Source organism: Salmo salar, chromosome 12 (genome assembly GCF_965601325.2).
Source record: "Salmo salar chromosome 12, fSalSal1, whole genome shotgun sequence".
Taxonomy (NCBI): Eukaryota; Metazoa; Chordata; class Actinopteri; order Salmoniformes; family Salmonidae; genus Salmo; species Salmo salar.
The window spans coordinates 33,139,671-33,200,618 of record NC_138302.1 but is presented as its reverse complement, the minus strand read 5'-3'; the positions used below and the strand labels follow the sequence as shown (position 1 = coordinate 33,200,618).

At 45.4% G+C, this 60,948-nt stretch overlaps 2 pseudogenes; one reads left to right on the top strand and one right to left on the bottom strand.

Moving 5' to 3' along the window:
* Positions 1 to 13,765: 13,765 nt before the first annotated feature.
* Positions 13,766 to 43,179, top strand: LOC106564974 (endonuclease V-like; annotated as a pseudogene).
* On the bottom strand, positions 14,657 to 16,435 carry LOC123725591 (UDP-glucuronosyltransferase 2B13 pseudogene; annotated as a pseudogene).
* Positions 43,180 to 60,948: the final 17,769 nt, after the last annotated feature.

Sequence of the window (60,948 nt, the reverse complement as noted above, 5' to 3'; positions counted from 1 at the left end):
AAACGTAATAAAATGGTGGTCCGATAGTCCAGGATTATGGGGAAAAACATTAAGATCCACAACATTTATTCCACGGGACAAAACTAGGTCCAGAGTATGACTGTGGCAGTGAGTAGGTCCTGAGACATGTTGTACAAAACCCAGAGTCGATGATGGCTCCGAAAGCCTTTTGGAGTGGGTCTGTAGACTTTTCCATGTGAATATTAAAGTCACCAAAAATTTGAATATTATCTGCTGTGACTACAATGTCCGATAGGAATTCAGGGAACGCAGTGAGGAACGCTGTATATGGCCCAGGAAGCCTGTAAACAGTAGCTATAAAAAGTGATTGAGTAGGCTGCATAGATTTCATACTAGAAGCTCAAAAGACGAAAACGTCTGGGTTTTTTTTGTAAATTGAAATTTGCTATCGTAAATGTTAGCAACACCTCCGCCTTTGCGGGATGCACGGGGGATATGGGCACTAGTGTAACCAGGAGGTGAGGCCTCATTTAACACAGTAAATTCATCAGGCTTAAGCCATGTTTCAGTCAGGCCAATCACCTCAAGATCAGTGATTGACTATAACTTTTTTTGAAGTGAGGGATCTAACATTAAGTAGCCCTATTTTGAGATGTGAGGTATCACGATCTCTTTCAATAATGGCAGGAATGGAGGAGGTCTTTATTCTAGTGAGATTGCTAAGGCGAACACCGCCATGTTTAGTTTTGCCCAACCTAGGTCGAGGCACAGACACAGTCTCAATGAGGATAGCTGAGCTGACTACACTGACTGTGCTAGTGGCAGACTCCACTAAGCTGGCAGGCTAACAGCCTGCTGCCTGGCCTGCACCCTATTTCATTGTGGACCTAGGGGAGTTAGAGCCCTGTCTATGTTCGTAGATAAGATGAGAGCACCCCTCCAGCTAGGATGGAGTCCGTCACTCCTCAGCAGGCCAGGCTTGGTCCTGTTTGTGGGTGAGTCCCAGAAAGAGGGCCAATTTTCTACAAATTCTATCTTTTGGGAGGGGCAGAAAACAGTTTATCAGCGATTGAGTTGTGAGACTCTGCTGTAGAGCTCATCACTCCCCCTAACTGGGAGGGGGCCAGAGACAAGTACTCGATGCCGACACATCTTTCTAGCTGATTTACACGCTGAAGCTATGTTGCGCTTGGTGACCTCTGACTGTTTCATCCTAACATCGTTGGTGCCGACGTGGATAACAATATCTCTATACTCTCTACACACGCCAGTTTTAGCTTTAGCCAGCACCATCTTCAGATTAGCCTTAACGTCGGTAGCCCTGCCCCCTGGTAAACAGTGTATGATCGCTGGATGATTCGTTTTAAGTCTAATACTGCGGGTAATGGAGTCGCCGATGACTAGGGTTTTCAATTTGTCAGAGCTAATGGTGGGAGGCTTCGGCGTCTCAGACCCTGGAACGGGAGGAGTAGAGACCAGAGAAGGCTCGGCCTCTGACTCCGACTCGCTGCTTAATGGAGAGAACTGCTTGAAAGTTTCTGTCGGCTGAATGAGCGACACCGGTTGAGCATTCCTACAGCATTTCCCTCCAGAAGCCATGAGAAAGTTGTCCGGCTGCGTGGACCGTGCGAGGGGATTTATACTAACGTTACTATCTGTACTTACTGGTGGCACAGACTTTCCTACACTGAAATTACCCTTGCCTAACAATTGCGTCTGAAGCTGGGCTTGCAGTATATCGTTCTCCTGTATATTATGAGTACAGCAACTGCAATTAGAAGGCATCATGTTAATGTTACTTAGCTTCGGCTGTTGGAAGTCCTGACGAACCATGTCCAGATAAAGCGTTCGGAGTGAAAAAGTTTAATGAAAAAAAGTTGAGTGAAGGAAAAACAAAGTATAAACGGTAATTAAAAAGTAACATTTCAATGTTGTCAGGTAGCAAAGTAAGGTTGGCAACAAAATCGCACAGCAGCACGTAAACAAGTCTGCAAGTTGTGACATAGATAACAGAGAGTAGCTGCAGCGTAAAAGAGGCATCTGGGTGGCCATTTGATTAGCTGTTCAGAAGTCTTATGGCTTGGGGGTAGAAGCTGTTCAGAAGCCTTTTGGACCTAGACTTGGCGCTCCGGTAACGCTTGCCGTGCGATAGCAGAGAGAACAGTCTGACTAGGCTGGCTGGAGTCTTTGACAATTTTTAGGGCCTTCCTCTGACACCGCCTGGTATAGAGGTCCTGGATGGCAGGAAGCTTGGCCCCAGTGATGTACTGGGCCATACATACTACCCTCTGTAGCGCCTTGCGGTCGGAGGCCGAGCAGTTGCCATACCAGACAGTGATGCAACCAGTCAGGATTTGAACTCCACATTTTGTACAATGCATATTTTATGTCTGTCTCGGTTGTGTTTGAAATACAGTGCCACTGCAATGGAACTGCTAAATGTGAACATTTTAGTGACACTTGGTGTTTAAGACAACTGGAAACTCGGGAAAAAAATTGGTCAAATCATAACGTCCGTGATCGTCAGGTCGGAAAGCCGGAGCTCTAGAAAGATGCCCGAGTTTCCGACTTGGAATTCCAACTTGGATGATGCCCCGTCGGAGTTAGATTTTTCTGTTTGGTTCCGCCTCTGTTCCGCACACATGGAGAGACGTCACGAAACAATACAAGGTAAGACCAACGATATTTATAACTAACCCAAGACACCGCATCTGTGTCGTTTACAATGGGGGCAAATGCAGCAGTGGGCAGAACATGCAAGGAGGTGAGCAAAGCCAAGCACGAGCTAGCGAAATCAAATTGGGGCGTTGTAGCATGTATTTGCATATTTTCGTTAGGGAACGCCCTCTGAAGTGCGCGTGTGCAAAAACTCAATTCGACGTTGCACTCCTTTTTAAACTTAGGCAAAGCATCAAGTCTATAAAACTTAGTGCACTGTGTTCGTAACATATAATAGTTTTTGCGAACAGAAATGTATTGAGAGCAGATGTTTCAAAGTTTCACCTAGTTCCATCCTCTTCCACTACCCGCGACTGTACTTCCTCTCACTACCATATTTGGTGATGAGAAAACGAATGTTTCAGCTTTATAGCCCCTGTGAAGTGTCCGAGTTTCTCCTGTCTGTGGTACACACAAAGATCTTCGCTGCAATAATTTGACACTTCTGCTTGTTCATTTCGAATAACTACATGTCTATTCTTCCTCAAGAAGAAATGGGAAATGTCAAACACGTTTCTCCTCTCAATTTGTAATAATATAATGGCTATTTGTCAACTGTATTTCACAGCTACTCGCAGCGAAAAGGAGCACGCACTGCTCCACCTCACCTGTGTGAAATTGTAGAACACCACAGACAGGTGTGACTGCTAGCTATCTGGCTAGCTCACATCATTTACTAGCCCCTTGGTAGCTATAGTGCTTTCTAGCTAGTTAGTATAAATAAAGCCAGACATTACAAGAGGCAGAGCAGTTGTCTGGCCCATAGAGCAGTGGCGGTCAGTGCCGTTCAAGATGAGAGAGGATGATTTTATTTTCATGAGCATGTGTAACAGGGTTGTATTTTGGTGATTCCTCTTGCCACTTTATTGTTAAGCCAATGGGTTTTTGGTTTTATTTTTGTCTTGCCTTCACCTACTCAACATGGCATCTTATTGGCTGGTTTGCGTAGCTTGCTAACGAGGGAGGATGTTTCAGTTAGAATCGTCCCAGTGAACAAGCACCAAACCAGCGGTAACTTGTTGGTTGCAAAGCACTGTACATCAAAAGTGTTTTTTATACTCCCAAGTAATGATTTAAATGTACAATTTATTGTAAATGTTATTCGAACATCACACATAAGATGCAGCGGATTTTGGTGAATATTTGTTGTGCATTTGTTGTAGAGAATTCCAGCTAATACTAGCTAGCAACTTACTGTGTCTGGTGGGGAGGTTTGTATATTTTGTACAGTGCGTGAGTGCAGAGTTGGATGGTGAGCCGAGCATTGCATGACGTGCAATTTTGTGCTGTTCATATCAGAATAAAGCTCCGCGACTGGTGTTACAAGTTGGAGTTCGTGTCGATGATTGTACACAACGCAAGAAGAGTACTGTTACAGTGGTGCCCGACCGTTCTTCTGGATCGGATCATCCTTCGCTGGATTTCCATCTCAGAACTTCGCCGTGGTTGCCGTTGAAGAATCAGATAAGACGTTGCTGGTGCAGTTTATGGTGATATCGCATTTCGCCACAAGAGGGCGCTACTGCAACGTTTTACTATCGAAGTGGATGATTTCTCTGGTTGAGACTTTCTCTTCGCGGATAAACGATATAACTTTAGTGTTACTTGTTTATTTGCAATTCTAACGTATATCTGATATAAGTAGAGTGAGTTTTACCAGTGTACTAGATATAGGTTAGATTTTGACTTGAGGTAAAAAAAAATATATATATATATATTTTTACATTTACATTTTTATTAGTGTGTTGATTCCCATTGTTAAGATGGAAGGTGTTGGGAGAGGTAGGGGTTTCCTGACATTTAATCTGTTACCATCTGTTGGTAGGGGTTCAGCCAAAATTCCAGTTGCTTCTACACCTATGCCTAAACTGGAGGGTTTTGGGGGTTTTGATGATAGTTTACCCATGGAAACGCCCAAGGATGTGTATGAAAGAGTTTGCCAAATACAGGGAGTGGGGAGGTCATGGATTTCATAGCAGACATAGTACAGCAGATTGTCCATTCCATTGGGGAGAACATTGCCTCCTGTTTGGAGTCAAAGGCAATTGTTGGACATGTTGGGGACAATGTTATGGGGAATGCATGCAGCTCTAGGGGTATGGATGTGTCAGGCCTGAACCTGGTATTGAAGTCTGATATCAGGGAACCGGTGTACTTTAGGGGGGATGGCTCTGAAAAGTGCACAGTGCATGAGTGGTCATGGTTTACATGCGTAAGAGGGGCGTATCTGTGATGGACCAAGCAGATGAGGTTATGGGTAGACTTATGGGAAGGGCCCGCGATGTTGTTAAAGTGGGCATGCGCAGCAATCCATCCGTTGATTTATCTAAAGGCCCGAGTCCCATCTTTGACATACTGAAACAACATTTTAGTGACACTGCTTTTTCAAGCATGCCCCTTGCTGACTTTTATGCCACATTACCTCTGATGAACAACCATTTGACTATTGGCTCAGACTGAACAGGGCTATGGAGGTTGCTGAAGATTGTCTAAAGAGACAGAAAAGAAGTGTTGAAGACCCATCTCGTGAGCTCACAGTCATGTTCATCAGACATTGCCCTAACGCTGAACTGTCGCTTATCTTTACGTGCAAGCCATTACAGCAGTGGACCGCTGCAGATGTTCATGAGAGGTTGGATGAATACAGGAGGGCGCGGAGGTACTCTCACTTATCTAAGGTGACCCCAGCCATCGCAACAATGAAGCAGGAAGTTGGTGCTGTCATGCCAATCACCATGCCTGCTGTGAGGCCCCACATGGAAGTACCTAATGTGTTTCCTTCCCCAGCCCAGAGTATTCAGGGCTCAGCTGAGCCGATGGAACGTATCCTTGCAATGCTGGAGCGTGTGCTGGAGCAGAGGCCACAACAGTCTGACCGTAAGTTCCAAAAAGGGAATAGGAGCAAATTGAAGTCTAATGGGCCATGTAACGTGTGCGGGGACGCTGGACATGATACTTAGTTTCACTGCAGGGCCAATCACCTCTGCTTTCTTTGTCATGTAGCTGGCCACGCACGCTCTCAGTGCCCCAAGGCCACAGCTATGAGCACAGCTGGTGGAGTCACTACAGTAATCACTGCTCAGCTCCCGGGAAACTAGTAGGCCTGCATGTAGAAGGGGAGAGTGTTGGGCCTTTTGTAGAGTCCCCATCGGTGAGAGCTGTTGATTTGGAGTCTGTATATAAAAGTGTTTGTGACGAAATGGAGACTGAGAAGAGTATCATAATGCAGAACACACAGAGACTTTCCCCATATGATGATTATTCTATGCCAAGGTGTTAATTTGAGAAGTAGATGTAAGAGCTATGCTTGACAGTGGGTCCATGGCTTGTACCTTGAGCTCTAGGGTCTTACCTGAACTGCTGCATGCAGGAGTGTTGAAAAGTCCATCATTGAGTCCTACAGAGGTAGTCTTGGTTGGTTGTGGTGGGTTGAAGACGAGGCCTTTGGGAGTATTTGAGCTGGAGATGGAGGTGTACGGCTGTAGAGTTGCCGTGCCTACACTGGTGGTTGAAGGCCAGAGTGATGACCTCATCTTGGGCAGAAATCTCCTAAAGCACTTAATTCGCCACCTGGAGACTAATGGAGATCTCTGGAAGAGGGTTTATACTCCTGTGTGTGATGGGGGTGAGGAGAGCAAGCTAATCAACATGATGGCTAATGTGGAGAGATGGAGAGACAGTGAAGTACCTGACAAAGTTGGAACTGTGAGACTAAAAGGGGCTGTGACTCTAGAGCCTATGCAGGAGCACTTAGTCTGGGGCAGACTACGAAACACTCAGAATCTATCAGCGGGCAGTGCTGTTCTCATTGAGCCCAGCAGTTCAAGGTCAACACCAAGGTCAATCCTGGTAGGGAGGACAGTAGCTCTGTTGCGGGGGGATGGGTGGCTCCCTGTTAGAGTGATAAACCCTTCTCAGAAGACGGTGACATTGAGACAAAACGCCACTCTAGCCGATGTCTTTCCTTGCGTGGCTCTAGAGGATTTTGACTGTTCGTGTGTGAATGATGATTCATCAGCAGCTCTTCAGCAGCAAGTGCAGAGAACGGCTGATATACTCACTGACTGCCAAGATGACTTGACGCTGACTGATGACGGTTCCAGCCAACTTCACCATACTGACGGACCTGACAGTTCAAGCAGTCCTGGGGTCTCACGTGACTTAGGTTTGACTGATATTGATGTCGACTCCTGTCAAGTGTCTCCTGCTGGTAAGAAGAAACTCATCCAGCTCATTGCTGAGTACCAGTCCATTTTTTTCCATGGACAAGTTGGATTGTGGAAAAGCTTCTGGATGTCTTCACCGCATTCAACTGAGTGATGAGAAACCCTTTCGGATGCCCTACCGACGCCTTTCACCAAATCATTATGAGAAGCTCAAGCAAGCATTGAATGAGATGGAAGAACGTGAAATCATAAGGAAGTCTAGTAGTGAGTTCGCCTCTCCCCTTGTCCTTGTATGGAAGAAGTCTGGAGACATGAGACTCTGTACTGATTTTCGTTTGCTCAGTGCTCGCCCCATCAAAGACGCACACCCACTCCCTCACCAGGCTGACGCGCTGGCTGCTTTAGGTGGAAGTGCCTTTTTCTCGACGATGGACCTTACCTCTGGCTACTACAATGTGGAAGTGCATGAGGATGACCGGAGATTCACAGCTTTTACGTCGCCATTTGGATTGTACGAATACAATCGTATGCCACAGGGGTTATGTAATAGTCCTGCAACCTTTATGATGATGATGCTAAACATCTTTGGGGATCAGAACTTTCTTAGCCTGCTGTGTTACCTTGACGATGTCTTGGTCTATGCGCCCACTGAAGATCTGGCTATACAGCGCCTGGAAATGGTTTTTGAGCGTCTCAAGGCTCACTACCTGAAGCTGGCGCCAAAAAAGTGTAACTTTCTGCAGAGGTCTGTGAAGTTTCTGGGGCATATCATTAGTGCCGGTGGTGTAGCTACAGACCCTGAGAAGGTGAGGGCCATTACGGGAGTAACAGAAGCTGATCTGATGGGAGATGGCACTGACATTCCATCTCAGAAGAAATTGAGGTCATTCCTTGGGATGGTGGTGTATTATCAACAGTTCATTGAAGGTTGCTCGACCATCACAAAGCCTCTCTTTGGATTGACTACTGGACACAAGGCTCCACGCTGGAAAAAGAAGCGACGCTCACCTGTCAGGAAGTTGACGGCTGCCGACTGGACAACAGAATGCAGACAGGCCTTATTCCAGCTAAAGCAAGCCTTACTGGATCAGGTTTTGTTGGCCCAGCCCAACTTCAACAAACCCTTTCTACTCTCGGTGGATGCGTCCAACAACGGCTTAGGTGCTGTGCTGTCCTAGGTGCAGGAACAGGGAGCTACAGCGAGACCTATAGCCTTCGCGAGCAAGTCCCTCAGTTATGCGCAGTCGAGGTATCCTGCGCACAGGCTCGAGTTCTTTGCCATGAAATGGGCTATCTGTGACAAGTTCCACCACTGGCTATGGGGACAGCAGTTCACGGTATGGACGGATAATAATCCCTTGACATACATTCTGACCAAAGCAAAGCTTGATGCTTGTGAACAGAGATGGGTCGCCAAGCTGGCACCGTACGAGTTTGACTGTCACAGGCCGGCTCATAGCCTGTGGCAAAAATGAGGGGACATCAACAACAGGTATAGGCCAATTCAAAAGGTTCTTTATTGTAAAACAAAACTATTAACTCTAAACAAAGAAAAAGGAATGAGGTGTGGAAATGTCATAATGTAAGGTGCATGTGTAACCGATGTGAAATGGCTAGTTAGTTAGCGGTGGTGCGCGCTAATAGCCTTTCAATCAGTGACGTCACTCGCTCTGAGACTTGAAGTAGGGTTTCCCCTTGCGTTGCTAGGGCCGTGGCTTTTGTGGCGCGATGGGTAACGATGCTTTGTGGGGTGTCAGTTGTTGATGTGTGCAAGGGTCCCTGGTTCGAGCACAGGTTGGGGCGAAGAGAGGGACGGAACCAACACTGTTACACATGGATGCATGAATATGTGTGTGTGAACATGACTGAGTAGAAACTAAATAAACCAACAAAGGAACAAACAAAACAGGATCATACCTGGAGGAGCAGGGAGAGAGGGAGAGGTTAGTGGAGCAGTTTTATACCCTGAGCCCAGGTGGCTCCAATCACGCCAGCTCCAATCACTAATGACCCTCCTCTGCCTGCAGGAGGAACCGCCCCTGCACTGCAGAGGAGGAGCTGTGACAGACATCAAGTATATCCCTGGAAAAATAAATGTTGTTGCAGATGCTTTGAGCAGAGAGCCCTTCGTACGACCCAGTGCACTCCATCGCCTGACAAGGGTCCCGTACGAGACCTTACTAGCTGAAGCTAACGCTGTACGCACAGACAGAGTGCAAGATGTGTTCCGCTGGTCCAGCCCTCCCTTTGACAAAGCCTCTGACTCCAACGAAGTATTCATTAGCTGTCAGGCTACTGTTGACCCCCCCCATGTTCCTATCAGAATAAAGCTCCATGACTGGTGTTACAAGTTGGAGTTCGTCAATGATTGATTGTACCCAACGCAAGAAGAGTACTGTTACACATGGCCTTATTTTTCTATTAAAGCATATTGGATGAATGTCATTCATATTCCATTCACCCAGTTCAATGTAACAGCGATATGTTTAGGCTACTACATTATACACAAATTGTCCCTATACCCATCATGATGTTGCTACAACCTAGCCTGTGAATTAAAGTTAACAACGTAGGTGCACACAGGCCGAGAGATACATTTGAGGTGACAGTGACATTCAACGCTGCCTTGCGCACTCTTGCCTGTACCAAGCTTATATTGGATGTAATCATTAGTCCAACAGTTGCAAGAGTTTCTGTTGGACAAATTCATATATGTTTATCCTCGTTTGCTTCCGTTTAAGAAACATTTTTCCACGGAACCGGCGGAATGAATACACCCCTGAACATGCTGTAGTCCTTCTCACATCCATGCGCTCCCCTCCTCTCACCTCTTCCCTTCACTTGTAGACTTCAATGCACAACACATCAGCTGTATGTGACCAGGCGGAAAAACCTTTCCAAGCCAAACCATATCATAACCGCTACACACAGCCTACATCGTTGTCACCATATTAGCTAAAGTATCGCCATAGTCAACACAGCTAATAGAACTAACGCTTTAGTAAACCGTCATAATCATGCAGTAACGTTACCGTGTACAGTCAGTAAGCAGTTACAGCGGCAGGCCCCGGTGACAATAAATTAGTAAAACCTTGACTTGGAAGAGTTCCAGTGTTGTGTTGGATAGTCATAGCCAGCTAGCTAACATAGCATCCCTCTGTTTGAGCAGGGTGTTTCAGTAGGCTAAACTAGCCAACTGCATTTGCTAGCTAAGTAAGTGAAACTGAAAAAAATGACAATCTATATATATATATATATATATATATATATAGATTGTCATTTTTTTCTGTATATATATATATATATATATATATATATATATATATATATATATATATATATATATATATCTTGCTTCTCCTTCATTTGGGAAGAAATTAGGGTAGTAGTGCACAGTGGTGTAAAGTATTTAAGTAAAAATACTTTAAAGTACTACTTACGTTGTTTTTTGGGGTGTCTATACCAATTCATGCACTTATCAAGAGAACATCCCTGGTCATCTCTACTGCCTCTGATCTGGCGACTCACTAAACACAAATGCTATGTTTCTGAATGATGTCTGAGTGTTGGAGTGTGCCCCTGGCTATCCATAAATAAATAAAAACACGAACAATTGTGCCATCTGGTTTGCTAAATATAAGGAATTTTAAATTATTTATACTTTTACTTTTGATACTTAAGTATATTTCAAATCAAACACTTTTAGACTTACTCAAGTAGTATTTTACTGGGTGTCTTTCTTCACATTTCTCAAAATAGTAAAAAAAAAAAAAAAAAAGCTAACATAAAATAATGATTAATTTAATTCATATCAAACAATTTTTTCATGCTGTCAATTTTCTGTGTTTTTTCCCCCAAAACCTTCCTAAGTAAATGTTGACTGGAAAGTAGGACTACCTGGCAGAATGATATCATGATCATTTGTATCAATGGGGTGCACATTTGTTTTGCATGCTCAGCCATCATATGTGCAGTACAGAAACCTGACGGAAACACTGCTAGCCAAACAAAAAATGTACTGTGACTAAAACTCGGTTGGAACAAGCTTTCAATGGTGCTCTCCAACACCGGACACTAATATAGTGGATTGGGGGGGGGGGTAAACCAACTATGACTCAAACCCTGGTCCCTATGACTGTCATTACAAAAACCATTTTACTGTCACAATCCTCGCTATATGAGCAATGATGAGGGTGGCTGGGAGCCTAGGGGTTAAGAGTGTTGGGCCAGTAACTGAAAAGTCGCTGGCTCGAATCCCCAAGCCGACAAGGTGTAAAGTCTGTTGATATGCCCTTGAGCAAGGCACTTAACCCCAATTCCTCTGGATAAGAGCATCTGCTAAATTACTAAAATGTAAAATGTAATGATGCAACTCCTACCAAGTGGATTAACACTATCAGCACGATCTATAGGGTGTTTGCCTTTCACGCCAGAGACTCGGTTTCACTTCCTTGTCCTGCCGTTTGCTACACTGGTGTTAGAAGTGGGATGGTGGGAACGCACGGCTCGGATGTGCTAGGTGTCTGAGTTGTCGAAGCACAGCGACGTGCCTTCAAGTACGGAGGGGGCAGTGTAGCAAACCTCACTATATGAGCCACGTTACAATTCCCAGCAACTGGGTTAACCCTATTGGCACGATGTTTGTCTTTCACGCCAGCGATCTGAGTTGTATTCCCTGCCCCACTGTTCGCAACAATACCAAAAGGCAAAAGTCTCTTGGTGAGGTTGCTAGGTGTTGTACAAAGGTTGTTTAGTATTATTGCAAGGGGTGCAAGTTTAATTACATTTTAAAATGATGATTGTTGTTTTTTGCTGGCTCACTTTACATTTCAAAATGTTTTATCCGTTATACAGTTAATTCAATTTGTAAAGTCTTAGGGACATTATTGTTTTCAAGTCAGTACAGTTCTACTAGACTGTAAATTGCAGTGAAAATGCAATTGAAATAATGGTGCAAAAGCCCTGTTATTTGAATGTTTAATTCCATTTGGATCAATTTTGGGCCTACTCTCAGATTCTAAAGTCTAGAAAGGCACAGTACAGGACAGTCTGGCTGTATTTTTACTTCTGATACTGATGCACTGTCTTTTGCAGATCATCATTCCACGAAGTCTTCCTATATGGTGAAGCCACATCGGCCTATGCTCCCAGCAGGCCCTGTTATTTAACTATACTATATTTAACTATACATTCATGTACATACTACCTCAATTGTCCCGACCAACCAGTGCTCCCGCACATTGGCTAACCGGGCTATCTGCATTGTGTCCCACCACCCGCCAACCCCTCTTTTTACGCTACTGCTACTCTCTGTTCATCATATATGCATAGTCACTTTAACCATACCTACATGTACATACTACCTCAATAAGCCTGACTAACTGGTGTCTGTATATAGCCTTGCTACTCTTATTTTCAAATGTCTTTTTACTGTTGTTTTATTTCTTTACTTACCTACACACACACACACACACACGCACATACCTTTTTTTCCGCACTATTGGTTAGAGCCTGTAAGTAAGCATTTGACTGTAAGGTCTACACCTGTTGTATTCGGCGCACGTGACAAATAAACTTTGATTTGATTTATTCAGGAAAGTTTAACGCGCGTTCTGCCTCCTTTCCGATCCGAGCGGCTGTTTCTCGATCTAGAACCTAAGGCTTCGATATAGCCTAAATCTTTGTCACTTCACTTTTAAAATGTATTACCTTTTTTGTGTGTCAGAAACACAACTAGACACAATGTTTTAATCTGATTAGGCTACTTGAAAAGTCTCCTGTAACCTACCTGCCCACGTTCATCCACTCCAATATAACTCCAGCATCCAAACTGCACACTGGCCATTCAATCAATGGCAGGAGACATCTGATACAAAACACTAAAAGGTTGAACGACATTCATAGATTGTCAAGCCAAGCCTTTGATACTCAGTAGGGAGGGATGTATTTTACGTTTGTCCAGATTGACGTACTCTATTTGATTGTAGTGTTGAAAATGTAAACCAAGATGAAGTCGATAATCGGTATGCAGTTATGCATTGCTTATTGGTTGTGTGTGGTGCATTGGCACAGAAACCTGTTGGTAGGAAAACGATGCATATGTTTTATATACTTATGTAATAAGGCACAAGGGGGTGTGGTATATGGCCAATATACCACGGCTAAAGGCTGTTCTTAGTGCCTGCATACAGCCCTTAACCGTGGAATATTGGCCAAATACCACAAACCCCCAAGGTGCTTTATTGCTATTATAAACTGGTTACCAACGTAATTAGAACAGTAAACAGTGATTTCAGCTAATCAACGTTCAGGGCTTGAACCACCTGGTTTACAATTATAGATATATCATACAAATGTACATGTGATTTCCCCATCTCTAATTGTAGTGTAGTGAGACAGGCAGGGAGAGTGAGTGAGCTCATCAGTGGTGTTCAGCAAACCCTCAACCTTCTGGCCTGTTAGCCCCGCGTGGCATCGACTGTGCCACAAAACCATGCTGAAGTGGTCAATTCAATATCCACATTTACTCATTTCACACGGGGGAAGATACACATTTTTGCCATTTTTAAAGCTCATTTCCTACATGACTTATGCCATGTTAATGATATCTGGGTGACTGACAGAACAAGAGAGAAACTGCTGAGGCGCAACCAAATTTAGAAATTGCACCTGGTGTATTCTACTATTCTAACTCTCAACAGTAAGTTGAGACCCCGACTGAGTTTCTGGGTGTACGCTTGTGCTTGGAGCCAGCCCTGCACAAGTTTATATTTTAAACCCTGTGAACTGTGCTCATGGAATATCACCCACATAACCATGTAAAAGGTCTGAACGTAGGCCTAGTTATCCTTGTTCAATACTGGATAGCCCTTGTGAGGTTCAGGTAGGGTTGTCTTGGGAGAACAGTAGTAAGTTACCCTATGACACCAGCAGAGGGACACAGCAACTTGGCAGGTGAGGTGAGACCTTTCTGCAAGAGAGAAGTTTCCTGCCAACAGTAACCCTGGAATGCTGCCAGTATCGGCGATCTCTCTCTCTCAGCCATTGACTTGTGAATCTATTGTGATCGTCACTGATAATGATATCATGTCCCTTTTCCCAGCGCCGCCTCCACAGATTTGTGTCTGACACTAGAGATGTAGAAGCCAAGCAGATGGTGTAGGGGGACCGGTGCTGTAGATTGCCTCATTACTAGTAGAAGTCTTCATCATCTGTTGGCCGGTCCAAACTTTCTCCCAACCTCTCCCCCTTGGCCCTAACCCTTTGCTGTTTTCGCTCCCTCTCCTCTTTCTCTCCTAGTGAACAGGCCAGCCGGAGGCAGCAGGTGGTGGAGGAGGACACAGAGGATTGGCAGAGAAGTCCAGACTTCACCGGGCTGGAGAGGGTTGGAGGAGTGGACCTGTCGTTCATCGAAGGAGATGACGTCAACGCCTGGGTCCAGCTAGTGGTGCTCAGCTACCCAGACCTAGAGGCAAGGCACTGACTCGGACCATTTCTATGCTCATGCTAACCATTGGCTGCGTCTTAATGCTGTAAAGTGGTTTCCTTTTCTCCTCTTGACTCATAGGCACTGTTTGAGCATACTCGATGAAAGAAAGATGGTGTTCTTTTTGTATTTCACCTGAATAGCTCTTCTGTATTAGTGTGGATCAAAGAAAGGAGACAAGGAAAGGAAGTGACTTGAAGGTATTGACACACAGGTCATGTCTGTTCAGTCATCCTAGCAGTTTGTGACCATGAGTCTTGCCTCAACTTTTCATTGCCTCTATTTTTCATTCTTAACCGTTCCAGTCCCTCTATTGTACCCGACCCTAATTCTCCATCAAGGGCTGTCAACACATTCTGTAACACAACCCATCATAATTAATGATATTTGCCAGCTTGTTTTGTTGATATATGGACCAATTTTGTTGTAATGTTATTATACTAAGGCTAATTAAATGTCCCCCAGTCAGTGCAGACACAATCATTTACCCAGTCTCTCCCAGTGGTGTTTAACGGATTCATTCACAACATAGTTGTTTTTGCATCAGCCGCCCAAACAATTTCAGAATAGCCAAGAGCCACAATGCATTTTTACAAATTGGCTGCTTGAAGTTAAAATAGTTTTGAATATCCAAGGATGAATATCGGAGTCATTTTCTGAATCCTAGTAATTTATGTGACATTCACATGACAATTAACGTAGAAGATAGTAAAATACTAAATGAAAATTCTGACAATAACGGGCATTTTAGCAGGAGTACACCGACTCCTCCTCAATCAAATAAAATTGACTCGATAGAACAATGTGAAATAAATCAACACAATTTATTAAACAAAATATACACTTGTGTTATACCCATTTCCCAACAAGTTAGTCACAAATACTTGAAGCTCTCAGAAGTAATAACTTTTACTTATGATTACAATATGATGATATATTTTTATTTTCCAACACAGCCTACAAGAACAGTATTTTACTATAGCTGCATTAGGCAGGAGGAAGAGGAGCACCATTGCCAACAACATGGTGATGACATCCACTGAGTGGTAGCTGTATCATGGCATCCTGTGGCACTCTGAGCGCAAGTCAGCAGCTTCTTTGTGTCTCATGACGAACTCGATCCAGTAGACGGCCCTGTCCAGTGGCTTCATGGAATGGTCTCCTTGCAGTCTAGAGTGCTTCTGCATGTTGAACTTGTAGGCCCCATTGTGGAGAACTTCCTGCAAGCCCTGAAGAAAGATCCCTCTTTTGAAACTGCCAATGTCTAAAACCTTGGCTCCTCCTCTCTCTTCCAGCCGGAGAAGATTGTCAAATTGGTCTTGAAATAGTGGCAAACCCAACACCATGGTAAATGGCCTCCTTGACATCTATGTAACCCCATGTGACACAAATGCTCTGATCTTGTCATGACCAAGGAGGTCAGACTGAGCCAGCCATTTTACCAGGAGGGTATTGTTACCCGAAATGGAGGGTTTGTCGTTCAAATTTCTCCACATGACTTTCTGAGGCGTTGGGAAAAGGCAGAAGCAATTTCAGTGGATACATCCCTTGTAAGACTAAGGATCCTAACTACATTATAATGACCCCATGTTCTCTAGAGCTCTGAACAAACTCTTCTAGCTCTTTTGAGAGCGGTTGAACAGGCTTGCAGTAGAAGCCATCAATGTGTACGATGTTTGGCATAGTTGGATGTGGAGACCCGAAAACAAAATCAGAGCGAATCAACCATAGGTCAGCTGAACAGAGCAATCTGTAATAATAAATATCTCAGCCAAAGTATTTATCACAAAGCTCATCATAGTATATATTGAACTCTACAATTTCCTGGTAAACCATAATGCCATAAAACATATTTCTGAGCCTGTAAGAAATTCATATCTTCCGATAAACCTGATCTAAAAACTGGAACAAATAACTGGTGAGGAAGAAAGAGCAAAATGTGCCATACCAGCTGTGGTCCAACGAGCGCTGTAAACTAACGGCAATCTAATGTAACGCGCCAGCAAGACTCCCCCACCCCATGCAGATCTGGGAGCACCATGTCATACCTCGCTTCCACAAGGCTTTTTATGAGTTCTTTATCCTCAAACAGTGCTCTTACCATACCACACATACTTTCTTGAATCTTTGAAAGTATATCAACATCAGTATTTTGTTTTCTGAAGAATTTCAGAAGAAATGTATCCTCTCTGTTTTTGAAGGATTGTTTGCAGAAATTATATAATGGAATTTTATCAAGCCCGTCTATTGTTGAGATGCTTATTTAGAGCAAGGATAGGCAACTGGGGGCTCGGACAGCAGCCCGACTTTTGTAGGCCGCGGCTCAATTTCACCCCTCCCCCATGACCAAAAACCACTGTAATTCAAGAATGACTCTGATGATGGAATTTCCAAAAGCAATACAGACTAACTCTCTCCACATGTCATCCCTGGGGACATATCAAATACAACAAAACGTCTCCATCCATAAATATTTGTATTATTTATTGCATTACCGGGTCAATTAAAATGCCTAATTTAAAAAAGATTCACCCCAAAGATGATATTAATATTCAAAAAAATATATATATATATTCTGATCATTTGTAATTTATCATCATATTTTTACTGAAGCAGGGTAAGTAAATTCCAGGACTCAGGAGCCTCTATAAATCTTTTGGTTGACTTTCACACTAGATTTTATTTTGAATAAAAAAAATAACTCACCCTGTCTAACCTGACAAGTCACAAAAGAATGGGGAAAAATCCCAAAGACCTTGTCATCGACTTCAGGTAGACACCATTAGCTCCAATGGATCCATCACTGGGGACCAAGATATAGATTTCTGTTCAATGATTAACAAAATGTTTTACTTTGGAGCCAACCTTGTCAGAATGGGTAAGCCAGAACACTGTAGCGAGAGTTGTGCAGGTTAGTGGAAAGATATTCTGGGTTAAACAAAAGGCCCTCCTGAGACATCTAGAAAGACCACACACACAAGAGAGGGAAATAACATTTGATCAATCACATCCCCTTTTATCAATGAGTATGCAGTACAATATTGACTTCTAAACACAGACTCAGGTCTCTACCTCTCAAGACCAACAGAGACGTTATGTTTTGTACCAGAATCAGTATGGCTTTAAAGGGATAGTTCTGTGAAATTACATATTTATATATATAAAAAAAAAAGGGAAACCCGCACACTGAAAAAAGACAGGTGACCGACCCTGACTTTAGTGCTTATTTATTTTTCATATTTGAAATGATTGTAAGCACCTAAGTCAAGGTCATTTTTTAATGCTAGTTTCTGACAAAACCATCACCTGGACCTAGACACACTGCTGTGCACAAGAGTTTCTCTTTCTTTGTTTATATAGTACCAGTCAAAAGGTTGGACACACCTACTCATTCAATTCATTTATTTTTCTTTGTTTTTTCTATTTTCTACATTGTAGAATAATAGTGAAGACATCAAAACAATGAAATAATACATATGGAATTATGTAATAACCATAAAAGTGTTATATTTTTATTTGTTTATTAGAGATTTTAGATTTTTCAAAGTAGCCACCCTTTGCCTTGATGACAGCTTTGCACACTCTTGGCATTCTCTCAACCAGCTTCATGAGGAATGCTTTTCCAACAGTCTTGAAGGAGTTCCCACATATGCTGAGCACTTGTTGGCTGCTTTTCCTTCACTCTGCGGTCCAACTCATCCCAAACCATCTCAATTGGTTGAGGTTGGGTGATTGTGGAGGCCAGGTCATCTGATGCACTACTCCATCACTCTCCTTGGTCAAATAGCCCTTACACAGCCTGGAGGTGTGTTTTGGGTCATTGTCCTGTTGAAAAACAAATTATAGTCCCACTGTCACAGGATCCAACGAAAGTGGCGCCCCTCCTCGGTCGGGCGGCGCTCGGCGGTCGTCGTCGCCGGCCTATTAGCTGCCACCGATCGTTGTTTCTGTGTCTTTTAGTTTTGTCTGTCTGTTCCGCACCTGTTTTGTGTATGTCATTAGTGGGGGCTTATTTAAGGTGTGTTTTCAGTTGGGATTTTGTGCGGGATTGTTTATTGTCCACGTTGTGTTACCGACAATTATTATTGAAGGATTTACCGGGCTGCGCTCCTTTCCTTTTTGTGCCTTGGAATTATATTTTGTGTTTTATGGGAAAGTGTTTCTCCCAGGCGAACTTTGTATAGCGCCCTGTGCTTTTCGGCGTTTGTGTGTGTCAGTTTTATTAAAAGACACTCACCTCCAGCACCTCTGTCTCCTGCATTTGATTCCGCCTATCCGCCAGTCCAAATCAGACGTGACAGAATCCCGCACCAAAACTTATGGAGTCAGCAGGAGCAGAAGCGCCATCCATGGCTGAGCAGGTCTCCCAACATGCCGGCCTCCTCCACCGCCTAGGCTCGGCCATGGATCAGGTGTTGGCCCGGTTGGAGAGATGGGAGAGAGGTGCCTCCCCAGCCGGACCAGCTCCGGTCCCTCACCCTGCGCCCCTACCCACATCCACTGAAGCGGGTGCCAGCGGGATCCAGATTTCACCAGGGAGTTCGATGGGACGGCCGCTGGGTGCAAGGGGTTCCTCCTCCAACTGGAACTGTACCTGGCGACCGTCCGCCCCCCTCCCTCCGACGAAGAGAGGGTGAGCGTCCTCGTCTCGTGTCTCACGGGTCGAGCCCTGGAATGGGCCAATGCGGTCTGGGATGGTCCAGACTCGGCCCGGGGTGACTACCCTGAGTTCACCCGCCGCTTCCGGGCGGTTTTCGATCATCCCCCGGAGGGCAGGGCGGCGGGTGAGCTACTATTCCATTTGAGACAGGAGACGAGGACCGCTCAGGATTTCGCGTTGGAATTCCGGACTCTCGCCGCTGGATCGGGGTGGAACGAGCGGGCCCTGATAGACCACTATAGGTGCAGCCTTCGCGAGGACGTCCGCCGGGAGCTGGCATGTAGGGACAACACCTCCACTCTGGACCAACTGGTGGATTTGTCCATTAGATTGGACAACCTGCTGGCTGCCCGGGGACGTTCCAGTCGGGGCCTGTTCATTCCGCCTCCCAGTCCTCCCGCTCCACAGCCCATGGAGATAGGGGGGGCTGCATCGAGGAGGACCGGAGGGGGGGGTCTCTCCTGCACCCGATGTGGACGCAGAGGACACACTGTGGACCGGTGCTGGAGAGGTCCCTCCGGGAGTTCGGAGGGCAGGCAGAGCACTGCTTCGACCCCCCCAGGTGAGTCCGCACCAGCCACACCCAGAGCCCCCTGTCGACCACTTGTACACCTCCGTTTGTTTTCCTAATTTTTCCCCTCACTTCCAGTATAAGGCGCTAGTCGATTCAGGTGCAGCTGGGATTGTGCGATAAACCTCCAGGCTGACGCGGTTCTTCCTAGGAGTCACGTGTATCCTCTGTCTCAGGAGGAGACAGTGGCTATGGACACATACGTCGCTGAGTCCTTGAGACAGGGATACATTCGGCCCTCTAAATCCCCCGTCTCCTCGAGCTTCTTTTTCGTGAAGAAGGAGGGAGGTCTGCGCCCGTGCATTGACTATAGAGGTCTAAATGCTATCACAGTGGGTTTCAGTTACCCGCTACCTCTCATTGCTACGGCAGTGGAGTCATTTCACGGGGCGCGCTTCTTCACGAAATTGAATCTCAGGAGTGCGTATAACTTGGTGCGTATCCGAGATGGAGACGAGTGGAAAACCGCATTTAGTACCACATCGGGCCATTATGAGTACCTCGTCATGCCGTATGGGTTAAAGAATGCTCCCGCTGTCTTCCAGTCCTTTGTGGACGAGGTCCTTACCATAATATGGACTTTGTCTTTTACCAAATAGGGCTATCTTCTGTATACCACCCTACCTTGTCACAACACATCTGATTGTCTCAAACGCATTAAGGAAAGAAATTCTACAAATTAACTTTTAACAAGGCACACCTGTTAATTGAAATGCATTCCAGGTGTACCTCATGAAGCTGGTTGAGAGAATGCCAAGAGTGTGCAAAACTTTCATCAAGGCAAACTTTCATCAAGGTGGCTACTTTAAATACACTTTTTGGGTTACTACATGATTCCATATGTGTTATTGAATACACTTTTGGGTTACTACATGATTCCATATGTGTTATTTCATAGTTTTGATGTTTTCACTGATTATTCTACAATGTAGAAAATAGTCAAAATAATGAAAAACCCTTGAATTTGTAGGTGTGTCCAAACTTTTGACTGGTACTGTATATTTAGATATTTGTATATAGAGTGATGTCTATAATATTTGGACAGTGACACATTTTTTGTTGTTTTGGCTCTGTACTCCAGCACTTTGGAATTTTGATTATACAATGACTATGAAGGTTACAGTGCGGACTGACTGTCAGCTTTAATTTGAGGGTATTTTCATCCATATCGGGGGAACTGTTTAGAAATATCAGCACTTTTTGTACATAGTCCCCCCATTTTAGGGGACGAAATCATGGTAGCTAGGGTTGTTAAGGGTCGGAAACTTTCCGGTAAATTTCCGGGAATTGTTCCAGAAATTTTCCATGCGAAGTTAAGCTCGGGAATTTTAGGAATTTTGCTTAAATTCATCAAAAAATTGCTTATAACAGTGAACCTTCTTTGTGGGATACACATAAGGCAATTCTTGGCCTTGTGGCATATTTCCGTTTAACTATCCCCAATTAAATGGATTTGCAACCCTTTGCACGCACAGTGCATTCTTCCATCACATATGCCGTGCACTCTTCCATCACATGCACAACTGATTCTCAAGATCTTGCACACTAATTAGATGCTATTGAGCCCACACTACTACACTGTCTGAGCCAAGGACTACATGCTTTCTGGTAAGTATTGATTACAATACTGGGTGGGGTGAATATATTTTATGTGACATACATTATTTTTTGTTAACTAGTAAATAGTAGCATACAGCTAAGTGTGTTTAAATTATTTCTAACTTGTTAACATATTCTGCTAGTTAGTTTTTGCTACCATGTGGGTTTTAGCTTGCTTGAGCCTGCTAACTGAGGAGTGTTAATTCACCTGTTTCATTTTAAAACATTTATCTTACAAATGAGTTTTTTAATCTAACTGCTTAACTATTTATCTGTACATGGAATTCTATTTGTTGTTTTTTTACTCATTTTTTTCCTAATCTTTACAGGAAAATGCCATGGGCACTATCTGTTGTGTGGAGACATTTCACTGCAGCTAATGTAGAAGGAAAAGCTGTGTACATTTTGCAAATACTGTGCCAAATCATATGTGAAGAATGCAACAAAGATGCAGAATCATCTGGCCAAGTGCATAAAGTTCCCTCAGCACTCACAGCAAGCAACCTCTGAAATGATGAATCAGACACCTTATCGATAGCAACAACTCATGGTCCTCCTGGAATCAGAAGGTTTTTTTACTCAATGGGAGAAAGTAGTCAGTGAAATGCTGATGAATGTCTTGCTCAAGTTGTGTATGCAACTGGTTCACCTCTGATGCTCAAAGGCAATGTGTATTGGAAGAGATTTCTGAATGTTCTTCGCCCAGCGTACACCCCTCCAACCAGACATGCTTTATCTACTCATTTGCTGGATGCAGAGTTCAGCAGAGTTCAAGTGAAGGTCAAGCAAATCATAGAGAAAGCAAACTGTATTGCAATCATCTTTAATGGGTGGTCGATTGTTCGTGGGCAAAGAATAATTAACTACATCATCTCCACCCCTCAACCAGTTTTCTATAAGAGTACAGACACAAGGGACAACAGACACACCGGTCTCTACATTGCAGATGAGCTGAAGGCAGTCATCAATGACCTTGGACCACAGAAGGTATTTGCACTGGTGACAGACAATGTTGCAAACATGAAGGCTGCTTGGTCTAAAGTGAAGGAGTCCTAAGCTCACATCACACCCATTGGCTGTGCTGCTCATACATCTAATCTGCTCATCAAGGACATCATGGCACTGAAAACAAAGGATACACTACAAGAGAGCCAAGGAAATGGTTAGGTATGTGAAGGGTCGTCAAGTTATAGCAGCAATCTACCTCCCCAAGCAAAGTGAGAAGAATAAGAGCACCACATTGAAGCTGCCCAGCAACACCCGTTGGGGTGGTGTTGTCATCATGTTTGACAGTTTCCTGGAGGGGAAGGAGTCTCTCCAAGAAATGGCCATATCACAGTCTGCCGATATGGACAGCACCATCAAGAGGATCCTCCTGGATGATGTATTTTGGGAGAGAGTGGTAAGCAGCCTGAAACTCCTGAAACCTATAGCAGTAGCCATTGCACGGATTGAGGGAGACAATGCCATCCTGTCTGATGTTCAGACTCTGCTTGCAGATGTAAGAGAAGAAATCCGTACTGCCCTGCCCACTTCACTGTTGCTCCAAGCAGAGGAAATTGCAGTTCTGAAATACATCAAAAAGTGTGAAGACTTCTGCCTGAAGCCCATACACGCCGCAGCATACATGTTGAACCCCAAAGTATACTGGCAACAGCATCCTGTCTGGTGCAGAGATCAACAAAGCCTGTGGTGAAATCACTACCGTGTCTCGCCACCTTGGCCTGGATGAGGGCAAGGTTCTTGGCAGTCTGGCGAAGTACACTTCCAAGCAAGGGCTTTGGGATGGAGATGCAATATGGCAGTCATGCCAACATATCTCATCAGCCACCTGGTGGAAGGGACTTTGTGGATCTGATGCTCTTTCCCCTGTTGTCTCCATCATCCTCCATATCCCACCAACATCAGCCGCTTCAGAGCGCAACTGGTCCTTGTGTGTAAACACACACACCAAAGCATGCAACAGGCTGACCAATACAGGGGTTGAAAAATTGGTGGCCATCCTGGCAAATTTGAGGCTTTTTGAGCCTGACAACAAGCCATCCTCAACAAGGTTGGAAAGTGACAGTGAAGATGAGGCTTCAGAGTCTGATGTTCAAGAGGTGGACATTGAGGAGGTCTGGGGAGAAGACATGGAAGCCTGAGAGGAAGACAACCAAAGCTTTAGTTTCTAGACTATCATTTTGGAGATGCGATGGATCATTGGGGATCATTCAATATTCCCTTTATTTTGTTGTTCTGTGAAATCATCCCATGTGAACTGAAAATGGTTGTCTAGCAATGATCAACAACCAATTTAACAGACCTTGAAGAATTTTTTGCTTCTACAAAGTATTGGGTGTGAATACTTAAGGAAATTAGATATTTCTGTATTTCATTTTAAATACATTTGCAAACATTTCTAATAACATGTTTTCAATTTGTCATTATGGGGTATTGTGTGTAGATGGGAGATTAAAAAAAAATCTATTTAATCTATTTTGAATTCAGGCTGTAACACCACAAAATGTGGAATAAGTTTAGGAGGATGAATACTTCCTGAAGGCACTGTATAAGATATAACACAGGCATACGTTTATGCCGGTGTTCTCTGTTGTCTGTTCCATGTGTCCACTACCAGCTGCTGTATGAGGACAATCAGATGGTGACCCAGCCCCCGCCGTCTTCCTGGCCTTCAGGGAGACCCCCTATCTGCTGGAGGCCCTGTAGCGCCTGGAGATGACCCAGCCCCCGCCGCTACCTCAGCCTGCTACCTCAGGTCAGGTTCTGGACACTTTGGCGTTGGAGATGTTACAGTTTAGCTGACTTATTTACTGTTATACTCAGAGAACACTAATGTTTCAATTTTGCTTGAACTAAATCTCACTCTGACATTGCTCATACTGTCTAACTTCCGTTGATTCTAAAGGTTAGCACAGTTACATTGATGTTATCGGTTTGCTGTGTCCAATGGTTTAACTGTTCACCTCAGAGCGATACATCTCTGTGTGTTAATGCCTTTCTTTTCAGCTACCCAATACCCTCTGTCTTCCTCTCCCACGATGTGTGTCCATAAGTCAGCTCTGTACCATCCATACCTTCCCACTCTCCTGTGTTAGTCACAGCCCACACAAATCACTCACTCCCACACCCCCACCTCAAGTCGGGTCCCTATCCACACATGCACACACACGCAAAACACCTCTCCTACGCAAAACACGCACACACTCGCCGTCTTCTGCCTAACACATGCACACTGCCCTCATGAATTTATCACTGACATTTACCCATGGACACTGACAGACCAGTCCCCGCTGCTTTCTGTACAGCTCCTCAAATGATTTCTACATGACTTATGATTCACAGCAGAAATATGCCTGTACAACCACCTTGGCACTGTAAGAAATCAGTGAATGGGCGGTTGACATAGTTCAATACATCCATCCAACAAAATCTCACTAAGTCTTGTGAAAACTCTTCTTTTGTTAGCCTGTAATGAAGAAAGACCTCATGCTTAGAAGCACAAGGGACAGCAGAGAGCTGCTTTGAGCCTTGCCCATCTCTCACCCGTTGTCTCTTTCTGTACTTGCCCATCTCTCACCCGTTGCCTCTTTCTGTACTTGCCCATCTCTCACCCGTTGCCTCTTTCTGTACTTGCCCATCTCTCACCCGTTGTCTCTTTCTGTACTTGCCCATCTCTCACCCGTTGTCTCTTTCTGTACTTGCCCATCTCTCACCCGTTGTCTCTTTCTGTACTTGCCCATCTCTCACCCGTTGCCTCTTTCTGTACTTGCCCATCTCTCACCCGTTGTCTCTTTCTGTACTTGCCCATCTCTCACCCGTTGCCTCTTTCTGTACTTGCCCATCTCTCACCCGTTGTCTCTTTCTGTACTTGCCCATCTCTCACCCGTTGTCTCTTTCTGTACTTGCCCATCTCTCACCCGTTGTCTCTTTCTGTACTTGCCCATCTCTCACCCGTTGCCTCTTTCTGTACTTGCCCATCTCTCACCCGTTGCCTCTTTCTGTACTTGCCCATCTCTCACCCGTTGCCTCTTTCTGTACTTGCCCATCTCTCACTCCTTGTCTCTTTCTGTACTTGCCCATCTCTCACCCGTTGTCTCTTTCTGTATCTGTCCCCAATAGGTGGTCTTGGTGGATGGGAATGGTCTGTTCCACTACAGAGGTGAGCAGTGGAACAGACGGTCTCGGTCTTAAACTGAGACTGAGACCGGATTCTCAAGCAACTTACTGTCTACTAATAGCATTGACTATTTACTACTAACAGTAGTCTGCTACGTACTGTACTAATAGCATTGACTATTTACTACTAACAGTAGCCTGCTACATACTGTCTACTAATAGCATTGACTATTTACTACTAACAGTAGTCTGCTACGTACTGTACTAATAGCATTGACTATTTACTACTAACAGTAGTCTGCTACGTACTGTACTAATAGCATTGACTATTTACTACTAACAGTAGCCTGCTACGTACTGTCTACTAATAGCATTGACTATTTACTACTAACAGTAGTCTGCTACGTACTGTCTACTAATAGCATTGACTATTTACTACTAACAGTAGTCTGCAACGTACTGTACTAATAGCATTGACTATTTGCTACTAACAGTAGCCTGCTACATACTTGCATAACAATTCAGACTTCAGCTGGTTGTGACAGTCATGTCCTCTACTATACATATGGGGTTGTCTTTTTTCCAGAGTTTGGCCAGGCGTGTCACCTGGGAGTTCTGTCAGGGCTTCCCTGTATAGGTGTGGCCAAGAACCTCCTGCAGGTGCAGGGTGTGGCCAAGAACCTCCTGCAGGTGCAGGGTGTGGAGAAGAACCTCCTGCAGGTGTAGGGTGTGGAGAAGAACCTCCTGCAGGTGCAGGGTGTGGAGAAGAACCTCCTGCAGGTGCAGGGTGTGGAGAAGAACCTCCTGCAGGTGCAGGGTGTGGAGAAGAACCTCCTGCAGGTGCAGGGTGTGGAGAAGAACGAGGAACACCAGTCACAGGTGAGAGCTTCACCACTCACATTTCACACCGGTAGAGACCAAAATGCTGAGCAGATAAACACATTTTTGCAGAGGGGTGAAATTGCATCGAATCACAGGACTAGTTTCCAATGATTTAAGAGCGGAGTGTTCGCTAGTTATATTTCATTTGTTTTTTGTTTTTACAATAACAACTGGTTAAGACATTCTGATGGATAGCACTCAAAGGAGATCTCAACTGACATTGGACTACTAAACTGTAGCCTACCTACAGTAGGTCTGCATTTGAGCAAACGTCTGACCTCCAATGTCAAGCTTTTGTCAAGCTTTTCTTCTCCTCTTCTGGGGACCATACTATTCTGGGGACCATACCATACTCGTGGCATGGTCCCTTTTCCTGTGGCTGTATCAAACTACATTTGAATGCAACAACAAAATAATTATTGGCATACAGTTTTATAGTGTTAGTTTAATCTTCATGAATCATTCATGTGGGCTCTTGTCTACCTTTGAGCTCTATTTTTCACAATTAGTCATACTGTAGCTGTGTTGAAATTGCAGTACAGAGAGCACAATGCATTATTCATCATTCTATTGTGATAAATGTTTTTAAGGTAGTGTGTTTTCTTGCCTGGATCTATTGTAATATTTTATTGTGGGATGTTAGTTTCTCTCCACAGTGTTTCTGTAAGCTTGAACAATATTATACAGTGAGGGAAAACAGTATTTGATCCCCTGCTGATTTTGTACGTTTGCCCACTGACAAAGAAATGATCATTCTATAATTTAATGGTAGGTTTATTTGAACAGTGAGAGACAGAATAACAACAAAAAAATCAGAAAAACCCATGTCAAAAAGGTTATAAAATGATTTGCATTTTAATGAGGGAAATAAGTATTTGACCCCTCTGCAAAACATGACTTAGTACTTCGTGGCAAAACCCTTGTTGGCAATCACAGAGGTCAGACGTTTCTTGTAGCTGGCCACCAGGTTTGCACACATCTCAGGAGGGATTTTGTCCCAGTCCTCTTTGCAGATCTTCTCCAAGTCATTAAGGTTTCGAGGCTGACGTTTGGCAACTCGAACCTTCAGCTCCCTCCACAGATTTTCTATGGGATTAAGGTCTGGAGACTGGCTAGGCCACTCCAGGACCTTAATGTGCTTCTTCTTCAGCCACTCCTTTGTTGCCTTGGCCGTGTGTTTTGGGTCATTGTCATGCTGGAATACCCATCCACGACCCATTTTCAATGCCCTGGCTGAGGGAAGGAGGTTCTCACCCAAGATTTGACGGTACATGGCCCTGTCCATCGTCCCTTTGATGCGGTGAAGTTGTCCTGTCCCCTTAGCAGAAAAACACCCCCGAAGCATAATGTTTCCACCTCCATGTTTGACGGTGGGGATGGTGCTCTTGGGGTCATAGGCAGCATTCCTCCTCCTCCAAACACGGCGAGTTGAGTTGATGCCAAAGAGCTCCATTTTGGTCTCATCTAACCACAACACTTTCACCCAGTTGTCCTCTGAATCATTCAGATGTTCATTGGCAAACTTCAGACGGGCATGTATATGTGCTTTCTTGAGCAGGGGGACCTTGCGGGCGCTGCAGGATTTCAGTCCTTCATGGCGTAGTGTGTTACCAATTGTTTTCTTGGTGACTATGGTCTCAGCTGCCTTGAGGTCATTGACAAGATCCTCCCGTGTAGTTCTGGGCTGATACCTCACCGTTCTCATGATCATTGCAACTCCACGAGGTGCGATCTTGCATGGAGCCCCAGGCCGAGGGAGATTGACAGTTCTTTTGTGTTTCTTCCATTTGCGAATAATCGCACCAACTGTTGTCACCTTCTCACCAAGCTGCTTGGCGATGGTCTTGTAGCCAAATCCAGCCTTGTGTAGGTCTACAATCTTGTCCCTGACATCCTTGGAGAGCTCTTTGGTCTTAGCCATGGTGGAGAGTTTGGAATCTGATTGATTGATTGCTTCTGTGGACAGGTGTCTTTTATACAGGTAACAAACTGAGATTAGGAGCACTCACTTTAAGAGTGTGCTCCTAATCTCAGCTCGTTACCTGTATAAATAGACACCTGGGAGCCAGAAATCTTTCTGATTGAGAGGGGGTCAAATACTTATTTCCCTCATTAAAATGCAAATCAATTTATAACATTTTTGACATGCGTTTTTCTGGATATTTTTGTTGTTATTCTGTCTCTCACTGTTCAAATAAACCTACCATTAAAATTATAGACTGATCATTTCTTTGTCAGTGAGCAAACATACAAAATCAGCAGGGGATCAAATACTTTTTTCCCTCACTGTACAAGTCGAGCAAAAACAAAAACCTGTTGGTGAAAACTGTAAACCAGCTCTTATTGAAGAGAATACTGGTGGGAGAAGTCTCCGGTAAATATATACACTGCTCAAAAAAATAAAGGGAACACTTAAACAACACATTTTAGATCTGAATGAAAGAAATAATCTTATTAAATACTTTTTTCTTTACATAGTTGAATGTGCTGACAACAAAATCACACAAAAATAACCAATGGAAATCCAATTTATCAACCCATGGAGGTCTGGATTTGGAGTCACACTCAAAATTAAAGTGGAAAACCACACTACAGGCTGATCCAACTTTGATGTAATGTCCTTAAAACAAGTCAAAATGAGGCTCAGTAGTGTGTGTGGCCTCCACGTGCCTGTATGACCTCCCTACAACGCCTGGGCATGCTCCTGATGAGGTGGCGGATGGTCTCCTGAGGGATCTCCTCCCAGACCTGGACTAAAGCATCCGCCAACTCCTGGACAGTCTGTGGTGCAACGTGGCGTTGGTGGATGGAGCGAGATATGATGTCCCAGATGTGCTCAATTGGATTCAGGTCTGGGGAACGGGTGGGCCAGTCCATAGCATCAATGCCTTCCTCTTGCAGGAACTGCTGACACACTCCAGCCACATGAGGTCTAGCATTGTCTTGCATTAGGAGGAACCCAGGGCCAGCATATGGTCTCACAAGGGGTCTGAGGATCTCATCTCGGTACCTAATGGCAGTCAGGCTACCTCTGGCGAGCACATGGAGGGCTGTGCGGCCCCCCAAAGAAATGCCACCCCACACCATGACTGACCAACCGCCAAACCGGTCATGCTGGAGGATGTTGCAGGCAGCAGAACGTTCTCCACGGCGTCTCCAGACTCTGTCACGTCTGTCACATGTGCTCAGTGTGAACCTGCTTTCATCTGTGAAGAGCACAGAGCGCCAGTGGCGAATTTGCCAATCTTGGTGTTCTCTGGCAAATGCCAAACGTTCTGCACGGTGTTGGGCTGTAAGCACAACCCCCACCTGTGGACGTCAGGCCCTCATACCACCCTCATGGAGTCTGTTTCTGACCGTTTGAGCAGACACATGCACATTTGTGGCCTGCTGGAGGTCATTTTGCAGGGCTCTGGCAGTGCTCCTCCTGCTCCTCCTTGCACAAAGGCGGAGGTAGCGGTCCTGCTGCTGGGTTGTTGCCCTCCTACGGCCTCCTCCATGTCTCCGGATGTACTGGCCTGTCTCCTGGTAGCGCCTCCATGCTCTGGAGACTACGCTGACAGACACAGCAAACCTTCTTGCCACAGCTCGCATTGTTGTGCCATCCTGGATGAGCTGCACTACCTGAGCCACTTGTGTGGGTTGTAGACTCCGTCTCATGCTACCACTAGAGTGAAAGCACCGCCAGCATTCAAAAGTGACCAAAACATCAGCCAGGAAGCATAGGAACTGAGAAGTGGTCTGTGGTCACCACCTGCTGAACCACTCCTTTATTGGGGGTGTCTTGCTTATTGCCTATAATTTCCACCTGTTGTCTATTCCATTTGCACAACAGCATGTGAAATTTATTGTCAATCAGTGTTGCTTCCTAAGTGGACAGTTTGATTTCACAGAAGTGTGATTGACTTGGAGTTACATTGTGTTGTTTAAGTGTTCCCTTTATTTTTTTGAGCAGTATATATATATATTTAAGCAATTTTGCAGCAATTTGTATTATGTAAATGTACCCTTTGTTTCGTTGAGGGAAATTCCAATCCAAATTACAAATAATTTAATTTTAAGGAAATGAATTGCATGCTTCAGGCTTGCAACAGAGCAGTACTGTAGTGTGATGGTTTGGTGTCTATAATGACTGATGGAGGGGTGGTAGTAATGACAGAGGTAAGGGTTTCACTCTCTTCTGATGAAGGATTTTGAATGCGAGAGATGGAGACAGACAAACAGACATGGCACTAACATGACTAATGTGACCACTAATGTTAACAGATTTCCATAGCAAAAGGCCATGGGAGTTTAGCGCAGTACCCTGAACACACACCACCAGCAATCAACTGCCAAAAGGCTCCACACCCTAAAAACTCAATTACCAGGCAATAACCGCAGCTCAAACGGTCCCCACGACTCGTACCGCACTAATCTTACATAACACTTTGTGAAAAACACTTGATGTCCCTCAGCTCTGCTTTGGCTCTAACGGCTGTTATGTTTAGACTCAGATTAGGTTTCTACTGTTTATGACCAGAGAAACCGGTAGCGACTCCCAAGTTAATTCGATCTCTCTCAGGCGACACTTAGCGTCTCACGGACGATAGCGATCGCATAAGCCTCGCTAACCGAACTACTGTAGCCGCGGTGTGGATTGCATTGGCTGAGATTTCTGAGCTACTGAACAGTATCTGTCAGTTAGCTACTGTTAGCTAAAGCGTTGGCTCTTAGCTAGTCTTTCATTAAGGTATCAGGTAGCTTTTAGCCGTCCAGATACATTTCCCTCTGGCTTTTAGCCGTCCAGATACATTTCCCTCTGGCTTTTAGCCGTCCAGATACATTTCCCTCGGGCTTTTAGCCGTCCAGATACATTTCCCTCGGGCTTTTAGCCGTCCAGATACATTTCCCTCTGGCTTTTAGCCGTCCAGATACATTTCCCTCGGGCTTTTAGCCGTCCAGATACATTTCCCTGGGGCTTTTAGCCGTCCAGATACATTTCCCTCGGGCTTTTAGCCGTCCAGATACATTTCCCTCGGGCTTTTAGCCGTCCAGATACATTTCCCTCGGGCTTTTAGCCGTCCAGATACATTTCCCTTGGGCTTTTAGCCGTCCAGATACATTTCCCTCGGGCTTTTAGCTAGCGACGCTCCAGTTATTTTAAATGGAACATTAGAACACCTCTTATCTTGACTTTGAGACTGGCGTCGGGGTCTGTTTTCAAACGATGACTCACTGCGGATTGTAGAATGATAGATGTGACCTCCCTGACTTCAATATTGCTTAGATACGAGCGTAGCGTTAAACTGCCATGTGTGTAGTTGTTTTTGCTCGTTAATCACATCAATGCAACATGAGTCATATTTGTTCCTCCAACTGCTCTCACCTGAAATTAGATTAGGGGAATCTGTGTTCATACATCCAGAGTGAAGGAGACGTCAAAGACACACACAGACATCCAATGTGTCTCTAGGGTTTTGAAATGTCCAAGTGTTTTTCGTAACATTGCGATGACGCCCAATAGGTTTACTGTTGGACAATCAATTCAAATCCAAGCAAAATGTCCATTGAAACGTCGCAATACAATTTCCGTGAATTGTTCATGGGATTTCAACGTGAAGGCTTTTTATAGAAGCTCCTTTAATCACGGAGCCTCTGTTGTCACGGTGACATCACATTTCTGTGTCCCTGTTACCCCCTGCGTCTTATTATGGGCTAAAGGTTTGTATGGACATGCCACTGGTCTTTTCTCATTGTGTGTGTGTGTGCATGTGTACAATGTGCGTGTTATGCGCCGCTGCAACACATTCAGGTGTACAGGCCATCAATGGTGCATTGCCAGGGAGTGACTCACTGAGTCCTGCTCGATGGATAGAGGCGTCATTCCGTTCACACGACAGCTGCCGCCCCTGCCTGCTGCTAGGTGGCTGAAATTCCTCTCTATGTCTCTCTTGTACGTTTCTCTTTCTTCGGCTCCACTCTATTTCCCAGCTCTCTCTCACTCCTTTCACTCCTTCTCTCTCTACTCGCTCTGCCACTGCCGTCTCTCAATATCCCATCGTCATTTTTAACCTCTCCCAGTTCTCCCAGACCCCTTCACTCACTCTTTCTCCCCCTCCCTCTTCCTCTTCCTCTCTGGCACTGAGTCAAACCACTGTGTTATTGATCGTTGGCCTGTCTCATGTCCTACTGCCCAGATAGACACACTGGTCTCCTAGATAGCACCAGATGGGCCCTGGGCCCTACCTGGCCACTCACCTGGCATATCTTCTTGTCCTGTATTATAATTAGTTATAGTGAAAAGGATTGGACATCAAAGCTTTCATTCGTTTAAAGTCAAGTCCTCATCTCCAATGAGATACCTGTTACAGCATCAGTCTTGGCAACAGGGATGAGGATGGGTTTTTTGATCTGAATGTATCTCAAGCTGATTGCAGGATCTGAGAGCTCTCTCATATAAACACTGCATCATCCAATATGTGAAATATCAGATTTTTACCTTTTCAAGTTTAAGGTCGAGTGAAGATGGGATTGTGCGGTTTTTCACAGACCGATGACTCACACCATCCTATGCACTTCAAATGAGATATACACTACATGACCAAAAGTATGTGGACACCTGCTTGTCGAACATCTCATTCCAAAATCAAGGGCATTAGTATGGAGTTGGTCCCCCCTTTGCTGCTCTAACAGCCTCCACTCTTCTGGGAAGGCTTTCCACTACATGTTGGAACATTGCTGCGGGGACTTACTTCCATTTAGCCACGAGTATTAGTGAGGTCAGGCACTAATGTTGGGCGATTAGGCCATGCTCGCAGTCTGCGTTCCAATTCATCCCAAAGGTGTTTGATGGGGTTGAGGTCAGGGCTCTGTGCAGGCCAGTCAAGTTCTTCCACATCAATCTCAACAAACGATTGGACCTTGCTTTGTGCACGGGGGTATTGTCATGCTGAAACAGGAAAGGGCCTTCCCCAATCTGTTGCCACAAAGTTGGAGGCACAGAATTGTCTAGAATGTCATTGTACGCTGTAGCGTTAACATTTCCCTTCACTGGAACTAAGACGCCTAGCCTGAACCATGAAAAACAGCCCCAGACCATTATTCATCCTCCACCAAACTTTACTGCCAGATGGTGAAGCGTGATTCATCACTCCAGAGAATGCATTTCCACTGCTCCAGAGTCCAATAGCGGCGAGCTTTCAACACTCCAGCCAACGCTTGGCATTGCACAATGTGATCGTAGACTTGTGTGTGGCTGCTTGGCCATGGAAACCCATTTCCTGACGAACAGTTCTTGTGCTTGTTGCTTCCAGAGGCAGTTTGGAACTCGGTAGTGAGTGTTGCGTCCTGTTGTAACCATGGACAGATGATTTTTATACACTTCAGTACTCGGCGGTCCCGTTCTGTGAGCATGTGTGGCCTACCACTTCGCGGCTGAGCCGTTGGTGCTCCTAGACGTTTCCACTTCACAATAACAGCACTTACAGTTGACCGGGGCAGCTCTAGCAGGGCAGAAATTTGACAAACTGACTTTTTGGAAAGTCAATGAGCTCTTCAGTAATGCCATTCTACTCTATGGAGATTGCATGGCTGTGTGCTCGATTTTATACACTGTGTGGCTGAAATAGCCGAATTCACTCATTTGAAGGGGTGTCCACATACTAAACTCAGCAAAAAAAGAAACCTCCTCTCACTGTCAACTGCGTTTATTTTCAACAAACTTAACATGTGTAAATATTTGTATGAACATAACAAGATTCAACAAATGAGACATAAACTGAACAAGTTCCACAGACATGTGACTAAGATAAATGGAATAATGTGTCCCTGAACAAAGGAGGGGTCAAAATCAAAAGTAACAGTCAGTATCTGGTGTGGCCACCAGCTGCATTAAGTACTGCAGTGCATCTCCTCCTCATGGACTGCACCAGATTTGCCAGTTCTTGCTGTGAGATGTTACCCCATTCTTCCACCAAGGCACCTGCAAGTTCCGGACATTTCTGGGGGAATTGCCTTAGCCCTCACCTTACGATGCAACAGGTCCCAGATGTGCTCAATGGGATTGAGATCCGGGCTCTTTACTGGCCATGGCAGAACACTGACATTCCTGTCTTGCAGGAAATCAAACACAGAACGAGCAGTATGGCTGGGGGCATTGTCATGCTGGAGGGTCATGTCAGGATGAGCCTGCAGGAAGGGTACCACATGAGGGAGGAGGGTGTCTTCCCTGTAACGCACAGCGTTGAGATTGCCTGCAATGACAACAGGCACAGTCCGATGATGCTGTGACACCCCGCCCCAGACCATGAAGGACCCTCCATCTCCAAATCGATCCCGCTCCAGAGTACAGGCCTCGGTGTAACGCTCATTCCTTCGACGATAAACGCGAATCCGACCATCACCCCTGGTGAGACAAAACCGCGACTCGTCAGTGAAGAGGACTTTTTGCCAGTCCTGTCTGGTCCAGCGACGGTGGGTTTGTGCCCATAGGCACATTGATTAACTACTACCACTTGAATAAAGAACACTATCATCTGCATAAAAATGAGCATCCGCTGTTTCAATAAGATCCCCAATGTTGTTGATATACAAAATTAACAACAGTGGGCCCAAAATAGAACCTTGCGGAACACCTGAGCACACCTCTGTGGACTCAGATTTACAACCATCCACCATTACATATTGTGTACGATTTGATATTTGTTTGTTATAAGTGGTCTGCAACTGCGAGGACGATCAGCTGTCCGTCCTGTCTCCCTGTAGCTCTGTCTTAGGCGTCTCACAGTACGGACATTGCAATTTATTGCCCTGGCCACACCTGCAGTCCTCATGCCTCCTTGCAGCATGCCTAAGGCATGTTCACGCAGATGAGCAGGGACCCTGGGCATCTTTCTTTTGGTGTTTTTCAGAGTCAGTAGAAAGGCCTCTTTAGTGTCCTAAGTTTTCATAACTGTGACCTTAATTGCTTGCCGTCTGTAAGCTGTTAGTGTCTTAACGACCGTTCCACAGGTGCATGTTCATTAATTGTTTATGGTTCATTGAACAAGTATGGGAAACAGTGTTTAAACCCTTTACAATGAAGATCTGTGAAGTTATTTGGATTTTTACGAATTATCTTTGAAAGACATGGTCCTGGAAAAGGGACGTTTCTTTTTTTGCTGAGTTTATATATAGTATATTTCCAGGAAGGGAACAGGACAGCTACTAGCATGTTGACTTGTGCGAAAGACAGGAACATGGCTGACAGGGCTGTGAAAAACATGTCAGGGCCTCATCCTCCCCTCGAAGAAAAGAGAGACCGAGGAGATGGGAGAGAGAAAGACTTTGATATTGCAAGAAAAATAAACCCACGCACAGACAGAGAGAAAGTCAGACACGTACAGACGGACGGACAGTAGTAGTGTGGATGAAGGATGGTCTGACTCCACTCCTCCTCCTCAGATTGCTTCATTGCAGAAGGGAGGAGACCGTTTCCCTCTGACTACCGAGTCAGGAAAAGTGCTGGGGAGGGTAAGACTCACACAAACGTTCACCATTTGCACACAAACACGTAATCAGTAGTTCTAAACATACAGTCTCTCCTCTGTCTCTCTGTCTCTCTGATTCTCCTCTCTCTTGCTCCACCCCTTTTCGTCCTCTTTCTTTCTAGGCCCTGCGTAGTCCTGACAGCAGTACCAAACCGGTGTATGTTTCAGTGGGCCACAAGATCAGCCTGGACACAGCCCTGGACACAGCCCTGCACCTCACACACTCCTGCTGCCGCTACCGTGTCCCAGAGCCTATCAGACAGGTACACACACAGAGTCAAACACATACACATACACATTCTCACACATACACATACACATTCTCACACGTACACAAACACATTCCCACACATACACATTCCCACACATACACAAACACATGCACACATGCATACAAAAAGAGCCACTCAGTCACCAGATTAGAAGTCAGTCCGATCAATGAAAGCCAACTGAGATGAACCCTGTTAAATGTCAAATGGCTGGGAGGAACAGAGCAAATCAATACGGCTTGCTGGACACGGGACACCATGTGAAGTTAACCTGTCTGTCTATGCTTCTCTCATAGAGAGGGATAGAGGCCGCTCTTGCCACAAAGCCTGTTGTAGCATGGGCAGCGCCATTTGAAGTTTATAATGGCAAAAACATGGTGGGCTGGCTCTCTTTCTAACTTTATGCTCATCTCTACCTGCAGTCTGTTAGTGTTATTCTGCATTCCTGCCACTAGACGGTGCTGTTCCCTTAGAGAAAAGTGTGGTGGCGTAACTCATCTGCCTTACACACTGTGCTGCTGTCAAAACCAGCCCTGCACTGCACCCAGTGCTCTCACACACACACATGCATGCACATAAACTCACTCACTCACTCACTCACTCACTCACTCACTCACTCACTCACTCACTGTCTCATTCTTTCTCTCTATCTCTCGTTCTCTCTCTTGCTGTCTCGCTCTCTCTGTCTCTCACTGTCATTTTCCTCCACTGCAGTCGGCACACACACACACACACACACACACACACACACACACACACACACACACACACACACACACAGCATTTCACACACCTCTATTCTCAGTATATTGCCAGGAGAGCTGCAGCAGTAGGCTAACTCATCTCCTCCTGTGTGTGTGTTCATTTCATCAGTGAGTGTGCTAATGTGTTTAGTGGGTGCTGGGGGTTCGTCCAATAAGATTGAACCTGGACATCGCTGAGAGCAAGGGGACTGGCAGAGAAATAACCGCTCTGTTCTTTCTCTCTTCATATCTCTCCCTCTCTTCCACTCTCTCCCTCGTCTCTCATTCCCCGCTTTATTTGGTTCATCTCACTTATCTGTATTTGTCTATCTCGTTCTCTCTCTACACCTCTCTCTCTCTCTCTCTCTCTCTCTATACACCTCTCTCTCTCTACACCTCTCTCTCTCTCTCTCTCTCTCTCTCTCTACACCTCTCTCTCTCTCTACACCTCTCTCTCTCTCTCTCTCTCTCTCTCTCTCTCTCTCTCTCTCTCTCTCTCTCTCTCTCTCTCTCTCTCTCTCTCCAGACGGTCGTCAACGTTGACCCTTGACAAGCTGTACTGCTGCCAGCCAGCACTCAAACACGTTTACACACACACACACACACACACACACACACACACTGATGCTAGCTCAGAGCCAGCAGCGACAGGTTGCCAAGTGTTCTTGTGCTGTGGAAACAACAATATGCTCGTGCTCCTCAGCGTTTAGTTTCAGTTTACTGTTGGGACCCAAACACAGGAGCAGATGGTGGAGGTTTGCCAAATAAGGGCACAGGCATCGTTTCTGAATTCAGAAAGAGGGACAAATTAGAGCGTGTACGTTAATGAGGTGTTTTGGGGCACCGGAAGTAGGGATTTGGGTTGACAGGTTGGGTTAAGGAGCTGGGTATGTAAACTGGGAACCGGAAGTAGGGATTTGGGTTGACAGGTTGGGTTAAGGAGCTGGGTATGTAAACTGGGAACCGGAAGTAGGGATTTGGGTTGACAGGTTGGGTTAAGGAGCTGGGTATGTAAACTGGGAACCGGAAGTAGGGATTTGGGTTGACAGGTTGGGTTAAGGAGCTGGGTATGTAAACTGGGAACCGGAAGTAGGGATTTGGGTTGACAGGTTGGGTTAAGGAGCTGGGTATGTAAACTGGGAACCGGAAGTAGGGATTTGGGTTGACAGGTTGGGTTAAGGAGCTGGGTATGTAAACTGTTCATGTGAGATGGGTTGGGGATCGTACTGTAGCAAAATCATTTCAACCAGGTTGCAGTGGCACCTGTTCAGAATGTAAACTTAAACCCCTCGCCTCTTTTCCCATTCCCCTTCTCCTCTCCTATCTTTTCCTGTCCTTTCCACTTCCCTTCTTTCATCTTCTCCCCTCTTCTCCCCTCTTCTATTCTACTCCCTACCTCTCGTTCCTCTCCTCTCCTCCCCTTCTCACTACCTGTTAAACCTGAGAGAAAGAAAATCCCTCAGTCTGTCTGATCTCGACAGTTAAAAGAGCGAGAGAGAGATGAAAGAGGAAGGTGACATCATGGTAGGAGTCTGCAGTGAAGAGTTGATGGTGCAGGGGGCTGAAGGCAGAGTCAAGGCACTGCAGCGGAGTCTGTATACACAGTGCGTTGAGTGCGGAGGAACACGCGTTTTTACACGGACGTGATGAAGCTCTCCGTCTCACCCACTCACGCTCATATACACTTTGAAACTCTCATAGACTCACTGTGCGAATACACTCATTGATGTCAGTATTAGGCACAGTCACTTGCTCATACACTCAGTCACTCACTCATATTCTTCTCAGTCGCTGAGAAAGCATGAGACAGCGTAGCCCCTTGCAGACATTCAACCTTTTCCATGAGTTAACACTCTTAGAGCCCTGAGAGGAAGATTAGCACAATAACACACACACACTCCCTTCTTCCTAGCCTTTCCTAATGAGGCCACAAACAAAACTAATGGACAGTAGGAGTCCTTTCACCTAACGATGACGGAGGCCAGGCAGGCCGTATAGTGCTTAACATCGCACCATTCACACACTCCCAGTGGACCCTGTGTGTGTGTGTGTGTGTGTGTGTGTGTGTGTGTGTGTGTCTCTGTGTCTCCCCCTCTCTCTCTCTCTCTCTCTTTCTCTCTCTCTCTCTCTGTGTGTCTGTGTCTCTCTTTCTCTCTCTCTCTGTGTGTGTGTCTCTCTCTCTCTCTTTCTCCCTCTCTCTCTGTGTGTGTGTGTCTCTCTCTCTGTGTGTGTCTCTCTCTGTGTGTCTCTCTTTCTCTCTCTCTCTCTCTCTTTCTCTCTCTCTCTGTGTCTCTCTCTCTCTCTTTCTCCCTCTCTCTCTCTCTCTCTCTCTCTCTCTCTCTCGCTGTGTCTCTCTGTGTCTCTCTCTCTCTTTCTCTCTCTCTGTGTGTCTCTCTCTCTCTCTGTGTGTGTGTCTCTCTCTCTCTCTCTCTCTGTGTGTCTCTCTCTCTCTCTCTCTCTCTCTGTGTGTCTCTCTCTCTCTCTCTCTCTCTCTGTGTGTGTCTCTCTCTCTCTCTCTCTCTGTGTGTGTGTGTCCCTCTCTCCCTCCCCCCACATCTGCTTGGCTGGTAATTATCTCCGGACAGCAGAAATCCATACTAACTGACAGGAAGACATGAAGTTGTTAATGGACAACAAGGAACTAATGCTAAAGACATAACACTACTCTACTCTCTTTCCTTTAGGGATGAAGGACTAGGAGGGCTCACCAGGGAAGTTGATTACTGCAGCTCAGGAACAGCGCCAGTCTTGTGGCACTGACCAATGCCAATCAGTTAGGATTAGTAGTAGTAATCAATTCAATTTAGTTAAGCTTTACTGTACCCAAAGGGGTGAATTGTTGACAAGACAAAGCACAATGATGTGTCCGGTGTCACACAAAGTCCTGCAGACGGGTAACAAATGTCATGATTCTGGTAGGAGTTCACAACTACAGTAGGAGCTCCACTCTGGGTGGCCGAACAGGAGCTCCACTCTGGGTGGCCGAACAGGAGCTCCACTCTGGGTGGCCGAACAGGAGCTCCACTCTGGGTGGCCGAACAGGAGCTCCACTCTGGGTGGCCGTTCTAGTTCTACCATAACTCTATGCCTATATCTGCTCTGCTCATCACACCTGGCCTGTAACATTGTGTTTCCCGCAGCCCTGAGAGCCCTGAGCTGAGATACTCATCCATTACTCTGCTCTGCATCTGAATCAACAGGAAACGCTAAATCAGCATTGCTGCTCCCAAGGTTGTTGCCGTAACAAATGGAATTTCAATGTGAGCGATTGTTGAAGGTAGTGTTAGCGGTGGGCCGTGGTGGGTCTTTGTAGACAGAGGTAAAGGGATGCTGACGGTAGTTTTGTGTGCTGGTGTCCCCGCTGAGACTCTGGCTTCCGTGTTTGTTTAAAGGGAAGGCTTTAATCTGTGTTGTGTGTTTTGTGGCCGTCTCTCTCTTCCTACTGCATCAGCTACACACACAGACTGCTTACAGAAACTCATGCCTATTGTGTCTCTCTCGCTCTCTTTGTTAATGTTTGTGTGTGTGTCTGTGTCTGTGTGGGTGCGCATGCCTGTCACATTTCTCAGCATATGTCTGTCTCTCTCCCTTTCTCTCTCTCTCTTTCTCTCCCCCCTCCAATCTATTGCTGTCCTTCCCTCACCCTCTCTCTCCCCTCTCCTTTGAATAATTCAACCCCACAGAGCTTTGTGTTTCTGTCTGTTGACACTGACACATTAACAACACCCACCCACCCAAAACAAACCCAAACACATTCAGTCTACTGCAGACCTGGGTTCAAACCCAAACACATTCAGTCTACTGCAGACCTGGGTTCAAACCCAAACACATTCAGTCTACTGCAGGCATGGGTTCAAACCCAAACACATTCAGTCTACTGCAGGCATGGGTTCAAACCCAAACACATTCAGTCTACTGCAGGCATGGGTTCAAACCCAAACACATTCAGTCTACTGCAGACCTGGGTTCAAACCCAAACACATTCGGTCTACTGCAGACCTGGGTTCAAACCCAAACACATTCAGTCTACTGCAGGCCTAGGTTCAAACCCAAACACATTCAGTCTACTGCAGACCTGGGTTCAAACCCAAAACACATTCAGTCTCCCGCAGAACTGGGTTCAAACAATCCTGCCTGGAGTGTCAGATGGGCAAGAATACTTTTGTTGGACTATTCCATTGATCCAGGCAAGCTCAATCAAGCTCAGCTTTGAAATGATTTCAAATAGTATTTGAACCCAGGTCCTGTATCCAGTACATTTGATCTCCTCTCCTCTATGGAAACAAATGACAGTGCAGACGCAGAAAACACACAATGCAGGAGAGAGGCTAGACACTAACTATGAGGAATTACACCAGCAGAGTCATCACACTAACTTCTGTCCTCTTCCTGCTGTGTTGTCATGGATGGGGATTGAGTGCGACAAATGTGTCTCACTTAAGGTGGTTAGTGTGCTTTGTGCATGCCATGTGTTCTACTGTAACGGGTGATCAGGGTGTATGGTAAGATGGTAAGGCTCGGAGATGTGACTCAACATTTGACTATTTACTTGAGTGCATCATGCCCAAGTGTACCGTGTGTCCAGCTACGGTCTTACCAGGGATTTGAACTAGCCTACACGCCACACAACTTGCGTTTTACCCCCTGGGCAAATATCACCAGTTATTCATATTTTGTCATGTGTGAAATATTGCCAAAATAGTTCATATTCATAATATGGCAGAAAAAACAAGTTGCTCTGAACGATTTCACTCCGCAGGTGTGCTTTCTTTCTGAGGGGGGAGGTGATACTACTGCAGCATTAAACGGTGCTGCTTGTTGAAGCCCTCAGCTTTTCTAAATGTTAATATATTTCTGTTTGACATTTTCAGCTTGAACCAGAAACCCAGTCCCACTGGAGGAGTAAAGAGAGGGAGGGAGGGAGGGAGGGAGGGAGGGGAAGGAGGGATGGAGGGAGAGGAAGGAGGGAGAGGAAGGAAGAGAGGGATAGTGTAGCCAGACAAACTGCTGTAGGGCTGCAGGGGGAAAGCAATAGCCGTGCCTCAGGCCAGTGGAACGAGGCCAGGGTGCAGAGTTAGAGAAAGAGAGAGAGTGTGTGCGTAAACATGTCTGCATGCATGTGAGTGTGCGTGTGTGAGTGCGTGCGGGCATGCGTATGTACATGTTTGTGTGAAAGGGTGCCAATGCCAAGTGCCACAGCTGAGCTGTCCTGTGCCCAGTGTAAGAGCTCAACGGGTGACAACAGGAGACTGGTGGACAAAGCTTCAATCAGATCCCTTCATTTCTGTTGCCACTACCTTTTCTACCTCTCCCTCTGTCGACCACACGCCAATGCATCATCCACATCTCTCGTTCTCTCTCTCTCATTCTCTCTCTCGTTCTCTCTCCTTTTCTTTTCTTTTGCTCCCTCCATTCTCTCCCACTCCCATCCAAAGCAGTGACTAATCAGCCGAGTGTTGTCTCTGTGCTTCGCTGAGTGCTATGGGAAGTTATGATAATGAGGAAGTTGGAACCCACCTGTTATTTCTGCGTGCTCCGCGCCGCGCCCACAGCTACTGGAGCAGACCCCAGATGGATCTAAGATAAACACTGGTCTTTTATGATGTTTCTGTAATGTGAAGTTTTTTGGGGGTATTTTAAGATCTGTTTGAGTGTGCGTTCACCACGGGTGTGAAGTTTTTTTGTGTGTGTCTGTGCACAGTGTCTGTCTATGTGCCAGCGTGTGTGTACACATGTTTCCATGCAGGTGCTGGGTAATTCAGGGGCTTCAGCTGCAAATGGAGTGACTGAGGTCCTTGCTGATTGATAGAGAGAGAAGAAAAATCCCCAGTGGAATTCACACTCTGACAGTTCTCATTAAGGTAACTGACACTAGGGCTTTACCAAGGCCACACATTCATTACCAAACACATTCTAAACCCCCTTTCATTTTAAATCCTCACACCTACCTTATACCATCCATGATTTACAGCTAAAGCACACACACGCATAGAAACACACACACATACACTTACAGCCAAAGCACAACCACACAAGCAAAAGAAAATCTCACACACGCACGCAATCCACGACTCTTACTGAGTCACGTAGCAAGAACAAAGGCAGGTCGGAAATCAAATAAACAGTTCTAGATGAGTTTTTAAAGCAATTTGATGGATGAATGGTTGTCATTGTCATGTCGAGATGAAGCATGCAGCAAATCTTTGTGAGGGTGTTCTTGTTGTTGATATGTTTTAGGCTGCTTTTTTCTAATCCTATGCGGGGGGAGGACAGGGGATTCTAAGTTGAGGAGTGTAGTGTCATAACTCAAACATTCACGGAGATATTGCAGAATACACAGGTGTGCGGTTTTATGACAGTGGGAAGACAAGAGGCCTAATCGGTGTTGTTGACGGCAGCAGAAGTTAGCCCCTCTGCTATCTTTTTGGGATTGCAGGCGGACATGCGCTCCAGAGAGTACCTGCGTGTCCACTTCCCAACTGCTGCAGACACCTGAGCATAGAGGAGATGGGTAGGTGTTTCAGCAGACACACACACAGAGGTAAAGCACTCATTGCAGGCATTTGCCGTGGCTTACAAATACTAACACTTTTGCAGTCCCCAATTCTGAGGAGGGAGATAAAACACAGTCCCATTTCAAACAGATATATTGATGTGACTCCCTTTCTCTCTCTTTCTCTCTCTCTCTCTCTCTCTCTCTCTCTCTCTCTCTCTCTCTCTCTCTCTCTCTCTCTCTCTCTCTCTCTCTCTCTCTCTCTCTCTCTCTCTCTCTCTCTCTCTCTGTATCTCTCTGTATCTCTCTCTCTCTCTCTCTCTCTCTCTCTCTCTCTCTCTCTGCACTCTTTGGATCTGTGCCAGGCTGCCAGCCCAGTGCTGAGCCCTTAATGTCCTTACAGAGGGTATACAAGGCACTAGTGTTATCCCAGGACAGCCTTTCTGCAGGGGGAAGGGTGGGAGGTGAGCCAGTGGGACCAGCTGGGGTTGAGCTCTGAAAGAGGGAGGAATGGAGGGAGGAATGGAGAGAGGGAGGGAAGAAAAGGGGGTGTGAGGCTGTGGCGGTTTGTGCCGTTCAAGATTAGGGAGAGGATGTAGGTGCGCAGGTTCGTGAGACAAATTGGAGTAATCAATGTGGCAGACAGTGACTCATGTGATAACACCGTGCACACTCTTGACTGCATCTACCTGACCTGGGGTGTAATCATTAGTCCAAACAGTTTGCTTAAACAAGAGTTTCTTTTGGACAAATGTAGGTACAGTGGGGGGGAAAAGTATTTGATCCCCTGCTGATTTTGTACGTTTGCCCACTGACAAAGAAATGATCAGTCTATAATTTTAATGGTAGGTTTATTTGAACAGTGAGAGACAGAATAACAACAAAAAAATCCAGAAAAAAACACATGTCAAAAATGTTATAAATTGATTTGCATTTTAATGAGGGAAATAAGTATTTGACCCCCTCTCAATCAGAAAGATTTCTGGCTCCCAGGTGTCTTTTATACAGGTAACGAGCTGAGATTAGGAGCACACTCTTAAAGTGAGTGCTCCTAACCACAGCTTGTTACCTGTATAAAAGACACCTGTCCACAGAAGCAATCAATCAATCAGATTCCAAACTCTCCACCATGGCCAAGACCAAAGAGCTCTCCAAGGATGTCAGGGACAAGATTTTAGACCTACACAAGGCTGGAATGGGCTACAAGACCATCGCCAAGCAGCTTGGTGAGAAGGTGACAACATTTGGTACGATTATTCGCAAATGGAAGAAACACAAAAGAACTGTCAATCTCCCTCGGTCTGGGGCTCCATGCAAGATCTCACCTCGTGGAGTTGCAATGATCATGAGAACGGTGAGGAATCAGCCCAGAACTACACGGGAGGATCTTGTCAATGATCTCAAGGCAGCTGGGACCATAGTCACCAAGAAAACAATTGGTAACACACTACGCCGTGAAGGACTGAAATCCTGCAGCGCCCGCAAGGTCCCCCTGCTCAAAAATACATATACTACATGCCCATCTGAAGTTTGCCAATGAACATCTGAATGATTCAGAGGACAACTGATGAAAGTGTTGTGGTCAGATGAGACCAAAATGGAGCTCTTTGGCCTCAACTCGCCTTGTTTGGAGGAGGAGGAATGCTGCCTATGACCCCAAGAACACCATCTCCACCGTCAAACATGGAGGTGGAAACATTATGTTTATGGGGTGTTTTTCTGCTAAGGGGACAGGACAACTTCACCGCATCAAAGGGACGATAGACGGGGCCATGTACCGTCAAATCTTGGGTGAGAACCTCCTTCCCTCAGCCAGGGCATTGAAAATGGGTCGTGGATGGGTATTCCAGCATCACAATGACCCAAAACACACAGCCAAGGCAACAAAGGAGTGGCTCAAGAAGAAGCACATTAAGGTCCTGGAGTGGCCTAGCCAGTCTCCAGACCTTAATCCCATACAAAATCTGTGGAGGGAGCAAAAGGTTCGAGTTGCCAAACGTCAGCCTCGAAACCTTAATGACTTGGAGAAGATCTGCAAAGAGGAGTGGGACAAAATCCCTCCTGAGATGTGTGCAAACCTGGTGGCCAACTACAAGAAACATCTGACCTCTGTGATTGCCAACAAGGGTTTTGCCTCCAAGTACTAAGTCATGTTTTGCAGAGGGGTCAAATACTTATTTCCCTCATTAAAATGCAAATCAATTTATAACATTTTTGACATGCGTTTTTCTGGATTTTTTCTTTGTTATTCTGTCTCTCACTGTTCAAATAAACCTACCATTAAAATTATAGACTGATCATTTCTTTGTAAGTGGGCAAACGTAGAAAATCAGCAGGGGATCAAATACTTTTTCCCCCCACTGTAGGTCCCTCCCCGTTTCATTCCGTTTGCGTTTGTTTAAGAGACATTTTGCAACAGAATCTGTGGAATAAATACACCCTGATCACCCGCACACACAGTTCACTTTCATAGCAGCCACATACAGCATCATCACTTTGCTCGTTGTATAATTCCTTCTCACATCTACACGCTCTCCTCTTCTCACCTTTTCCCTTCGCTTGTGGACTTCAGTGCACAACACAACAGCTGTCTGTGACCAGGTACAAAAACCTCTCCAAGCCAAACCTTCATACAGCTAACCGATAGACAGCCTACATCATTGTCACCTTATTAACGTTATAGTTAACAAACTAGACCTAACGCGTTAATAAACTCACAATCCAATCCATGTGTACAATCACGCAGTACAGTGTATGTACAGCAAGCAGTTTAGCAGTTACACCGGCGAACCCCGGTGGCAATAAATAATCAAAACCGAAAGCTTACCTTGACTTGGAAGAGTTGCATTGTTGGATAGCCTTAGCCAGCTAGCTAACATAAATAGCATTCCTCTGTTTGAGTCAGGTTGTTAAGTAAGATAGCTGCATTAGCTAACTAAGTGAAAGGTAAACTAAGAAGAAAGAAAATACAATAAAATATAGCTAGCTCTCTCTCTGCTGCTTCTCCTTAATTTTTGAACAAGATAATTTGTTCAAAACTGTTTAACTATTGTCTTTCTCTTTAAGTCAACTACTCACCACATTTTATGCACTGCAGTGCTAGCTAGCTGTAGCTTATGCTTTCAGTACTAGATTAATTCTCTGATCCTTTGATTGGATGGAGAAGATATTAATTAGTACTGCAAGAGCTCTGATAGGTTGGAGGACGTCCTCCGGAAGTTGTCATAATTACTGTGTAAGTCTATGGAATGGGTTGATAACCATGAGCCTCCAAGGTTTTGTATGGAAGTCAATGTACTCAGAGGAGGACGGAAAACTAGCTGTCCTCCGACTATGGTTCTAAACTACAGAGTGCTGTTGAGGCTACTGTAGACCTTCATTGCATAACAGTATGTTTTAATCAGTTAATTGGGGATATGAATATATTTAGTATAGTTTTGTCTAAAAAGTATAACTTTAAAAAAAAATGTTTCACTATTTTTATGAAATTCACTGAGTAGGATGATCCTCCCCCTCCTCCTCTGAGGTGCCACTGGTGTGAGGTGAGAGCTCCTCGAATGGAGCGAGGGAGGGAGAGGGGGAAGAAAGAAAGACGGAAGGCTAAGGCAGCCTTAGATCCAGAGATCATCCTCCCAGACAACAGCCAGTGCCCCATCATCCCCTCCTTTTAGTGAGTCATCAAAGCTCCAGCGCTTCAAGAGTCGTATGAGGATGCAAAGGATATTCGCATGCCCAGTTACAGTATGCACGGAGATGCGGCACGGGCACACATACAGATACACATAGAGACGTGCACGTCTAGAGGACACTTGCACACTCTTGCTTAGTCACACGCATACATACACACACACACACACACACACAGAGATGCATGCATCCACTGGACACGCACAACCTAACACTCATTTGAAATCCAGCCCGTATTCTGACATTCCAAAGTTATCCCCCTTTGAACTCCCCCATGGCGGGAGCGATGCTCTCTCTCACCCCTCGTCCTCTTTGATCATTCTCTCAACAAAGGGAAAAGAGAGAGGAAGGTTTTTGCCGAGTGAGCAAGGCTGCCCCTCTCTGAATCTCCAGGCTTTAACTCCCTTATCTCCCTTCCACTTTCAAACCTCCCCTCACTCCCTTCCACTTAAAAATCTCTGTGGATCAGCTATGCCAGGCAGATATTTTCCATCCTCTGTACTACTGTAGTGGGACTTTCCCCAGCCCAGAAGTCGAGCACGGAACCTCAGGTTCTGGTACTGTTCTAATGAGGGCTGGAGTGTGCTCAACCCCTCTAACTGTACAGTATGCTACCGTCTCCGACATGGTGGGTAACCAGAAAATGGGGAGGATTTGGTGCGTCATGGATCAGTAGTGGTTTCTAGCAGTGGCAGTATGGTTAGGGTTTCGGTCTTCCTGTTGCATTATTCATCAGTGGAGGCCTCTGTCTTGTTAAGTTTATCCCATGCCATTTCTCTACAAACAGGGATGGTGGGTAATCTTACTCTGCAAGGGCCAGTATAAGCGCAGGCTTTTAAATACTTGGTACGATTGCCTAACCCTGCACTGTAGCCTTCTTATAGAATTCAGTCAGAGAATCATTGTGCTCTATCTCAATAGGATCTCCAGCTTTAGATAAAAGTAATTAAAGAAAATCGAAAATGGATACTTCTACGATTGCACTCCACTACTCTACAGGTTTCTTGTAGTGGTTAGGCAGAGAATCGTCATGCTCCCTTCCCATAACCGGTCTCCCTTGAAGTCCACAGTCTCTATCTCATTGGAATCCCATTACAGAAAATGGATACCTCTAGTGCTCCTCTGTTAGATACCCAGAGCCTATCATCCCCTGGACCACTGGGTAGAGCTGGAGTATCCATTCCTCTGTTAGCCTCTGGACTGTGAGCCTCCTCCTGTTGTCTCTCACAGCCCCCTCATAGCCTCCTGCAGGGCAAAGGGAATGAGCACCTCTCTCACTGACTCATGCTGGAGGGAGAGAAAGCTTGGCAGGAAAGCAATAGGATTCTGACAGAGAGAGAGGAGGGGATGAAAGATGGATCAGCAGGAGAGAAGATGAAGGGATCTGAGGGGAGGAGAGGGACGACAGGAGCGGAGATGGGGATGAGGAGCGAGGGAGAAATGGAGTACAGGAATTCAATGCAGAAGGGAGAGAGCTATTGTAGTGGTTTGAGGTGTGTGTGTGTGTGTGTGTGTGTGTGTGTGTGTGTGTGTGTGTGTGTGTGTGTGTGTGTGTGTGTGTGTGTGTGTGCATTCATACCTGAGTTTAGCTTTTTCATCTACTTAAACTTTTACAAACAAGGACCCTGAGTATTTTCAGATCATGTGACCATCCGTGGCGAAAAAACCCAATTTTCGCTTGTATTTATCCTCATTGATCACCACGATAACATTACCGATAGTCCCTCACAGACTTGTACAGCTCTTCCCTCCCAGAACTGATGGATGCTGCCCAATGCTGTGATTTCTTAACCAATCATTTCCCTCTATCCTCCTCCATTACCCCACCCACCCCTCAGTCCTAACCAATAACTGGGGACCTCAGGTTAAACTAAATTAAATGAGTTGAAGTTTTCAATTAGGTTCATGCTGATATACACACTGCTGCCCTTTCCCACTGATCTCCAAAATGTCAGGGAAATGTTGTGGAGATAAATAGACTCGGCAGGGAGGAGGACAACTAATTAATAAGAAAACTTCTTGGTGAAAGTAGGGATTCTTTTGGATTATTTAAAGGCCAGTGCAGTCAAAAATTCGATATTCCTGTGTTTTATATATATTTCCACACTGTGAGGTTGGAATAATACTGTGAAATTGTGAAAATTATGATAATGCCCTTTTAGTGTAAGAGCTGTTTGAAAAGACCGCCTGAAATGTTAGCCTGTTTTGGTGGGATGGAGTTTTGGCCTGCCATGGTGACCAGGTGGTAAATTAGTTAATAGACCAATAAGAAAGTGAGTTCCAAATCTCTCTGCCAATAACAGCTGGTTTTCAGTTTCCCTCTCACCACCCAGACCACTCCTAGCAACATTTTTGCTTGAGAAATTGCTCTTTGCTACGAAGCTATTTTTGTTTATTTTTAACCATTATAATTGAAAACAATAAGGTATTTAATTGTTACCCAGAAATTGTTTGATGTTGAGACTAAAACTGCTGCATAGGACCTTTAATGATAAAACACTGGCATGATGGTATATATGCTGATTTTGAATTTCCTTTGGGATTCAGATGCACAAATAAATACGGTTCAGTGACAACACACCTTTTAATTAGACAAGAAAAGTGTGTGCGTGTTTATGCGTGTGTGTGCAAGTGTAGCGGACTTGAGTCAGTCATGGTTTCTCATTATCACGTGGTGGGTAGCCCCGCCTTCGACTTCAAGATCAGTGTCAGCCCTCAAGCCAAACGGAAATGTCCTCTTGGTCCAAAGGTCAAGACGTTGGCTTCTCCCATGGGAGAACATGGTTCAAATCCTGACAGTTACACGGATGTTATTGTGCTTGTCTGATAAGGGCAAAAGGTGAGTGTTCCTTTTGATGTTGAAGCTGAAGACATGATGAGGGGGTTTGATCTCCAAATAGGAATACCCTGAAGGATACTCTCATCCTCTCTTATTTCTTCTCTCTCTCATGTTTCTTTTGTTTCTCCTCTTTCTCTGTGTCTCTTTATCTTATCTGCTGTCCTCACATTTCTCTAATTTCTCCTCTTTCTTTCTCTCGCCTTTAACTCTCCTCATTTCTCTTCCTTTCTCTCTTCTCATTCTCTTTTTCTCTCCGTCTGCCCCATTTCTCTTTCTCTCTCCCTCCGTCCCCCCTCTGGTTATTTCCATCATCGCCCCTCTGCCCCCTCCTCTCTTTCCCACCCCTCCCTCTCTCTGAGGCCCAGTGAGTATAGACTAGAGTAGCACAGTGTGCCAGAGGCAGCAGCAGGCATCTGGGCCCTTTCTGGCAGACAGAAAGAGGGTTGGCAGGATACTCGGCGCCTGCCTCCATGGCTCTCTTCCCCCAACACGCACTGGGACTGCGCAATCAAAATACACAAAAAGAGAGAGATGGGGAGGGAGGGAGATTTGTCCATCTTTCCAACTATCCATCTCTTGCCTTTTCTACTACTACTCTGTCATCAATTTCCACCCGAATAGACAGAGGCGAAACACAGTGAATAAAAAGAGAGGGAGGGAGGGAGATGAGCATTTTGTACCGCAACCTGGAGAGGCGGGGAATCAGGGATGAGGGATGGGTGGGGGTGTAAGGGGAGAGAAGCTGATGCCAGGCAAATCAGCGGGAGGAGACCCCCAATCTAGTATCTACCTGTCTGTCTGATGCGGCAGAGTGGATCCGCAATCGTTTCATCATGCTTGGCCTCAGGAACGAAAAACCCTGTCATCCCTTCTTTTCCCTTCCTCCTCCTCCTTTCCCCCAGAACACCACCGCACTGCGCGAACCTCAATCATTGATAAATCGCTACCACCTGCCTCATTTTTCACAACCTGTCCCACGATAACAAGAACAATCGCTGAGCCCCCAAGAATGAGAGACGGATAGAGAGAGAGCAGAGGAATGTAGAGAAGAGGAGTGGCAGGTAGTCTAGCGGTTAAGAGCGTTGGCCCAGTAACCGAAAGGTCGCTGGTTTGAATCCCCGAGCCGACTAGGTGAAAAATCTGTCTGTGCCCTTGAGCAAGGCACTTAACCCTAATTGCTCCTGTAAGTCGCTCTAGGTAAAAGTGTCTGCTAAATGACTAAAATGTAAATGTAAGGTGTGGAAAAGTAAGGAGAGACAAGCGTAGAGAAAAAGTGTTTTTGAACAAACGGGAAGGGGAACTGAGGGAATCGATGTGTGCAAAGGAAGTATAGCAGTGAGAGAGAAATAAAATAACAGGCAGACTGTTGTTGCGCTCCTCTGAATTGTTGACAATAGCTGCTTTTGTATCAGTTCAAGGTCAACACACTCCCACACACACATCAAAACACAGAAAGCCACTGGCATTGAGCATGAAAAAGTTTACTCAGCAAGTGTAAAATAATTGTGATACCCCACAGCCTGTGTGTTCACCCTTCATACTAAATGTTATCAAGGACTCCCAACAGTTGTTTTGCCTGTTTCCGGCTAACTGGTGCACTGACACAACTCAATGCAACCCAATAGGCATCTGCTTTGAATTTGGGTCAAAAGAACTTTAAAACTCACAGATGATTTTTCCCAGATTGGGGTTGCTTTAGGGATGCTTTTCTTCATGTTGAGAGTTAGTGAATGTTTTATTCTGCATTGATTCTTACTCTGAAATGTGTCAAAATTCTGACCCGTTGTGGCCTGGCTGGTGTAGAGGTAATGCCACAGTCTCCTGCACACAAGTCTACGGTGTCGGCATGCGTTCAAATTCAGCCTACTGTCCTTTGACACAGCCTCCCTCTGTCTTTCCCCACTGTTATCCTCTCTCCTTAAATTCAAATCTGACCCTGAAATGGATCAATCAGAAGAAGGGATTTATGCCAATGCCTGAGTACAATGGGGCTGTTTAGCAGATTGGGACTGTTTAGCAGATTGGAAACAAGGTGTTGGAGATGTAGAGAGAGAGAGAGATGTATTGATTGACGAATCGATAAGGGATGACCTGTTCTCTTTCTCCAATGATGCACCTTTCAGGAGTTGACCTTTCCTTCTGGTTCGGTCCATTCCAGAGGAGAGAGGAAGAGGCACCTTGGGTCAGAAGCCAGAGAAGGTCAGTCATAGTTTAGAATTGGCAAAAGCTGGAAGTTTTCACCCAAAAGGAGAAAATAAAGATTCCAGAAGTTCTAACAGAGTTTTATACGCAGCTGTTTGCAGCTGAACTTTCATGCCCTACTGTTCATCTAAAATAAAACAACAGTCAACAGTTGTGATCATCAGTCCAGAGAGCCGTTATTGATAGATGCCTTGGCAGAGATAGGCTGACACAGGTGAACATCTGAGATGGATGGCCTTGTTTGTCTTTTAAGAAAACCGACTTTGTCTTCATGTGACCTTAGTCTGTGGGCTTCTATTACCAAATACTAGTGTTTTCTTTAGTGCTCCTTCCATGATTCCAGAAGATGCAGGATAATAGTGATGATAAAGATATTGTAGCAATGATCACATATTATTATATAATAATATGCTGTATTAGGCTGCCATTAATCTAAAGCCTTTATTAAAAGTATATTTGTATGTAAATGTTAACTTATTTTTAGTTTCAAAGGATTTAACATGACTAAAATACACACTCTCTTGACTTAACTCTCCAATCAAATCCAAATCAAATGTTATTGGTCATATACACATGGTTAGCAGATGTTAATGTGAGTGTAGCGAAATGCTTGTGCTTCTAGTTCCAACAGTGCAGTAATATCTAACAATTCCCCAACAACTACCTAATACACACAAATCTAAAGGGGTGAATGAGAATATGTACATATAAGTATATGGATGAGCGATGACCGAGCGGCATAGGCAAGGTGCAATAGATGGTATAAAATACAGTACATACATGTGATATGAGTAATGTAAGATATGTAAACATTATAAAAGTGGCATTATTTAAAGTTGCATTGTTTAAAGTGACTAGTGATCCATTAATTAAAGTGGCCAGTGATTGGGTCTCAATGTAGGCAGTAGCCTCTGAGTTAGTGATTGCTGTTGAGCAGTCTGACGGCCTTGAAATAGAAGCTGTTTTTCAATCTCTCTGTCTCAGCTTTGATGCACCTGTATCAAGGACTACACCTGTGCAGTCCTTGATAGCGAGCCGTGACGGTGGCACTGTATTATCCTCAAAGCGGGCAAAGAAGTTGTTTCGTTTGTCTGGAAGCGTGGCTGTGTTTGTTTTTGTAGGCCGTGAATTTCTGTAGACCCTGCCACATTCGTCTCGTGTCTGAGCCGTTGAATTGCGTCTCCACCTTGTACCTGTGCCGGCATTTCGCTTATTTGATTGCCTTGCGGAGGGAATAACTACACTGTTTATATTCAGTCATATTCCCAGACCTCTTTCCATGGTTAAATGGGGTGGTTCGCGCTTTCAGTTTTGCGTGAATGCCGCCATCCATCCGCGGTTTCTGGTTAGGGTAGGTTTTAAAAGTCACAGTGGGTACAACATCTCCAATGCACTTCTTTATAAACTCACTCACCGCTTCAGCGTATAGGTCGATGTTGTTCTCTGACCGGAACATATTCCAGTCCGCGTGATCAAAACAATCTTGAGGCGTGGCTTCCAATTGGTTAGACCAGCGTTGAATGGTTCTCGTCACTGGTACATCCTGTTTGAGTTTCTGCCTATAAAACGGTATGAGCAAGATGGCGTCGTGGTCAGATTTGCCGAAGGGAGGGCGGGGGAGGGCTTTGTATGCATCGCGGAAGTTAGAGTAGCAGTGGTCGAGAGTATTACCCCTGCGCGTTGTGCAATCAATATGCTGATAGAATTTCGGTAGCCTTGTTCTCAAATTTGCTTTGTTAAAATCCACAGCTACAATAAATGCAGCCTCAGGATATATAGTGAAGTTCCTTGAGGGCCATCTTGGTATCTGCTTGAGGGGGAATGTACACAGCTGTCACTATAACTATAACTGACGAGAATTATCTTGGTTGGTAAAATGGCCGGCATTTGATTGTAAGAAATTCTAGGTCGGGTGAGCAGAAGGACTTGAGTTCCTGTATGTTGTTATGATTACACCATGAGTCGTTAATCATGAAGCATACACCCCCCACCCATCCGCTTCCCAGAGAGGTGTTTATCTCTGTCGGCGCGATGCATGGAGAAGCCCGGTGGCTGAACCAATTCCGACAACATATCCCGAGAGAGCAATGTTTCTGTGAAACAGAGAATGTTACGATCTCTGATGTCTATCTGGAAGGCAACCCTTGCTCAGATTGTGTCTGCCTCTGTTCAGGTGCGAAGTGCCAACACCTGCCTCTGCCTCCCCTGCCTCTCCTTCCACTGTGAGCACAAATACCATACCTTGCTCTAAAATGGAAAATCAATTGGGCTTCTATGGGCAAGTTAATGCAGGCCGATTTGTTGCAATAAGGACAAATCAGCCTTGAGATGGGAGAGGAGATGCATCATAGAATGCGTTTTTAGATTTTACATTAGGCCGAGAGGAACTGACTGTGTGAGGTCCAGCCATTCCTTTTGATTTCAGTCACTTAGTGTCTCTTCAGTAAGCTACAGTGCGGTTTAGTTACTCTATTGGCTCAGCTTGTTCTACCGTTAGCGATTATGCTGCTGTCGTGTCTTTGGCATCATTAAATTGAAGACTGTTATTTTATCAAATCAATTCTCTGTAATTATTATTACGTGATTAAACTAATCATGTAAATCTAATTAACAAGGAAGTTGGGGCACCAAGGAAAATCTTCAGATTACAAAGTTATAATTTTAATATTATAATATCTGATCAATTAGTCTTCTAATTAATGAATTATTCTTTACCTCACGTTAGTCTCATTCCAAACGTTGTAAATTGTTGGTTATCTGCACAAATCCAGCCTTTACTGTGAATCATCCATACATCAATTGTCTTAATCATTTATTTACTAACTAACTAAATAATCACAGAAGTGCATAAACGAACAAACAGTAGATATGGTTACAAGGAAATGATAGGGGAGGTTCCCTAGTGGGCTAAGCCGATATGACGGCTTGGTGGACAAAGGGAAGTGGGTGTGGACTGAGATGGGCTGGAAAGACAAAAAGAGTCACTACACACATATTCATTGAAATGCTAATCCTTTGCACATGAACGCTCACTCATTTGGGAATAATTGCAATCAATATATATTTACTCCCTGTGTGTCGTCGTGATCTCTGTTGGAATTGTCAGTCCTTCTGTTGGAAAGTTCAACCGAGCGTCTCTCTGCTTCCCTGAAGTCTTTCGTGGTTAGAATGGATACTTCAGAGTACCATTCAGAAATGTTCTTATAGAATAGATGTTTCGGCAGTTGTCGGTCTTCGCATCTCAGGTTGACATAATTTCTAGCTGCAGACTAGTAATTAATATCTAAGATTTGCTCTTATTCGGTAGGGATGGATAGTCTCAGAGTTTAACCATTTCCACCTGTGTAGCCAATGCTCCACGTGGTTTGGTTAGGAATTCAACAACCATTACAACCTTAGCTTATACGGAGGTTTTTATGGTCTAAACTCAACCTGTGCCCCCTCAGCTGACCGAGGTACGCGCGGTCTGAAGAGGATTTCTTCAGGTGGGGGTTTTATTCGTAACAGTAGAAAAGGGTTGTCCCATGAGGCAGATCATGTCTGTGCTCATGGGGGCGGGCCAATAACTTAGTTAAACTTTAAAGGGAATACAATTCTCTCACATTAACGGTTTAACATAGCATTACATCATTTCACAAATAGTTTCATCTTTACTCATTCATTTTATTCAATAATTGGACGCAAACCTCATAACGGAGGCACCAGTATAAACAGAGTTATGGTAATGTGGCTGTATTGTCTTTCATGAGCTCAGAAACATGAAACAAAACGGACGGGGTCGTAGCTGGCTTCTCCACCGACCGTTTACAAATTCTCCAAAACATGGATATTGTTCAGTTCTCAAGTTCTGTGATGTAGAAGAAGTTCCTTTGTTCTACTGTGAATCTCTCCTCTATAGTGCATGGCCAGGAGGAGAAAGTCTTCTCCAGGAATTTACGACCTGAGATAACAGAACCTGGGTGTAGGAGAGAGAGAGAGAGAGGGATGCCATGATCTATACCCAGAAAGGGCCACGTCATGACACTACCCTACAGTATGCCTCAGTGTTAGCGATGATGCTACCATGCAGTGGGCCTCAGTGTTAGCGATTATACTACCATGCAGTGTGCCTCGGCGTTAGCGATGATGCTACCATACAGTGTTTAATTTTTTTTACGGCTACGAATAATATAGAAGAGAACTCTCTTAGTAGATAGAGTGGCCTACAGCTTATCATAATGTACTCTACCATTTAATTATTTTTTATTTTACCTTTATTTAACGAGGTAGGCCAGTTGAGAACAAGTTCTCATTTACCACTGCGACCTGGCCAAAATAAAGCAAAGCAGTGCGACAAAAACAACAACACAGAGTTACACATGGGATTAACAAACATACAGTCAATAACACAATAGAAAAATCTATGTACAGTGTGTGCAAATGTAGTAAAATTAGGAAGGTAAGGCAATATATAGGCCATAGTGGTGAAATAATTACAATTTAGCATTAACACTGGAGTGATAGATGTGCAGATGATGATGTGCAATGTGAGATATTGGGGTGCAAAAGAGCAACAAAAAAAATTATAATAACAATATGGGGATGAGGTAGTTGGGTGTGCTATTTACAGATTGGCTGTGAACAGGTACAGTGATCGGTAAGCTGCTCTGACAGCTGATGCTTAAAGTTAGCGAGGGAGATATAAGTCTCCAGCTTCAGTGATTTTTGCAATTCGTTCCAGTCATTGGCAGCAGAGAACTGGAAGGAAAGACAGCCAAAGGAGGTGTTGGCTTTGGGGATGACCAGTGAAATATACCTGCTGGAGTGCGTGCTACGGGTGGGTGTTGCTATGGTGACCAGTGAGCTGAGGTAAGGCGGGGCTTGATTGTGTGGTTGTGTGCCTCAATGTTAGCGATGAAGCTACCGTACAGTGTTCTGCTGTGTTAGCGATAATGCTTGTGTGCCTCAGTGTTAGCGATTATGCTACCGAACAGTGTGCCTCAGTGTTAGCGATTATGCTACTGTACGGAATGCTTCCAAATCAGCTGTTTCTCTTTACTTTTCTTCTCTAGTGTTGAACCACCATTTGAAATTTGAACCACCACTTTCCAAAACAAACTGCAGCTCATCATCTTTCTGTCTATCACCAACCCCTACGGGTGCCTGTGTCGCTCCAAATATCAGCACACGTTCCATTATCATCTCCCGGGCCTTCTTTCCGTCGTCGCAGTTTACGCTTTCAGAAATGAAATCAGTTTTGCTTGCTGATTTGGGTATTAGAGAGATTATTCTGATTCATTTAAATGCTGAGTTGTATCTACTAACTATCCGTTAAAGATGTGTAGCTATTTAGTGTAGTGAGCGCTGAGCTGCCAGTAGTGACTGCCCGTCTTCATTATCCTCAGGATTTACTGGCAGAGTGTGTGCTGTACATGTGTGTGTGCCTGCGTGCGAGAGAGTGTTTGTCCATGGATATGAATGATTGAGCCAGTTGTGTGTGTGTGTGTGTGTGTGTGTGTGGGGGGGGGGGGGGGGGGGGGGATCAGACATCCCTGACAACAGATGAATATGGATATGCCTTGACAGAGCATCAAGTAGTCGTTTACCCCCCCGGGCGCTTTATAGTGCCTCTCCACAACCAACCAACAAGGACATCACAAACACACACAGAAACAGAAACAGCCAAAGGTACGCACTGCATACACACGTTCGTAAATTCACTCACATGCTTCTACATCCACCGGCTATACGCATCAACTGGCGTGCAACCCCACAGGAAATCATGAGGGCAAACACTGTCATAGAATCAACATGATGATCTGCTCACTCTCCTGGTCTCACCCTCCTGGTCTCACTCTCCTGGTCTCACCCTCCTGGTCTCACTCTCCTGGTCTCACCCTCCTGGTCTCACCCTCCTGGTCTCACCCTCCTGGTCTCCCCCCGGCCACCCTCCTGGTCTCACCCTCCTGGTCTCACCCTCCTGGTCTCACCCTCCTGGTCTCACCCTCCTGGTCTCACTCTCCTGGTCTCACCCTCCTGGTCTCACCCTCCTGGTCTCACTCTCCTGGTCTCACTCTCCTGGTCTCACCCTCCTGGTCTCACTCTCCTGGTCTCACCCTCCTGGTCTCACCCTCCTGGTCTCACTCTCCTGGTCTCACCCTCCTGGTCTCACTCTCCTGGTCTCACCCTCCTGGTCTCACCCTCCTGGTCTCACTCTCCTGGTCTCACCCTCCTGGTCTCACTCTCCTGGTCTCACCCTCCTGGTCTCACTCTCCTGGTCTCACCCTCCTGGTCTCACCCTCCTGGTCTCACTCTCCTGGTCTCACCCTCCTGGTCTCACTCTCCTGGTCTCACCCTCCTGGTCTCACCCTCCTGGTCTCACTCTCACCCTCCTGGTCTCACTCTCCAGGTCTCACCCTCCTGGTCTCACCCTCCTGATCTCATTCTCCTGATCTCATTCTCCTGGTCTCACTCTCCTGGTCTCACCCTCCTGGTCTCACTCTCCTGGTCTCACTCTCCTGGTCTCACTCTCCTGGTCTCACCCTCCTGGTCTCACCCTCCTGGTCTCACCCTCCTGGTCTCACCCTCCTGGTCTCACCCTCCTGGTCTCACTCTCCTGGTCTCACTCTCCTGGTCTCACTCTCCTGGTCTCACCCTCCTGGTCTCACTCTCCTGGTCTCACTCTCCTGGTCTCACTCTCCTGGTCTCACTCTCCTGGTCTCACTCTCCTGGTCTCACTCTCCTGGTCTCATGGTGTTGTGTCAGAGTCAGAGGTGTTCTACACCATCCACTGAACTGATGCTGTGAAGAGACATCAGTAGGTAGAAGACCTCCTCACTGGTACCTGTGCCAAATGGTGAGTCACAGACTACTATGATCGTGTGTGTGTGTGTGTGTGTGTGTGTGTGTGTGTGTGTGTGTGTGTGCCTTTGCCTCTGTATTAGTGTGTGTATGCGTTTTTTCTACTACACCTGCTACACCAACACTGTGATTCACGGTGCCGGTAACACTGTCACCCTCCCTCCATCCCTCAGTCTGGCCTCAATGGCCATGAGCCTCCATAGAAACACACCACAATATCTCCTCCCAAACCCATTTACTACAAATAATGGGGGTGAGTCTGTGAGCTAAATCATAGACCTATCAGTCTCAGGCTATCTATGGGGTACCACTGCATCCCTCGTAATGTGTGCCCACAGACTCGCTTGTGACGTATTACAGTGTGTTTATGTGGGTATGTCAATATGAATGTGTGTTGTGGCTAGCCATTGAAGTCTATGAAGTCTTGTGTTTAGTGCAGTGGGATTCATTGTGTCATGTTTCTTTATTGACCATTCTGGCTACTGGCTGTTTGGCCTTGTTTAACTGGCTTCTAATCTCACTACCTCTATTTCTCTCTTCCCCTCTCTCTCGCGCTATCTCTCTCTCTTCCCCTCTCTTTCTCTCTCTCTCTTCCCCTCTCTCTCACTCTCTTCCCCTCTCTCTCACTCTCTTCCCCTCTCTCTCTCTCTCTTCCCCTCTCTCTCTCTCTCTCTCTCTCTCTCTCTTCCCCTCTCTCTCTCTCTCTCTCTTCCCCTCTCTCTCTCTCTTCCCCGCTCTCTCTCACTCTCTCTCTCTTCCCCTCTCTCGCTCTCTGCGTTGTTTATTTGGCCTTCTCTCTATCATGTTATTACGATCTCCTTCTCTCCCTCTCTCCTGCTGCTGTAATGTAATATGATGCCCTCCAGGGTCACAGAGCCCAGCGTTTTCATGTCAGACAGGCTGTTTCAAACGGCCCCACTGAGCAGAGCTCTCCTTCTCTCTCTTGCACACAGCTTTTCTTTATCTCTCGCTGCCCTTTTGTTCCTGCCCTCCCGCCTAGCTCTCATTCACTCGTCTTTCTGTCCCTGCTGTCTTTCGCCTCCTCCCTACGCTTTCACTCCTTCTCACTATCCCTCTCTCTCTGATTTCCCTCTCTCTCCCGCTCTCTGTCTCTGTTTTTTCTCTCTCCCCCTCTCTCTCTCTCCATTTTTCCTCTCTCTCTCTCTCTCTCTCTCCATTTTTCCTCTCTCTCCCGCTCTCTGTCTTGCGCTCCGCTCACCTTGTTCTCCTCTCTATCCCCCCCATGTCTCTTTCACTCCTCTCTTCCCCTTTTCTTACGATCGGTCAGTCAGTACAGTCTGCAGTGAATCATAACGCCTCTCCGCTACCCAATCAGAGTTGAACATGAGCACCGCTCCTCATAAGCATCACGCTGAGTGAACAACGGTAAAGCTGAACTCGAACGCATCAAACACTAGAGCTGAACACCTTAACTCCACTTGTCCCTGTTCAGTGTTATGCGTCTAGCATCTCCTCGCTACCCTTGCAACGATAAAAGGACATTGACACACACACACCTACCCGCGCTCTCACACACAGATTCCCACACTCCGCGAGAGCGCATGGTCCCACGGGGACAGCTGAAGGAGGGTGTGTGTGTGTGGCAGTACTGTAGCTCAGGGCCGGATGCAGAGAGCCCAGTTGTTCTTGTCACACCGCCACCTCATCATCAATCATGTCACAGTTAGCATCACACAGCGTCAGACCAGTCCCAGGACACACACACACACACAAGGATTATCATATACACACACGCACACAAATATTATGCAGGTACGCACACACACACAGTACACACACACACACACACAGTACACACACACAAGCGTAAACGGCACACCACCATATTCACAACACCCGCAGAAACACACCACTTCTAGCTATTTTGCTGACACTTAGGTGAGCACTTGTTATATTACGATGCGCATCTATCTAGCTGTATGAATGATCTTTTACCTCGGTCGTGATCCATCTAGCTAGTTGTTATTGAGCTCAAGTGTTTATTACAGGGACAGCAGGAGAAATGAGGGCGTAGCTTGTTCAATATATTTACTGGGAAAACATGTACGGTGAAACTTCATTCAAAACATCATTATACAACTCCCTCAGCAAGGATACGGTCTGTGACCAAAACAAATTATGAAAGTGAAGTGAAATTGAGATCAACAGACCAAGCTGGTTCCTCGTTGCATATTTTCGAAGTC